We start from the raw sequence: 70,785 nt of genomic DNA, 5'->3' as shown, positions 1-70,785 counted from the left end.
GTGGAGAAAGACGGACGGTACACGGCACACAACTGGCCCACTTCTGCGGACAACAAGGTGGTGAAGAGGTTTGGAGGACAGGACAAACCGCACCTTCACATTAAAATATCCGGCCCTGCCCTGCGCCGATTGGCGGGATTGGACTTGTCTTCATGAATATTGACAAAGACCGCTTGACTCGAGGAAGGAGCTCTCGCGATGAGCCAATGGGCGAGCCTGTGCCCGCTATCTGAGTCTGTATTGGTCGACCGAGTTATGTATCCTTGCGCTGAACAAAAAACTGTCACGGGTAAAATAACCTCAATGTGCAGTGTAGCGCCGCTGCTGTGAGGCATAGACTTTCCAGCCACCTACAGTCAAATTCTTGTATTGGTTCTGTGTGCTGTTTGTATTGTATTGTATTCACAGACATGCTACCAAGTTACGCGCGATTCGTTACGTAAACGAATGTCCGTGTTGTAGCCTTAAACGAGTGTGCGAACTACTGAAGGTACCGTGAGATTTGCATCCAAGCCACTTTGACATAGAATGCGTTATGTTGGTTCCGTTGCTGGTGTACCCCCTTGACCCCACCGATCACATGTTACAACATGTGCAGGCTCTCGCGTCTATAGGCTGATCCCAGTTCTGCCCTATATCGTTAGCACGTGGAAACCGGCAAGGAGGGCGGAGCTGCAGCGTACAAGAGTATCGAGCCATGGACTGTAGAGGTGAATCCTTGTAGGTTTACATTTCTTGTCTATTGGTCATCACAAGTGTCACAAGAGGCCGAGGTCTAAGTCCACCATTAGTTTTTGTCTGGTTTATTCAAAATTGAATCCTCTACAATCCTGACACCACAATGAAAACATCCCTCTCAAAATTGCTGGGCCTTTTCATTAATGAGGGGAAACACAGCATGATGTGCATGTGCTTGATCAAAAACAAAAAAAACACTTTAGAATATTTCCTTCCTGCATCCTTGTCACTATTGTGGTGGACTGAACAGCACGTTCATCAACAATTTGAGGGATCTGTGTGCATTGTATGAAATGTAAACCAAAGACTTGAGCATAAGTGAGCGAGACAGAGAGAGACAGAGAGAGAAAGAGAGACAGAGAGAGCGAGACAGAGATGAGACGAGGAACACGTCACAAAAGAGTGAGTTTGTTGAAGGTTGCCCTCTACATCAACAGTGTTCTATTAAAAAGATCAAACTGATGACACAGTATATTTCCAAATTCCTTGACATTTAGGGCTACATAAAGTTGGTTTACAGTAAATGTAGTGCATGTAACTTAAAAATCAGCAGATGCAGAATCTTACGGCTCGTGTGGAGGCCGAGCACCAAACAGAATCTAAGTACAAGGCCACTTCCCTGTCTGGTGGATTTGATTAAAATCGGAGTCCTTTTATCTGGAAAAGGAGTATTAAGACATCGTGCAACCCTCAGCCCTCACAATTGTTCATTTACGCACATTTTTTTGTTCGACTGACACCTACAGTATGAAGGAGGGATAAGAGCCCGTGTGAGATCATACAATGCAACATGACTCAAGTATGGATACTGACGTTGCTTCCAGAGGTGCCGCAGTTAACATTATCTAAAAATACAGAGTCCAGTTACAAGTATTTTCAAGCAGCTTCTTTGCTAAAGCACACAGCAATGCAGCAGGACTAACACAGCAAAATAATGTGACTCTGATCATGTGTGTGACGTGTCACACACTGATGTGGTCAGTTGGCCTGGAGGGTTAGCCCTTTTCAGAGGAGACAATTGGACACAGGTTTCATTTACTAATACTATTACTACTATACTGTGTACTGATTTACTAACCATGGTCCCATTCAATTTAGTGTCACAACGATTACCCTGAGCCATGCGCCAAACAAGGGCCCACCTGTTTAGAACAGGCCCATACTTCATATGACCAAAAACACAGTGATAGCACTGTGATGGCACCTCCAAATGGTTGCTGTAAAAAAAAAACAAACAAACAAACAACTATCAGTACAAAAAATAATCTCTTCGAGGCTCAAGGCACATGGTCAATAAACAACATCATTCTGCATAATGTTACTGTCTTTAAAGAGCAGTTCACTGCAGAAATATTATTTCATTTTTTGGGGGGGTATGGAACCAAATAGATGGCTAACTTATTACGTCAAAGTGTTAAGAGTCAATTTAACAGTCACAAATTGAGATTTAAAACGTAAAAAAAAAAAAAACCTTCCTAAAAAGAATCTAAATCAACCATGAAACTAATGATGATGTTCCGATATGAACAACTGCACAAATGCCTTGCAATTTATACTGAAGTCAACAACATTTCTGAGCGCGTCCCTCTATCGTATAGGACTATGGTTGTGACAGGCCTTCCATGGCACACGATCAGAGTGGAAACATGCCAGTGACAAAGCCACGATCCGACATTCTTTCATAGTCACTTATTCCCGTTGAGGGGATGTTCAGCTCATTCAGCTACAAATCCCAAACTGGGGTATCTTGTAAAAGTGGCACAAGCAGCAGCTCAACACTCAATCTGATGGTGTTAACGCTCCTCCTGTTTAAGAAAAACACAATTCCGGTTTAGACTGCCGCCCAGTGGTTTGATCGCGAACTTACAAAGATCGCAAACCTCTCTTCAGGCTCAAACGCCCCTGATAGAAGACAGCAGGTGACTCAAGGAGGCCCCGCTGCTCGGAGGACACGTCTGACTCCACGCAGGAAGAGGGATCTTCCAGTTCTCTTCAAGAAAACCAGCAATATTTGTGTCGGATTCTTTCAGTTATCAAAACTTTCGACTAATATTACAGTATGTAGTTGTGATTTCAATATGTATTTTCCAATCAATAAAATATAATTTCCAAATTTTATACCTGTCTGACCTCTCTTCCTCTCCTCGTGATGTAACTTTAATTCGAGTAACTTTGGGGCTCTAAACCGGAAGCGATTCTTTATCTCCCCTGAACTGTAGAAAACTCCCTTCCAGCTCTCTAGACAGGTTACACAACACGCAAAACATTGCTTGCAGACATTTCCGTGACGTCTTAAATACTACCATAAGGTAAACTTCGTTTTTATCAATAACATTTGATTATAATTATACATGTAAGCTCCTCCGAAGAAAACGCCATGTGGACCGTGTTCATCATATCAGAAATATTCAAGTTGACAGCCACTTACCGTTGTCATCAAAATTAGGGAGAGTGAAGGGATGCTCAAGGAGAGCCCTGAAAATCTCCGGGATATCTGAATTCATGATTTTATCCTTCAGCCTTTATCCTGCAGCTCTGGGGACGGATGTTAGGACTTCAGAGACGCTGAAGAGATGCGAGAAGTCAGTACAAATACCCGGACGCAGACCGGCGCCAGCACAGGCCCGACGAGTTCCATCAAGCGTTGGGAATATTTACTATCAAATTTGAGGAGAGAAGTCTTCCAAGTTACTTAACGCAGCCACTCCCTCCCCCACCACCAATCAGCTGTGAGCTCCCTCCAAGCAATCGTCGAGGACAGCGCTGAACGGCCAGCAAATCAATCCATCACAGCGATGGCAGCCAATACTCAGGCGAGGCATTTTGATTACCTAAGGGTGAAAGAAGCGGACGGTTAAATAATCACGGGAACAACATCAACACCGTAAAAAAAAAAAAAAAAAAAAAAAAAGTTAATCCTGGTGTCCAAAGTCTTTGGTTTACAGGGAGGAGCGCGGGGAGTTGGCGTCACTCGCTGCGTGTCAACGTGCAGAACTTCTTTCGTAAGACTTCCACACTGGTGATAAACTGGACGTTACTTTTGTCAAGCAGTAGTGCCAGTTTGACAACCTGTCCCGTGGCTATCACAGAGAAGCGTTAATCTCATTAAAAACCTTTCTCACTGCACGTATACGTTTGCATGACACATGCAGAATTCACAGTAATTGCTTCAAGTATTCATTTACAAACTAACGAAACATTTTATGCCATACGACCCAAGGCCAGAGTGGCGACCAAGCTTGCTGAAATAGAAATCTGAAGTGTTTACAAGTTGTCTGTGTGCCTCCATCTCCAGTTTTTTTCATACTTCAAACACTATGAGTCCAGGAACCTTCATACTTTAACAGTATTTTTACCTCACAAAAACCAAACAAGCTTGATTTACAGAATAATTTAAAATACTTCATTGATATTTTGGCCTGTCTTTGCATCTGGGGGGCCAGAATGATGTAAATTCATGGCTAGTTAAAGTTTGGTATGGAAGTCCCACTTGGGGAAGCCTGTTAAATTAAAAACAATCCTTTATCCAAAAAGTGTATGATGCCTTTAAAGCAATCAAAAATGGGTGTCTTGAGCATTTTTTTTCTTAGCCCAGCACAATTTCTGTAATAATTTCTTTAAAGCGCCAGCCGCGTACATTTAGTTTGAAACTAATGGCTACTGGCAGCTCTCAGAGAGACTTCAATTTAGAAACTATAAAGCACATCATGATCAAATCTTCTTTATCCAGGTATCTTTCTAAGTTATCCTTTAACAATTGATTTGAGAAAAAAAAACAAAAACCAAGAACACTTTTGGTCTTGGGCTATGGTGAACATGTGCGCAAGTGTTAAGTTTGGGTTTTTTTTTTTAATCTCAAATCCAAATGTTTGTGCATTACCAAGCATACAGCTGGATAAAAAATCTGCGGCTCAGACCAGGAAAAGAACATCAGTGTTTGTAAAAGACATTTCTGGGAAGTTTTGCTGTAGTTAGCCATCGGTAGTGGAGGGGAAAAAATAATTTTTTAGTACTTGAGAAGCAAAATATACTTTTAGAATTGAGTATTACTTGAAGTAACTATGAAGTTGAAGGTTGGGAATGTTTCTTTGTCACAAACAAAATACAGTCGGTAGTTCCTTCTATTAGAAACAAACTCAAATTTGAGATTTAAAAAGACAACAGGATGGATTTGTTACATAAATGGAAAAAAAAAAAAAAATCCACACAATTTTCTCTTAAACAATCTGTTTATTAAATGCTTTCAAGAGATTTGGTCCACTTGAATAATTATTAACTTCCAACCAGGGAGGAGAAAAGAGAAAACAAAGTCAATTACGACAAAACATAAAACAACCAAATGTAAAAATACAGTACAAAAAAAGAGGCCTTGTTTGTTTTGTTTTTGTTTTTTTTTTCCCCATTTCTTACAACCCTGGTTTAATCCTCCCACAATTCAACTCACCAATAGTTTTTAACTGACTGAAAATCATTCCTTCGAAGTTTTTAAGTGGCTGTGTTTGCATATGTTGGTGCTGGTAATCGTGACACAAACTGTCAAGGGGGGCAGCAGCTGCGAAGTGGTCCCATGAATGTTTGTTGTATTCCTGAGCTGAGACTTGTTTCACAGCTCAGGTTATGTCTTTAACCCTAGCAAGGAAATACCCAGAACTGACACACAAACTCAAGTTGGATTCACACAAGTCAATTCTGTTTAGAGAAACAGGGTTAACATTTAATGTTGTCAAATTTCATCAAACCTAATGTGTGTGTTCTGCTGGGAGCAATTAAGAGAAAAAACTTTGACGTCTGCCTTCTGAGGTGCTTCCGAACATAACACAGCCATTGTAAAAGGTGAGACAGATCAATTCTTCCATATCAACGGTAGCAATGCTAAGTCCACTGTGCAGTACTGTTCGGAGTTTAACACGAGAAAACTAAGCGTATCTGACAAATGAAGTAGCAGCAAGCCTCCCATTAAGTTTGTGTCACGATAGCCTGCCATTAACACACGCGCGCGCACACCCACGCCCACACACAGCTATCTTTTCCTATGCTTGTCAGTTACATCAGCTGGCTGTTCTTGAGGAGCTGCCCATCAAATGCTCCAAACTCATTTTGAGCTGTCTTTTAAGGCAGGATTCAGGGCAACGCTTGCCAGGTTTGGTTCGCACTTCATAGCCAAAGTAATGGTCGGTTTCCAGACAAAAGTCAAGATTTGCCCTTTTTTGCTGCACATCCCAGCTGCCTCTTATACATCCTAAGTTAGCATTTGACTGGAGCACGCTCCCGTTACAACCACACACCCTGAAAAACAAGATTGGGGACACTTTCCAAACCACAACTTCAAAAACACAAGAAGAAAAAATGTCCACCGTCTCTTATCTAAATGACCTTACAGGGGTGTGTAAGTATTATAATAGATATCATATATCATATATAGTAAGCAGGGTTATACATTAGGGGTATGTATCATTTTATAGATGTAGTATATTGAATAAGGCGCTATATGGGAGTATATAGGCCTCCGTGTATGCTTGCAGTTACAGGTCTGTCAAATTGAAACCTTAGACATGCAGCATAGGTAGTGAGCTCAGTTAGTGCTTAACACTGTACCACTGCAAGGGAGAGGTATAAAATACGTATCCTTTAGGCCAGTGCCCAAACTCTCCGAAGACCTGTAAACAGATCTGATTTTGCAACACTTTATAAGTCAGCTATAGCGCGTCTTCAATTAGAACAACGTGTCACGGCCTCACAGTTAATATCTGAAATTTGAGGTCATCTACTCACCGCCTCCCCAAACAGAACTGTGCCCTGTTGCATACACAGACGCATATTTACTGTTCATTATGATATTCATACATGGATACATATATAGTTATACATTGCATTTAACATACATATCAATAGCATATAGAGAAGAAATAGAAATAGATAGCAATCATTATCGTCATCATATTCATCATAATACTAGGAGTAGTAGTAATACGATCCCTCGAAGAAGCTAATACCTGGGCTGTTCCAGAGGAGGGCTCAACAAGTGGCCACTGTGTCCCCACTAAGACCGTCCAAATGCACCAAGCCAACTGAACTCAATTAAAATGCAATATGCAGCTTCTAGGAAATACTGCTTGTACAACAGCTTATTTTTAATTTATTATCAATTGAGGTGTAATGATTTACCCCCCCAAGCTCTGATGCTTCATAAAGGCCCTGTCCGGAACAACCCACAAGGAAGGAAAAATTACAACATAAAAGGAATAATAATTTAAAAAAAAAAAAAAACAAAATCACTATTTTCATCTAGTTCAGCGATACATGTCATATAGCATTACCTTAATAACAAGAAGTTCTATGTAATCAATACAGGTTTTCAGGTTATATATTTATTAAGCTTAATTGCTAAGTTATCAATTATTATTAGTAGTATACCATTATTTGTAAATATGTATAATATGTGTGTATATGCATCTGAATACAGACATACCTTCGTTGTGTCTCTATCCACATTAAAGGCTAGAACAAGATGGCAACAGATATATATTCCGCCTGTGTGTGTGCAAGTGAGCGTGCATGTGTTATTGTTGTATGTCCATGTGTTTATTAGGCACAAAATGGGGTGTGAATCCCTGTCTTGAGCTGGCAAATTTTTCCATGATGAAAACACCTCTCAGCGGCTGCTGTTGGCTACCAGGAACACTTTGGGGGCACATGAGGAACATGGGTGTGAAGGCATGACTGGTATTTGGAAAATAATGACCCCAGTGTGATTGAAGTTGTGACTTGAATTTAATTTCAAATTTTCTTAAATATTCGAACAATCAACTTCAGAAAAATAAAATCTTTTCACTCATCAAGTTTCCCAAGCTGCTCATCTGAGACTCTTTCTGAAATTATAAGTCTTTTTTGTCCACTTACTCTTTTCTGTTTAAACTGGGCTTCAGTCCGAGTGAGGTCATTATTTCATGGGTATCTGCCATCTGAATGGATCTACAGCCGACTCTGTACCTGTGCTGCCGTCCCTGCTTGGTAGCCTCCCTACATCAGCTGTCTGTGTCAGCTGCCTGCCGGTAAAGTTTAAAGGGTGACTGACTACACATGTGGTTGCTTTGGCAACTGCTTTGAGCCATCAGCTGTGTGTCCATTACTTACTTCAAGAGTTGAAATTTGTTTTGTTCAGGAAAAGTAATCTTAGCCCACTTTGAATCTACCCGAGAGAAGCCAACATCACCAGGACGACAGCTGTGTGTACCTGTCCTTTATTGAGCCACAAAGGTATGATTACAGCAAGCTACCAATAAATGAGAGGGAGGGGGGGAAGTGTAACGATACACAAGATTTGGGCATGTAAGTATACTTATATACATTCCACAACCACAGAAACAGTTTTTAAATGACCAATTTTCTCGTTTTCAAGGCCCATGCAGGCGTTACATTCATAGTCCTCTACCAATATGGCAGACAATATAAGGAAGTACAACTCCCACAAAAAAAGTTACACTCAAACATTTTTGACCCCCTCTCATTGCATTTCCACTAAGGAAGGAGAGTAGGATTTGGTTGTATTGCAGGAGTTTCCACCAAGACCCCTTTTTAATGCGACTTCATTCTCCACTGACATCAGCACCACTGTGAGCTTGGCTTTTTTGGCACGCTAAAATGTAATTATCAACTTTCAACATTGGAGCCTCATACTTCAAATCAGGTTTGAATTAATGCCAAGAAAAACATATGAGCTGCGACCAGCGCACCCATCCAAGAATCTATTTGGTGCTGCTAGGGATTCAAAACAGAAATTTAAAAAAAAAAAAGGAAAGTAAGAAGTGCCTGGTGGACATGGATCACTCCCAAGAGTACTCAGGATCACTGGTTGATTTAGGTCAGAGCAAAACTTACTGTCTGCAAAAGTCTTGTGGTATAATGTGTTGGAGGGGAACCTAAAGGTGCTGTGTGTAACTCCCACATAATATGCAACAATTTGCGTATGACATGCTGTGTGTGTGTGTGTGTGTGCGTGTGTGTATATAAATGGGGTTCAACTGTTCGGTTGGGTTCATCTGCACTCATACGGCTGCCTAGATGTGAGAGGTGGCCAAAACAGGCAAGATTACACTATTTGGTTGTAGCTGCTGTTGCTCGCCTGGCTCTCACCGTCTATTGCTCTCCAGCCATCAAGTTGATGCTGCCTTGCTCAGAGATCATCACCATCTGACAACCGCCGACCACCCTGGAACATCACACATCATTACAGCTCATTCTTACAAAGTCAAAGGGTGAGCATCTTACATTTGAAGTCACACAACCTTATCAGAATGTAAAAGCACTCATTAAACTGCTACTGAAATCAAATCTTACTCAAACTTTTTTTTTTTTTTTTTGCAAATCCAAAATGCTTTCAAAGCAGAATCTCTTAAACTATAAATGAGAGAGTACCAAGTCTGAGATTTATGTTGGATACTAGGGATGCAACGAGATCCGCTACAGGTAGTAAGCCAATGCCAAAAAATTCTGGAAATGTGATACTGGGTGAAGGAGTTACGTCACTGAAGGGCAGCAAGCATGGCACACAGAGACTCTTGAGTCAGTGGCAAAGAAAAATACAAAAATGCAAATAAAGACGATATGATGCAGATAAAAAAGACACGATGGAATGTAAAAAGCCACAACAGAAGCAGTCACAGTCCATAATTGGTGAATGACACATTGCTTTTATAAAACTAGTTTATTTTGCTATGTGACTGCACTTTTCAATGAGTTATATTGGAAGGCTGGCATTTAGAGTCAAGTTTGATATGAAACCAATGCTTAGTGACACAGTGAAATTAATGGAAGACTCCACATCTTTCTGAGGCTACTAAACCACATCACGCTAGCATAGTTAATACACATCACCAGCTTAAAAAAATACAAGCATCATGGGAGTATGAGGTGGGTCAAGTGCACAATTGCTGTTGCAGGATATTTAGCGAAGGAGTTGTAAAGAGCAGAGAACATATGACCCAATGGAATTACTATGAATAGGGAATCCAATCATCATACTATTGTGATTACTCCATTCAATCGCTGATTAAAGATTGGATTACAAGATGGTGGCGCACAAGGATGCAGCGGCTTCAAACTCTCCCTACCCTCGCATGTTTTTTGTGTGTATTTTTGTGTGTATTTTTGCGTGCTGTTCGTCGATCCCGGACACTAATATCCACTACAACTGAATGGACTTATTGGACATCGGTTTCCAGCAGAAAATGATACATTGCAACGATTTTCATCGCACTCATAACATACCGGACGAGATAGCGAGACCAGCGGGATCGCAATGGATTGTTATTGGGTCTGGCAAGCGACGCAGGCGGCGACGCGAGAGGAAACAAAAGCAGGGCTGCCGAGCTGGCCTGTTGACCAGGCTAGGGAAACAACCACTCAAACTCCCACTGCCAAGCCTCTACTTTTCCAACGCCAGATCCATAGTTAACAAGATGGACGATTTGGAATTACAGCTGGCTGGAAATCGCTACGTCCGACAATGTTGCACGCTGATCATCACGGAGACCTGGCTGCACAGTCAAATCCCCGACACTACAGTGCAGCTAGCTGGCCGCACGCTACACAGATCGGACAGAACCAGTGACTCCGGGAAAAACAGAGGGGGGCTCTGCATCTACGTGAATGAAGGTTGGTGTAACAACAGCACTGTTCTGGACAGACATTGTTCACCGGACCTAGAATTCATGTCGGTGAGATGCAGACCCTTTTTTCTGCCGAGAGAGCTGGCTGTCATCATCATCACTGCCGTCTATATACCCCTGGATGCAAATGTGAAAATCGCTCTCTCACTGCTGCTCAATGCCATTAACAGTCACCAATGGGCACACCCTCATGGCGCTCACATCATCGTAGGAGATTTTAATCAGGCTAACCTCAGAACTGTTTAACCAAAATTTCACCAGCATGTGAAATGCACAACAAGAGGAGACAGGACTCTTGACCATGTGTAATCTAACCTCGAGTGCATGCAGAGCCATTCCCCTCCCCCACCTCGGACAGTCAGACCACCTCTCACTGTTGATGGCTCCAGCATACACCCCCCTCAGCCGACAAACAAGGCCCACAAGACGGACCATTACAACCTGGCCTGACTATGCCCTCCCCCGACTGCAGGACTGCTTTGAACAGACCCAGTGGGAGACTTTCCACCATGAGGACCTGGCGACATTCACAGACACAGTACTTCACTACATCAAGTACTGCATGGGTATGGTCACTGTGGAAAAGTCAATCCAGGTGTGCCCCAACCAAAAACCGTGGATGACCAGCCAGGTCCGCTCACTCCTACAGGCCCGCGATGCAGCCTTCAGATCCAGGGTCGTGGCAAATTACAGCACTGCCAGAGCCAACCTGAGAAGAGGCATCAAGGCCGCCAAAGAAAACCACAAACAGAAGATTGATGAACAGCTCAACAGCCCCCAGCAGGTGTGGCAGAGCATACAGTCCATCAGCAACTACAGGGGCTGTACTGTGTCAGCTGGGGACTCAGACGGAGCACTGGCAGAGGAGCTGAACAGCTTCTTTGCTCGCTTTGAGTCCCAGGCACAGCACTCAGCCACACCATCCCAACCCCCACTCCAACCCACAATGACTTCTGATAGCCCCCCAACACTGTGGAGATGGAGGATGTTAGACGGGTACTTCGCGCCGTCAACCCCAGAAAGGCCACGGGCCCAGATGGAGTACCAGGGAAAGTGCTGAAGGCATGTTCAGACCAGCTAGCACCAGTATTCACTGACATTTTCAACATGTCATTGATGCAAGCCAACATCCCAGCCTGCCTGAAATCGGCCACCATCATCCCAGTCCCCAAAAAGTCACCCACAACCACCCTCAATGACGATCGCCCAGTAGCGCTCACACCAATCATCACAAAATGCTTTGAGAAATTGGTGCTGAGACATATCAAAGCCTGTCTCCCCTCCACCCTGGACCCGCATCAGTTTGCATACCGGTCAAACAGATCCACTGAAGACGCGATAGCCACAGCCCTCCACTCTGCACTGAGCCACCTGGAGAAACGAGGAAGCTATGACAGGATGCTCTTCGTAGACTACAGCTCAGCCTTCAATACAATATTACCGGACATTCTAATCCCCAAGCCAGCTGACCTGGGGCTCCCACCATCCACCTGTTCCTGGATCAAAGACTTCCTGGTCAACAGACCCCAGCATGTGAAGCTAGGTCCCCACCTATCATCAGCCTGCTCTCTCAGCACCGGCTCATCCCAGGGGTGTGTGCTGAGTCCACTGCTCTACTCATTCTACACGCATGACTGCAGACCCACTCACCCTGAGAACATCATCGTCAAATTTGCGGACGACACGACGGTGGTGGGCATGGTCACAGGGGGGAACGAGGCAGCCTACAGGGATGAGGTCCTTAGACTCAGCCAGTGGTGTGCAGGCAACAACCTGGCGCTGAACATCTCAAAGACTAAGGAACTCATCCTGGACTTCCGTCGGAACAGAACCCCACCCACACCCATTTCAATGGGGAAAGCGTGGAGCGAGTAGAGACCTTCAAATTCCTCTGGGTCCACATCTCTGCCGACCTCTCCTGGACAGCCAATACGTCAGCACTGGTTAAGAAGGCCCAGCAGCGACTCCACTTCCTGAGGGTGCTCAGGAAAGAACAGCTTGACACCAACCTGCAAGTGACCTTCTACCGCTCAACCATTGAGAGCCTGCTGATGTACGCTGTGTCAGTGTGGCACTCCAGCTGCACTGAAGCTGACAGGAAGAGTCTGCAGAGAGTGACCAACACAGCACAAAAGATCATCGGATGCCCCCTGCCTGACCGAACCACCATCTACACCTCACGCAGCCTTAACAAAGCCAAGAACATCATCAAGGACAGCACTCATCCCGCATTCCACCTATTCAACCTGTTGCCCTCTGGCAGGCGCTACAGGTCCATCCCAGCAAAGACAAACAGACTCAGGGACAGCTTCTTTCCCAAAGCTGTCACCATGCTCAACGCAAGCTTGCACTAAGAAACTGAAGTGCCTCCACACAATCACCGGCACTCTCTTTTCTTTTCCACCACCAAATCTGCCAGCCTCCTACACAAAACCAGCTCAGGATGAGGACTGAACTGTATCAGTACCTCTGTATGTTTTGCACTATCACCAGGACTGTTCTGCCATGTTTGCACTGCAAATGCTACATCACCTCAATCTGTTGATGACACAGCCACCTTGATCTGGTACTATAATGTGCCTGTGCACCTGGATGCACCACAGCACCACCTAAAGCTGCTCTCCACTCCCACATGTACCCACAGTGGGACTTGCACAAGCCTGTTCACAGTTGTACAGTCTATGTATATGTCTTATATGTATAAGTACATGTACTCATGTCTTTGCAGAGTCTTTGTACAGTTGTGTCAGTGTTAGTCCTATTGTAGGTATAGTAGTGTAAATATGTGTCTATGTATATTTTTCTATTTATATGTGCACATCCCAAGGAGCAGCGTTGCATCTCATTGTACCTGGTATAATGACAATAAAGGCATTCTATTCTATTCTATTCTATTCTAATGATCTGATCTTCACTTGGAACATACCTAATCCAAATTCACAACCACTTACCATGGTCTCTGTGTAATCTGCAGTTATGGTGACCTGCTTGTCCTCTGGAGGTGGGGTCACAGCAGAGCTATCTGTACGCCGACTCTGATTGGTGAGCTGCAGCCACAGTTCGTACATTTGTTGCATGTCTCTCACTGTAGAGAACGATGAAAGAAAGAAAAAGGATTCCAATTGAGCAGTGTCACTTTATAGAAAAAAATCAATAAATAATGGAATGCTAAGTTTTCTCTAGATTGCAATTGTGGGCAGAAGAAACTGATGTATATGTAAAAATGTGTATAGTCTCCTTTTTTTATAAATAACACTCAAAATTTCCTTTCAAAAATGAAACTCGAAAAAAGTGGCAAGTACTTGAAACTAGGGTTGTCAAAAATATCGATCTATAGATTTTGAAAAATAAAAACGGTAAAAAATGACTTTTCCATCGTATTGATACTCTACCTGGCTTCTTGGTTTACATATGCGCTGCCACCGCCAACACAAACACACACACACACACACACACACACACACACACACACACACACACACACACACACAAACACAAACAGAAAGAGTGATGCCCTAAGGAGCGAGCCATCGTGCAGCAGCCCCTTCCCTCCTCCCTCGCTCACATAAACACCGCTGGCTGTATTTTTTTTAGGAGTCGGCGCCCTACATCTGTAAACTGCCATGAGATGGCATCTGCAGGACCTTCGCAACCAGTTTTAATAAAAAAAAAAAAAAAAAAAAAACAGCAGAGGAGCTGTTTGGAGGTTTTTTGGATTCGAGTCGGATGAACAAAGAAAGCCAAAGGACAGTAGCAAGCCCATATGCAAGAGATGCAACAGAACTGTGCCGACAAAAGGAGCAAACACGACGAACTTAGCAAAGCACCTCCAAGACAGACACCCGGACCTGTATAGGGAATTCAAATAGGCTGATAACAGTATAACTTGAAGTATGTGTTGCCGAGAGTTATCACATCTATCAGTGTTTACCGTAACGTGTTGTTTTGTCAGAGAGTGCTAGCTAAAGCTAATCGACCTTAGGTTACATATATTAAAACTTATTTGCAAACTGTTAATGTGTAAAGAATAACTTGAAAAAGAGCTCTACCTCAAGAATTGATTTCTTTATTTTTCTTTAAATAAAAAAACATTTTAGCATAAAATTCTGAGTGGTTGCGTAGTATTGAAAATTGAAAATCTATATTTTTCAAAAAATATTGATTATAAGTGTGAAATCCAGTATTGTAACAACACTACTTGAAACATGACAAGCATTTTCAAATTCAGCAGGCAATACATTTGCAATGCTTAAATGGAGGTGGTAGACCAAGCTAAAAAATGCCAGGGTCAGACCACATGATATAAGCTCGAGTAGTCTCGGAAACAATCAATGAGCATGAATGTCAAGGACTGATAGTTCCGCTCAGAGGAGGTTGCCGAATGCATGACAAGGTGGAAGAACCTCCGCGACAAATATGTGTGTCTCTGGAAGAAAATGGCCACAAGAGGTCATGTTCAAAGTTTACAGTCTGATTCATGAAAGCAAACAGTCATTCAAAGAAAAGCACTGGACTTTGTTGAAAATAGTTTTGTTTTGGAATCCGATAAGAGCCCCCCGAAACCATACAAAGACACAACTACACCCCCTAGCGGCTTGGCGGTGAATTGCAAAGCGACGCGTTCCCTCGACGCAGAACTTTGAATGCTCAATGACGGCGCAGGGTCTACGCCGTCGCCGCGACGCAGAAGCATAAACCAGACTTAATGCCGAGCAAATGCGGGTACAAAAACCTGCCTTGACACGCATTTTTCAGTGTGAAAGGTGTGTAATTGATGTGATTTCATTGCTGATTCAGTTTGACAGCCTGAACGTATCCTTCAAATGCATATTGTAGACCCCGCTATCTGCTTCTGTCCCAAATTTAAAAAAAAAATAAAAATCTAAACTTAATATTTCAGCAGGGAGTAAAGTTGGTTACAATGGGAAAGCTGTGCTTGCTCCAAAAGTTTGACAGAATGAGCAAAAGTTTGTCCACACCTGCAATGTTTTTTGTATCTTTTTGTAGCACAAGCCCGCAAACATGACATATGTCTGTCTGTTTTTAACAATATTGCAATTACTGATGAACAGAAACAGACAAGTCATTAAACACCATGATAAAAACAGCAGATTTAAACAATTTAGTGTTTCACTAAATGACCTAAAACACAGCATATCTACTTTGACATTAAGAGCTTACAGCTGTTGTTCTTCATGTATGTCCAGACGTCCCTCTCCTCCAGGCTGTGGGCGAATGAGCAGTTCCCGATATAGTGGCATTTTTTCTGCTTCATCACATGCACACACATCTGGGACAAACACCAACGAAGAGTTTAAGAGTGATGCAGGCCAATTTGTCGTTTGGATCTTGATCATATTGGCTAGATTCCCCATTTTAACAGTTGGTGGCAATGTGATAATTCTATCGTTACTTGAGAAATGTAGAACTCTCTCTTTTAACAAATATTCGATTAATATCCCAAGAGAAAAGGAAAAGAGCCACTTAAACTGCTGGAAACAAAGAAGATGCAGAGGTAAAGAGGATATTCAGTATGTAAGATGGAGAGAATCGGGGAAAAAGGTCAGAAAAAGGAGAAACTCACATCATACTGTTGTGGATAAGTGCGGGAGAAGGGCAGAGGCCGAACAACAACCCATTTCTTTTTCTCAAATGATTTCACCAGCAAGACTCGACGCTCCTTCGTCCAGCTAAGAAGACAAAAGTAAGCAAATTTAAACTAGTAGGAGTAAGACAGAATCAGGAACTTCTCATTCCTACCAGCGTGTCTCACCTGTGTCGTGCTTTGGCAGTGCAGTACTTGAGGTTCTTGTCGGGCTCGTTGACCTGTCCTTCTCTCCAGCACTGACCGCACACAAACTTCATTTTCAGATTGAGGGGACGGCCCCTTCCCACCCCTGCTCCCAATGCTCCCACGCCCAGGCCCCCCACTGAGCTGACACTGCCCCCACCAATACACTCACTCCCTCCCCCTCCTCCACCACCCCCAATCGCCCCTACTCCTCCAGTAGGTATGCTGTTGCTTGGATGAGGAATATGGATGGGCTGAAAGAGAAATGAAAGAGGCCCTGTTTAGACCTGGGTGATGAAATCACTTGGGAACAGCTGAGCATGTGTATTCACATCTGGCTTTAAAAATACAAATAAACAGTGTAACATTTCAAGCCATGACACTGTATTGTGAATGATTTCAGGAAGATGTGGTGTTCTTTGAAGCCTTTACAAAAGTCTTCACTGTTTAAAATTATAACAACAAATGTGTGAGGTTCACCCAAGCTTCTTACACATCCATGTAACATCATTGTATGACCAAAAGTGTTTCTGTATTGTTGTGATTGCTACTTTACAACAAGATAGATTTGTAACTGCAGTGAGAAAATGAAGACATTGGATTTATGCAAATAAATTCAACTTTCCACCATAATGTGGATTGTAATGGCAGAAAGGCGTTGTCTATGCTGTCAGTCACGCAAGTCCACAGGTAGAAGAAGACGATGCAAGGCAATATCCACCTTCCACAATAATGTGGGGTGTAATGGCAGGGTGGTACCGTTTGTTTACCTCAGAAAAAGAAGATGGCAGCCAAAGAATTGTTTTGTATAAAATTGCCAATGGTAACATGAGATCCAATCACAGGAAACACAAGTGGAGACAAACTCTAAAGCCAAGTGTGTATACACTCAGCAGAGCTGACCACTTGTGATTGGGTCACATCAGGACAAATCTTGATACCAGGTGTGCACTGGGCTTAAGAGTATGGCCAAGGGATCCAGACAACCTCTAAATATGGCCCTGTGAACTGGTGGACGAGAGACATTCACTCTTCATAAGAAAGAGCAGTGCAACTGGCTGTAATTCACAGGTTTATCAGTCATATGAAAAACAGAAGGGGGGGGGGGGGGTCCAAAACAATGATCACCATGTTCCTGAATAAACAAACCACTCAAAATTTGATGCAGCCAAAATATATCAATATGGGCTTTCCCATGATCAGACATGCAGGCAGACATGCTTGGGTATGGGACAAATCAACAAGTGTCATTGTGGTCTTAGAGTTTTAAAAGTGCACAACTTCAATGTAAGATGAGAAAACTGCCAAACCTTTTGCTGCTTCTGTGCATTCTGCTCTAGCCTTTGCCAGTGTCTCTTAGACTCCTGCACCATCTCTTCATGGGTGATGCCTGAAAATTAGGAAATGGTGCTTTTATGTTATGAGATAATGTTAATCTATACTTCCTTTGTCAAAAGGGATGTAATATCAGAAACTTGGTAGTCAGAAAAATTACCAACAAAAAAAAAAAAATCGCCTAAATTATCAATGCCCTATGTGCTCCACCCACCGGTATCCTGCTGCAGCACCCAGCATTTGAGCTCTATTACAGAGTGTGCAAAGGAGCAACTGTCCTCACGCTGGCAGCCATAACGAACCTCATGGCGACACACATCGAACTGGCAGAGCGGGTGGAGACTGCGCACCTTACTATAGCGCACATTGGCTGACCTTACCACATGCACCAGGCACCTGCAGCACAGAATGAGTTCATCATTATTCTTAGTTGTTCAACGTCTGTGAAGGGGGATAGGACATTTACAGCCTTTCACATGAAATGTTTACATCATTAAAATCCCAAAACAGAACAAATGTTTGTCATTTTCTGGTCTATTCATAAAAGCTTAAGTCTTTATTTGTACAGAATGAAGACATTAACAACTACACTCACTTGTTATCGTCAAATGGATGTCGAGCTGTGAGGTTTGAACAAACAGCTAAGTTTTCTTTGCTGCGCTTGCTGATGATGCGAGGCTTACTGTCAAAGCATTCCTACAGAAAGAGGACACATTAGTGAGTTCCAATGCTTCCAACTTGATATATCAGAGAGTGAGGAGTACAAGACAGTTACCTCACAGAGGAACATGAACATGCCCATGTGGAGCTGCAGCAGTCTGGTGACGCTGAGTGCCCGTCTCTCTGTGCTGCCCAATGGATCGAAGAGTAGCTCTCGACTCAGAGCACCCTTCCTCTCCTGGGTCCACACATCAATTTCCTCCTGGCAGTAAGCGAATGTACAGTTCTCCCCATACTGGCATTCCTGACGCTCCTGTACCTCTGAGAGATCACAAGGGGAAGGGGAGCGTGACAGTAGAAGGAAGCACACCCCACACACAAGCAAACACGCACACACTTCAAAATGTAAACATACCTTTACAGAGAACAAAGGCCCCTAGGAAGTTGTTTCGTGCAGGCCGGGGCCGAATTCTCTTCCAGGTGGGGTCATCTGTATTTTTGATGCGGCACAGCAGGACATCCCTTTTGCATCGATGTGCTGCCTCTGGCTGATATTTATAGTCCATCACTCGTGGACCTGTAAGCAAGAGAAGGACAAAATGTGTCAACTGTCCCTTTCAAACAAACAAACAAAACTGTCACATTCCTCAGTGACTGGTGTTTTTTTTGCTTTTATAACTTAACATCACTTTAAAAAAAATGCTTGAGTATTTTACAAAGTCTCTGTGTTTAAGTCAGAAGACAAAGGAAAAGGCTCGTAACCTATTCTGCTGTAACAGGCATGACAGGCTTGCCGAAACTCATGTGTGGCAGCCAGAGGATTCCTGGACAACAGAGAGAGGTTGGTTCCTGCCGGACCATTCTGAAGAAGGGAAGGAGCATATGGACATGAAATGTAAGACCTAAAAAGGTACTGATGCAAAGAATAGATTTGATGAATGTATGTATGTGTTTGTGAGTGTGTTTGTGTATGTGTTACTCACTGCATGTGCAGCACTGTGATTACGCATTCCAGGAATGAAACTGTGACACACCCGTCCCCCTGAAGGCCACAGGAAAAAGGACAATAACATGGTGTCTGTTGCAGCTGCACATCTCAGGTTAAAATCAACTACATGGAAATAGTGCCGTGTAGCTTAGCAAGACCGAGTTAATACATGGTAAAGTAAACAGCGCTAATAGGTAGTAGTGTAACATCTACTCATACTAGTTAGAGTAAAGGTGCACTAATGTACCTTTATATTAGCAAAACACATTTATTTTTGGTAGTTTCACATCACTTTACAAGATTCTGGTGATTGTAACTCGAAAATGTTCAACCTCTCAACCTAACCTAAACTTTTGCTCACCAGGGAGAGTGTACTCAGACAAAGAGTCCAGCCCATCAGCTATGATGCCAGCCTTCCCTTCTCCATCCAAGGCCCCAGTGGAGAAGCCTCCCAATGCGTCCTGCGCCTGGGTGGAGCCCTGGTCCTGCTGGGCCAGTGGAGAGAAAGGCTCCAAAGGGGGTATGTCACTCATGGAGGAATTAAAGAAGGCAGGAGGTAGCTGGGACGATGGGGCAGGAAGGTTGGGCGAATAAGGAGGTCTGAGACCCACTGCTGTGTTTGGAAGGTTGGTAGGGATAGCACCCTGAACTGGACTCTGGCAGTGAGCCAAGACAGAAGCAAGCATTACATTAGAAATTCCTCTGAAAGGGTTTTTCTCATGTTAAAAAAAAACAACCTAAAAAAATTTCCCTGCATTGCCCCCCCTTAATGGTTGATCCATTCATTCCTTGTGTGTCCTTCACTCACCTCACTGACTTTCTTAGGGATGCATTCCAACAGACTGTCCAGCTCATCCTTGATGATGCTGCATTCATCCATGTGTTCAGACACAGGGACTGAGTACGGCATAGGTGTCAGAGACTGGCTGCTGGGGCTCTCTGACAGGTCAGTGCACGGGGTCACCACTGACGTTGCTGGGTCATCACTCACTGGGATGGGTGTAGCTAATGGAGCCGGGATGCACTGCGCACTGGACAGGTCCACTGAGGATGGGAAAACAGAAAAAAACAGCAAAGGCATACATGTCAGCAAAAAAACAGAAGGCTGAGAAGGATAAGAGGTGTTTGTGGTTGCCAGTTTTGCCATACCTGGTCCAATTTCCCCTAGAGATTCCAGCCCGTTGGAGGACAGCTAGAGAAAAAGAAAAAGAAACAAGGGAATGGCACAATTTGATAACCACCATCTCGTACGATTTGGTATTGTCAAGTTAGTTCACTGAAAGATGCCCAGGAAATGTAAATGGTAAATGGACTCAATTTTATATAGCGCTTTTCTACCTTAGCAGCACCCAAAGCACATGACAGTGTCATCCCGTTCACCAATTCACACACACCCTCACACACTGATGGTGGAGGCTACCATGCAAGGCACCAACCTACTCATCAGGAGCAATTATGGATCCAGTATCTTGCTCAAGGACACTTCAACATGGTCACCGGGTTCAAGGATCGAACCAGCGACACTTCGGTTCTTTTCTCTCGCTCTCTCGTGTTGACCGACATCAACTACTACAGCACTGCTTTACGCAGCCACGCTATCTTTGCGCACGGCGAGTATGCAAGCGCCTTGTTGTTGCCTACCAAACCTGATACCGTCATGCAAGGTACCATTACCGTACGCTGCCATGATCATTAAAAAAGATGTGCAAGATCGCTATACAAGTTGTTTATAAACACGGTCACGCTTGCACAGTTCATGTTGGGGTTCCCCGATTGGTGGGAGTGCCCAAGCATAGATTATTTCACCTAAGATCATACACATGTAAATTGTTTGAAAAAAAGGAGTGAACAACAGTCAAAAGGAAGACTGATCTTATGGCAGAGGCCAAAACCTTATTGAGAGATGAGTGAGCAGCTCTGGCAGTGCAGCCCAGCCCACCCCAATTTGTTTTTTAGTTATTTTTTTCCGGAGCTTCCACAATGACAGCCTGACAGGCGGAACAGTGACAAAATCAGAATGCGACAGTAAAGTCGCGGGAAAGCTGAGACAACGCGGGTTGCCTTTTTCACACTGCAGGCGAGCCGAGCAGCGCTGAACCGAGCCGCTAAACACCCGGGTCACTTGGAGGGTTGGTGGTTGCGGGTCGAAATGCCAAGTTGACCTTTTCAGAGTGCGTACACACCCGTGTTCATCCATGTTTTTGGTGCATTGTGAAAGGAACTCAAGTCAGCAATGTGAGAGGAGCGCCCACCTCTCCTGTTGATGGAGACGTCTCCCCATGATTCTCCCCTTCAGCAGTCGTTGACTCTGTCTGAGGGCTCACGTAGGCTTTGCGGCCCTTCAACCCCAGTTTATTGGCCAGATCCTGGGCAAGTTCACTCACCTGCCTGTCCTGATGAATCACACAGACGAGAAATAACATTTACCAGTGACATGGTGAACTGTGAGGAAAACAATATACATGTAAATACTGAAATTAGCCAAAGAGAAAACTGACCCAAAGATAATTCAAATCAACAACAAATAAAATTTCAGTTGAAACCACACTAAATTAAAAAAAAAACCTGTTGTTTCAATACATACGTGTGGTGCAGTAAGAAGACATTTGGTTCCACACTCATATGCATCTCGGAGTCTTCCTAACTCTCTCAGGCAGAGTGCTTTGCGGTACAAAGCTCTGCGACTTCCTTCTGACACAAACAGTGCACTGTCACAGTCCTGAACACCACGCTCATAGTCCCTCTAAGGAAAAAATTGTAAACCACATTAATGAAAATGTGTGTCAATCTTTTGTCATTGAAAGACTGGCACAAGAGTTCCACTGAACAGTAAAAAAATCTATCTAATTCAAATTAAACCCTAATGCAGACAGAAAATTAGATATTAAACTGATGACATGTACGGTTGTGAAATCTTCTCTAATTATCCTGGTAAACTTCTCTTTCCCCTCACCGTCTGATAGAAGGCAGCAGCCCTGTTGACATACAGGCTCTCAAGCAGCTCATGGGGGATGACAAGGGCCTCAGCCTGGGCGTAACGAGCGACGCTAATACCTTCCCCATACTGTTGGGTTGCCTGACGACAGTCCCCATCTCGGAAGCAGGAGTTGCCCTCATCCAGCAAATTACACACTAACTGAGTCAGAAATGCCTGGATGAAAGTTGTTGAAAGAGTGCAAGGAGAAAGAAAAGATGATGACAAACCAGCAATGTTTAGGTTGAGTAATTAATAGAACATAGTGAAGTATTTCAATAAATCCAAAACAGACGGCTGAAAATAGACATGTTAACGTTGCTAACCTCATAACTCTCTGGCTCTGGGAAAGGCAATGAAGACCTAAGGACAGAAAATTCATAGGCTGTCTCTGTTCTCTGGACTGGATGTGATCTTTGGTCACAATGACAAGTATTCAGGTAAAGGAGATCTTACGAATAAATAGTATTGATGAACTTACTGAATAAAACTCATTGCTTTTTGAATCTCCTCTCTTCGCTTCTGGCGATCGGGATCCATAACCTGAGGACGGAGAAAATGTTGACGAGCAACAGCTTACAACAAAACAGCATTTCCATAATAAGCAAAAACGGCCAAAACACAAATATGTATCGTCAATAGTAAGTGTATACTCCATGAATATAAGAACAAAACATGTCTGCATAAACTGCTGGCTACTCCTAGGGCTTCCTCTATGGCAAATAAAGGCCTGCTGTTAGCACATGTCAAAGCGATCAGCGGACTAGCTTAAACAGACAGCAGGGATTGATAACACTGAAAATGGATATTGAATGACGTTAGCTGGGATAAGATTAAGATGTTCTAAAGAAAACGCCGATAAACAAAATAATAATTCAACGAATACATTCTGGGAAGGGCGCTTTTAATCATTTACTTCAGGAATGTGAACGTTAGCTTTAGCCAAATAAATGTTGTGGGCATGGTGGCTATCTTAGCATGTGACAGGGATTTAGACATCATCAGTTACATCTTAAACCAAAATCACTTCATATAGATAGAAGGTCAACAACGAAATAGTTGCTAAAAACGTTAGTATTCGTGTTACCTGACGCTACCAACCAGTTGGAAAGATTAACATGCGAACGCTTAGCTCGATCGGGCTAAGTACTCGTTCTGTTAGATGCGACTAGAGAAAGAAAACTTAGCTTGCCAATATATATCACTGCAATAAGGTGCATTGTGGGGGTTTATTTGTAGTTTACAAGGCATGGTGGCAGGTTCTGCGAAATATTAACCAGCTACCAGTAGTTAGCTAGTTGGCTAGTGAAGTCAAGCTAACCTGCAGCTCATTGGCGCATCAACTCACCCACACTTAAGTTTCTGCGCTTTTTCTGATCACAGGTAGCTTCACCGAGCGTTGGCAATAATGAAACGACAAAAAAGACAGTAAAATATCAGACGGTATCCAGGCGCATATTTGAAATTTAGTATTCCTGTCATTTATATGTGGACGGAGCACGAGTTTTGTCTGAGCTACGACTCCTGGTGCTACTGGAAAGTACTGAGCGGCTAATGTTAGCTACCTAACGCTAGCTGTTTGGGTCATTGGAGTATTGCAACAAGTTTCCTGGAGAAACGCGGCCACAAGGGAGCAGAAAAACTACGTCATATCACGTTCAAGCTTTGTTGTCACATAGTATTTGGCAACCTTCAGCTGTTGGAATACAGGATACACACAATATTTGGAGCCGTGTTAAATTAATACTTAAAGGCCTTCACCATGACTTTACACTTTGAGCATTCAATCCTGGAATAAATTTAGTTTCAGCCAGTAGTCTTTGCGCCCAAAAGTTTGAAAATCCCCACCTTTTATTGTTTAATTGTGGAATAACACAGTCTTGTGGAAGGTTAAATACATTTTAAAACCTTCTTTGTACCAGATTTTATATGGCACAGTCGGGTTACATTTTGTCTTATGTTCACAAGACCACAAGGTTACAGCCCAAATAATGTTATCTGTGGCTGGTTTGAGAAGATGTCTTCATCACATAGCAGGTATGTGGTCAGTTTTAGTCATCTAGAAACAAGCTCATTCAGAGGCCTCAATGTTCATTCTCCTCCTCCTCCTCCTCTCTTCAAGTCAGTATTAACCCACTCGGGAGGCCCAGGGAAAATCTTCAATAAGGCTGCTATAGCCACTATATTCATAATAGCCAGGTTTACCCTTCAGGACCTTGATAACACAAAAATAGCCTCACTGTCTATCCATTATCAATTGTAAATTATTGAATATGAGATCACACATTTGGGAACATGCATCACGTAATCCAGTATTTTGTACAACCAAGGTAGTTTGCAATACTACAGCCTTTGACATTTCAGTTGATTTTGTGCTCAACAGTTGCATATCTTCAAAAAGTTACAATAACGTATTTTAAGTTACAATTAGGAATGTACGATATTTAATATATTGGTGTATAGTTTAATTTATGAAAAGGAAACACAGTTAATGATATGATACATGAGTTTTTTTTAAATGTTATTTCTTTCAATTCACCATGTTCACATGTGTTTTCTGTATATATACAACGTGAATACCATATTAACTTGTTTTTACACGGATAATATCAACATCAGTAAATACCGGCTACTGGTCATAGTCAGTTGTAAAAATATTGGTGTGTCATTTTGGCTTAAAAATGTATATTGTGCACCCCAAAACATGCACACATTTTCAGGGAGCATATTGTGTACTTAATAATCTAACCATGCCTCTTTCTCAGGTTCAACTGTGTCCTCTCTGATACTGTCGTTTAAGGTCTCCTTCTGGGTCACTGCTGTCTTGCTGGTCCCTGAGCTCTTAAGCCACACATCCTGCAAGATAACATGCTTTCTTTCAGGCTCTGGCTCACATTATTCATCTACAGGTTTTTTAGGTCATTTTCTCAGCTCACTTGCAGGAGTGGTTGCTCAATGTCACATTTTTGCAGGTAGATTGTCATGCAGGGGTCAGCAGCAGCCTCTGAAATACTCCTGCCATCTGCTTGTGGGCCCTTCAGCCTATTGAACACCTGTCTGTTTCAATATTTTTACAGCAAGGCAACAAAAGGGGCAGCACAGTGCAGTGGTCAGCACTGTGGCCTCACAGCAAGAAGGTTCCGGGTTCGAGTCCCGGCTGGAGAATGGGATCTTTCTGAGTGAGTCTGCATGTTCTCTCTGTTCCTGTGTGGGTTCTCTCTGGTACTCCAGCTTCCTCCCACAGTCCAAAGACATCAAGAGGGGACGAGGCTGATTGATACTCTAAATTGACTGTAGGTGTGACTGTGAGAGTGAATGTTGTCTGTCTCTATGTGTTGGTCCTGCGATGGACTGGCGACCTGTCCAGGGTGAACCCCGCCTCTCGCCCGTAGATGCTGGGATGGGCTCCAGCCCCCCCGCGACCCTTACTTGTAAGGAATAAGCGGAAGACGACGATGGATGGAAACAAAAGTAGCTAGCAAATGCCACTCTTAATGAAGAACTATTCAGTGTCCACCAAGCAAATCTTACAAGCATTCTGGTGAGAGCCATGACAAATAAGCCCCACAACCTGTACCAAAATCTTTCCTGTTGAAAATATGTCCTCTCTGAAGAGAATAAATTTGATTATCTCATTACAATGCCACCTGGCAGTGGGGGCATGTATTAAGCAACAAGTTAGCATTTTGTACTTGAAGTTCATGTGTTAAAAGAAGAACAAAGTGCAAGCGTAGGAATGTAAGGGACTTGCCAAGAGCCAAATTGTCATGGGTAATATCTCCTGCAGCTATTGTACAGTTGCAGTGGTTACAACCTTCCAAAATTTGTCCAAGGAAGGAAAATGGACCTTTGGGTCAGTCTCACGGATGCATTTGGGGAGCCAAGGCTGGCTAATGAAATAATGAGAGCATTGTACCAGGTAACAATAACATGACAGATGTGTGTTTTTATATTCAAGCTTCCTCATCAAGGTTATTTGTGACCCCTAACCTTGGTTGGGCTTATCTGCTCCAAAAGTTGTGTTTATGATTATAATTATGATTATTAGAAAGTGATAATATTTTAACCCTCTGCTAGTGACTAAAGGTCATATTTGGGAAGGGATGCATTAAGGGGTAGAAGGGGAAAACACTTTTCATAATGGTAATAATGGCAATCAACCAAAATAATATGACTGTATACCACACTAACAACCTAACTACTGCTTCAACTAATTCTAAGTGAAAAAATGTATTTCAAAATCACCTGAAACAATAAATATGTCTCAAGGTTGCGCTCCTTCTACTTTTATTTTGAAGATGTAGTTTCTCTTCCACAGCGCTCCTTTGTTGAATTTTTCCATTTGTGCTCTTTAAGACGGTGGCACGATGGTGTAGTGGGTAGCGCTGTTGCGCTTGATCCCACCCTTTTTTTTTTTTACTTTATCAATCAATGTATGCTACTACTAAATATTTTCTACAGGACAACAGAAAAAGAACTGAAAAAGGAATTATATTTCAATTTAAAAAGGCACAATAATTTGTCGGTTAAACAAAAATCTGACACTGTACAGAGATCGACTGCAGTATAGTTGGAATTTGAGACAGTATTTTGATGAGCAGTACTGCAAAAAAGACACACGTTAGTGTGAAAAACCCCCCTCTAACCTCTGATCCTTCTCTACCTGCCACCTCACTCACGTGGGGCAGTGCCCAAGAGGTGGGTGGAGATTACAGGTGAGAAGAAGATGCTGCTCACCTGCAGTCATCATTTCACTGAACAAAGGAGCTGGCTTCCATGTGGTGCCATCGTCCCTCCATACTGTATGCTGAGTTGTGTATTTGAAATGTGAGTTATATTGCTTTGGCCTTCATTGGTTTGGATGTAGATGGATTTGATCGTGATTGTGATGTTAACTTCCATTAATGGTTGGTGATTTCCCTCCTTACGTATATCTTTATGCATTGGTGCTTAGCAGTAATGTTTGCATATATGATTTGGTTGGATTATGAATTACTCAGTTTAGGATTTGATGTTTAGTTTAGCACCTTTTGTTCACCTTTGTCTTCTGTTTTGCCAGATAAACCAGCTCACCTAAAACAATAAATACACTGGACTGGAACTGCAGCATGTGCTCAGTTGTTTTAACCGAAAAAAACCATTGTGTTGGTATCACTCCTGGATCATACCGCCAAAGCAATATTCTTCTTTAGGCTACAAATTAGATTCTGTTCATAACTCTCTTTTAGGGTTCCAAATCAAAGTTTTTGTATTTAATCTGTAGTTCGGTCATTGAAATTTAAAGGAAAATGGGAAATCAGGATGACCTCCTGCAGTGACATTTTAGATTGCTTCTTTTGTACATCCAGCAGTCTGTCATAAATGGAAAAAAAACAGCAAATCCTGGTTCTTAGGTCGAAATGATTGATTAATTCATTGTTGCAGCTCTAATCTTTGTATTTCAGAGATGTTATTGGAATGACCTTTACACTAGAAGACTGGGTTCTGAAATCCCAGCAGCCCTGGTGAGAAGTCCATCCTGTAGACTGACTGGATTAACTACCGGTAATATTACTCCAACATTCCAGTTATTACACACACACACACACACACACACACACACACACACACACACATTGTTTAAAGTTGAAATATATACATGAAGCTTATTTAGAGTATTGATTCAATGATGATAATGATACATTAGTCATAAGTCATAATTCTGTTTCTGTTCTCTGATTTTACAAACTGGCATTAGGATTAGGAATAATTTAGGAATAAATCTGAAAAAAATGAAACAAGAAATGGGCAAAAAGGTGTTGGCTGAAGCACTAGCTTATATTTGCCGACCCTGTTATGCAATAAAACAGTATTGCAAAACATAATTGAAGAAATACAAAAACACAAAGCTGTGGAACGTGTAAATGATAGATAGACACTCCTGGCATTTCTCTCACTTTGCATGCTTTCATCAGCACTCCCTCCGCTGTGGACTAATGAGTTCAGGGGCGTGGCTGACTGAGCTGGACCTGAATGATAACACCTTTGGGACAGTCAGTATGAAGGGAATTGTGCAGCTGCTTAGGAGTCATTCCTGCCACACCTTGCGGGAGCTGAGGCTACACAACTGCGGAATGGCCCTGACTGTCACACTCTCACACATCTTAAAGTGTGTTTGCCAGTGCCAAACTCCTTTTCCACCCCTGTTGGCCTTACAGGCCTTCAGGCCCCTGAGGTGGGTGGAAGTGAAAACCTTTGCAACTGCCTGGTACGACATGAAGGAGCCATTGCCCTTGGTGCAGTCCTTTGAGAAGGACTGCTAATTCTCAAGGTCAGTTCAAAAGTCAGGCCTGCTTGGTCTTATATTATTACAACGCTGACCGATGGTCTTTTTCCTAAGGAGCTGAATCTGTCTTTTGGTGAGATCAGTGAGGCAGCAGCACTCATGGTGGCTAAGGCTGTCTGGGAAAAACTTAACATGGAGAAAATGGATTTGAATGGTAAACGCATGCTGACTCTGGAACTGGTCTCACCATCACTGTAGTTATTAGGGATGTCCCGATCTGATCTAAAGTATCACTATCGATCTGATCCAGGAATTCTGTTGTGTTACTGGATCGGTCAGAAATAAAACAGATTCTTTGTTTTGTATCGAGACACCTCCATCGGTCGACTGGGGCACACGTGTTGTGACCAGGAGCACGGCAAGACACAGACACCTATCTCAGGGCAAGGATGCATTATAGGCACACCACAAGCAACAAGAGAACATGAAAGTTCATGCAAATCATCCCACACTTGCCGGTGCGAACCATGGAATGGTAAATGCTGAGTCACTGTAACTCATGACATCAAAGACCAGATTTCCCATGTAAGGAAATATGAAGTGAGGATTTATCAAACAAAACAGGAAATACCCTGCTATGCAGTCCTCCTCATGCATACACAGACTAACAAAATGGAGACACGCTGACACACACTTCTCAGCCAGAGAGTGCTTTAAACTGAGACAACATTCCTTCACTCACCAAACAGCTGGGAGTCGGTCCTGAGTCTTCCCATATCAGTGGTGGTTTATTTCCCGTCAACATGCTGTCCGTTTGTTCCATTTGAAGTCCATCAATCCTCATCAGAGAAAACATTCATCACCATGGACCATAACGTGGACTGTGCAACTGTGTATCACTATTGGATCAGATTGGATTGTATTGACAGATTCTCAATGTTATTTATCAGAATTGGATCAGGAGCACAAAAAAAAAACCCCAGTGGGATATGCAATATTAGGATGTTACATAGTGTGTAAGTGTAAGTGTTTGGTTTTGGGCAGAAAATTTGGGAAAAGTAATACAACTATGATGTTCAAGCTTTCTAAAAATGATTGGCTTATTTTTAAAATATGTCTGATTTGAAGTGTCTGGGAAAGGAGGGCTGTGAGGCTTTGAGGGAAGCAATGGACAATATGGACAAACCGGATATATTGGTGTCACTTAGTTAAAGATGTGGAATGGGTTTTCTTCACTAAGCTCATCAGGATCCCTTGTCCTCATGGGGAGCAAAGCACAGACATGGAGAGGGGGCTTATCCAAAAGCACGACCAGAGAGTGAAACCATGCATGCATGGGACACATAAAATTGCTCTGAAGTTATCCTTCTGGTCCCTCAGTACAAGTTACACTATCTCACTCACGCCGTGTTCCTTCGATTTTTCTTAAGGGATGATGAGGGAGAACCTGATAATGATTCAAGATTCTTTATTGTCACATGCACAATATTGACAGCCTCATTTGTGCAATGAAATGCTTAGAACAAGGCTGGCAGACAACTCCAAGTAAGAAGCATGAGAAAAGGAAAGACAAATAAATAATGAATAAAATAGAAAATAAAAAATACAAATAAAATTAGTGTTTTTCGTGCTGCTAATGTGTTGCTCTGCCGAGCCTCAGGCCCCAATAAGGTAAAGTCCTGATATATAAGTAGCTTAGACGAGCACGGTATTGTGTACAACGGTGAGGATTATGTACAGATGAACACAGATTAATGACGATGATGAGTAGGGTTCGGAACCGAAATGCGTTTCCAAGTCGGAACAGAATTAAATTAAGTGAGTTTCGGGTACCCTTAAAAAAAAAATGTAGTTTCGGCTCTGCTTATCGGTTCCAAGGTGCGCTCATTTAAAACGGCTCTGTTGCTGGTGTACGTCACGCGACGCGGCACGCAGCACGTTCTCAACACATTGGACAGGAGCTCGCGGGAGTTATCGGCAGGTAACCTACTAGCAGCGACGGATGAACTGGGGAAAGCGGTCAAATGTGTGGCTTCCTTTCTCCAGACAAAGCAGCGACCGTGTAGCGTATCCCAGCTGACGCTAGGCGAGAGGCGGTGTACACCCTGAGTGTGCCAGTCCGTTGCGGGACAATAAGGGGCTCAGTGTCATGCGCAAGGGTACTTTGGCATGGTCACCAGGGAAGTAAGGATAGAACCAGCGACCCTTGAGATTCGGCAGACCCTCCCCTCTTTTCCTCACTTTGCTGTTTTGCACTGCGGAGGTTAAACGCGTGGGAAAATGGCATTGTGCTATATTACTGTTTTCGGGGGAAATTGAGCCACTTATGTTGCAGCCCTTGATGTATGTCGCTTACCGTTAATACTTATTATATTACCTAGCTGTTTTGTGTTATTTTGACCGTCAATATAAGTGTTGTGGCCGTTTTGTTTACATTTTCGTGGCGCCATCTGTATAATGGCAAGCTGCCTTGTGTCACGTGACCAACGTGGCGCTGCAGCGGTATTGACATCCATTTACCTGCGGAAATGCTGTGTTTTGTGTGTTCAGGCTAGGAGCAGATGTACAGAAGAGGCCAGAAGATATTTAATGTGTTCAAATTGTGTCTTCTGCAGGTATATGGTTTCTCCTTGTACAGTAATTTTCGTTGTCTCTGTGCAGTCACCTACTCCTCACGCACCTTTTTTTATTCTGACCACAAGGTGGCATAGTTTTCTGTTTTTGGTAAACGGTTTTTCACGGTTTAATGTTAGCTTTAGAGAATAATGTATTCTATTGTGACAATTGAGTTAAATAAGGTGAAAGACAAAATGTGTTTTCCTGCAAGTTTTAAAAACTCCAATGGAGAAACTTTGCTGTTTTGCACTGCTGAGGGCGAGGAGCAGATGTACAGAAGAGGCCAGAAGATATTTAATGTGTTCAAATTGTGTCTTCTGCTGGAGTAAATAAATGCTGAAAAACCACCCCGTGAGTCATTCCTCTGTATGCCTGAACATATTTGTTACACAAACACACCTCCAGGCTGTGTGAGGGCTACTTGACCAAGAAGGAGAGTGATGGAGTGCTGCACCAGATGACCTGGCCTCCACAGTCACTTGACCTAAACCCAGTCCGGATGGTTTGGGATGAGATGGAACGCAGAAGGAAGGAAAAGGTTCAACAAGTGCTCAGCATTTCTGGGAACTCCTTCAGGACTGTCGGGAGACCATTTCAGGTGACGACCTCATGAAGCTCATCAAGAGAACACCAAGAGTGTGCAAAGCAGTATCCAAAAAAAAGGGTGACTATTTTGAAGAATCTAAAATAAACATATTACACACACACATTCAAACGATATATATGTATTGTTGTTGTGCCAACTCAACCAGGTCAAGAGATTAATTCAGAGACGTGACAATCAGTCCAGCTGAAGAAAGGACTTCTGGCCTTTGAGGCCTAACACCCCTTTTCAAAGCCTGCATTTGAGTGGCCACATGTTCTTGAAACAAAGGGTCATAAAAGGATCGTAAAATGGGTCTCAATCTGGCCATTGACCCCCCTCCAAGAACTTGTGCCCCTGCTTGACCGGAAGTTCGCCTGTCAAAATGCTAATGGCTGAGAGCCAGTACCATCCCACGGGAAGTGACATCATCTGCTGGTCAATATAAAGTTCAGCGCAAGGGAGGTTCGCCCTTTTTGGAGGTCTTCGACCTTTTCGGTGGTTTTCTCCTCTTTGGTACTTTTCAAGCCCTTTGGTACACTTCGACCTCTTCCGCTGTCCTCTTTGGACCTCTAGCTGACAGTACAGCGACAGCAGAGAACTCTGGACACCCCCCCCCCCCCCGTCCACTCGTCCAGAGAAGCCACCGTTGAGCCACGCAATCCGCGTGAACTGGTCCCTGGTGAAAGAAAGCTTCTTCACTTTTCTACCAGTAACTCCAGCAGACCTTGCAGGCTGCCACGCCGCTGCTCTGCTGCCCTCCGAACCGAGCCGAACCTGGATCAACGGAGATCGAATCCCTTACCGCTCCACCGGGTCAAGTCCTTCCTTTAACTAGACATTTTCTGGGCAGAGAAACAGCTTCGTTGTGTTTGTATAATGTCTATGAATGCTCTGTTTATGTGACGGAAGTCCTGTAATTAGCAGATACTATTACATAAAATTATACGGTATTTATTGATGTTAGTTATTAATAACCGTAACATTTCAAGAAGGTGTTACCTGTTATTAATACTGCACAAGAGTGTTACACACATTTTTGGGTTCATCTTTGTTCTTTCCTCTTTCTCTCTCTCTCTTCCGCTAAGCGCGCAGCTTTGTAATTTACACTCCACATTTTCTACCTCCACGGTGCTAATTAGCGGCTAGCTAGCCTTAGCTAACTAGCCTAGCTGCTAGCCCCGCTGCGACGCTAACTGGTTGCTAAGCAACCAGGCTCCCCCCTCCCCTCCTCACTCTCTCTCTTCCACTTGTACACACACACTGCCTCATTCACACGTTTACACACTCGCACGCTCACACATATTATCACTTGTGTATTTTGGTTAGATAAACCGTTATGCCAACGTGTTGCTGATTGATGGATGCACTGTGTTAATAAATACATTTTTACTGGAGGAGGGAAGTCGTAGTGTCTTTGATGATAGATAGATAGATAGATAGATAGATAGATAGATAGATAGATAGATATACTTTGATACTCAGTGTTCATTTAGTATGTATTCAGTAGGTTTGTAGTGTTTAGTATTCTGCTATGTGTTATCAAGGAGGGGAAAACAAAGAAGGTGTTGATGGTCTCTGGTCATCTGCCGTATTTGCCGCATGCCATCCAGCAGGACTACTTCCCCAAGCACCATGTCTCACTGCTTCACACCATTCTGTCCAAGCAGGACAAGCATCATCTACACAAGCCTCTTTTAAATATGCATGTCTGCTGTGGGAGAGGGACGACTGTTTCCTGAACGATAATGTAGGTTCCTGCATCCCTGTTCCATGATTATGAATTCATGTGTGTTTCTGCGTGAATCCGCAGGATTGACAGCGCCATCAATATTTGTGATGGCAACAGAGAGAAGTTCAGCTCTGTATTGCATCATTCAAGGGAGCAAACACTACTGACCAACAAAACCACCAGGGAGGCATTCACATTTGAAAAAAATACAGCCACTCCTATTTTGTGTGTTTTATGAACGCTGCAAGAATCTCTCAAAAAAAATGACCAGTGTTTTATTTATCTATTTTTTTTTACCAGGCTAACTTAAAGTTTTATATAATTGTACATGAATCATAAAATATGATGAATCAGTTAACCTCTAGGTTGGTGTGTAAATGATCGAACTGACTGTATCTTACTGTTGGGTTAACAGTCGAGTACGTGCCCTTGTCCCTGCAGGAACTTGGTACAGGAGCCAGGAGGCACAGACTGACTCAGGAGTCATGTAACAACTTGTGACAAACATCCCTGAGAGAGAGCTGAGAGAGGCCATACTACAATTTTTGTAAACTGTTACAGATTAACGCAATATTATCTTGTTGTCACGACATAACAAGATTGGTTTTCTAGTTATGGCAAGATATTATCACTTAGTAATGAAACACAAAGAGAGATGCTTTCCTGCGGTTACGAGATATTAGCCTGTGAAAACCAGGCCAGGTGTGGGTTGAAATTATCACAGGATGATCTCTCGTTATCAGAAGAAGTCAAATTATGTTTTGTCACCATAACGGCACAGTATCCTCTTAAAACGGGAGAATATCTCATCACAAGAAAACAACTCTAGTTGTGTGGCACTATTACAGGATATCTACTTTAAAGGTATTTTGATGTGATTTGGGGGTTTTTTTGGTGGGAAAGGTGGTTTTGTTGAGAAATATGAAAATGATGGCGTGTCGCTTCGTGCCGCAACTCTTGAAACATGATAGTGGAGTGATCCATTTGACCTTCATCAAAAATTATTATTTGAAAGCCCCCACAACATTTTGTAGCCCTCCTTACAGTGTAACAGCATTGTCAAATCAATGCATTTTTTTAAATTGTTGCTGTTTTTGTTTTTGTAATTAAATATAGTGAAGCTGGAAAACAGTGGCTGCAACACTTGAGGTTCAGGGAAGTCAGTGTTACTAATCCAGAATGGGCTATACACACACACACACACACACACACACACACACACACACACACACACACACACACACACACACACACACACACACACACACTCACACCCAAACCTGAATACCCTGCACAGATATAACGCTGCACAGGTACATGCCACTTGTTCCGTCCCCTTTTTGGTGATCGGTGGTCATGAATCTTGTACTCTTGGGACTGTGGCTGCTACGGCTTCTGAGCATTGTCATAAAACATTTAAGGGGGAAAAAAAAAAGGATGAGAATGGAATTTACGTTCGTGGCATTTAGTTTTGCGTGTATACTGTCAAGACGTTTGTTCAGTATTCTACCGAAATCTCATCAATATGGGTATGGATCTAGTGAGCCCGACTTTGCATTTATGCGTTATGTGCGTTAGAGTTGTTTTCTATGTACATTTTGTTCACTGATGGCACGGTTGACTTGTTGATTATAATGAATTGAAAATACAGGATGGAGGTGTCGGTGTTTTTAAGACTGCCAGCAAATAGAAAGTTTAGCTGGAACTGCCAATTTATTGATGTTTTTTTTTTTTTTTAAGGTTGAACTGAATAGAGGAGCGGTGGTAGGTTAGGGTTTGAGGTGTGCGCCGCGGGGCGTGACGGTGAATGCGGGGATAAACTGAGTTTGTTTTGTATGGGGGACAGTCGGGGGAACAGCAGTGTCCAGAGACCGTGAGAGAGTTCACTGCTACTTTGGGCCAGCGGCTGGTCGGAACCACGGTGAGTTCTGACTACGCGTAAAAACTGCTTTCTTGCTATGCTTGTTATTTCTCATGTGTACATGAATGTTGAGGTGGTACAAACTGAAGTGGCTGCGTTCCCCATTTTGTTTAATTTTTGTGTTAGACATCGTTTATTAAGCATTGGAACTGAGCACAACATTTTGAGCTTGCATTTAATCTTTTATGCTCAGTTTTGTATTTATTCGCCAAAATTGCGAGGATTTGAGACCATATCATCCAGAGACTTCCCAGAGTTTCTCATTAAAGGGCACACATACTCAGACGAAACGCGTTTTGGTTTGACACCAACGGGGAGAGACACTGAGCGTCTTTGTGCACGACCGGCCGGCGCGCTCCTCCTCTGCGGTCTGCGGACCAAGAGTCCAGCATGAAGAAATTCCTTCGTCTCTAGTTTCCTTGCCCCTCTCCTGAAAACAAACCATTTTATGTTGCTAACAAATCTAGATACACCGCAGAGAACTATAGGACCGTTAGAAGAAGTTCCCAGACATTTATTATTATATTCTGCAATTGTAAATGACTTGAAATTGATATGAATAAGAAAAACTCAACAGTTTGGAGTTCTCTCTTTGTCTGGCAGTTATACTGGAATTTTCACCCTCAACATTATCAGACTCCAAATTTGACCGTGTGGAGCTGTGCAGCTTTTCATGTTCATTCCTGTGGAACATGGTGGGTGATCCAACATGGGAATGTGTTTTTTAGGCATTCCAGCGGAGACTAGGGTTGTTCAATCTGATCAAAATGGCTCTAATCCCCCACCCCCCCACCCCCAAAGGGCAGGCTGGCTGGAAATATTGTTTGTAAAACTCCACATCAGACAAAGTATAGTCCAGTACACACTGTAACCCAAATAGAACTTCTCTTGGGAGAACGAGGCCTCTGTATGGGTATGCGTCTCGAAAAATCAAGACAAAAAGTTGAAAACTGTAAAGATTTACATTCAAAATGGTGGCTCTTTGAGCCCTGGGATATCCGCTGGTAATAAAAGAGTTATGACGGGCTCAGACAAATGTGATGAAGATTGTGCCACAGGCCAGCAGGGGCCAGTTGTGAAACTGGAACGTTTGAAAATTAAAAAAAAAAGTGAAGTAGAGGATGAATGCTGCTATTTTAAACACAGCTTCTTAATCCATTGGGAGGGAAAGAGTTGAATCCCACTTAAATCTAAACCACAGGTTTTTGCTCCAAACAAACTCCTGTCTGTATCACAACATTACTGTGTAAGACAAGACTCCTACATGTTTTATGAGCTGCTCACAGAGAATTGCCTCCAAACACACTAGCGAGGCTGTTATGTTGCCTTTCAGATGCACTCCCCTCTCTGTGCTGACATGCTCTGGGTCCTGCTGCTTATCCTCGTCTCAGTGGCGTATGCAGCAAAATGTCCGCAACAGTGTGTGTGTGACCAGATACAGCTCACCGTAACCTGCATCAACAGGAACCTGACTGAAGTTCCCCCCACAGTGGATGAGGTCTCCTATTCCCACATACAGTATTGATGGTGATACAGAATACTAGTGACTCTAATGACTTTTATTTCCTTTGTAGATCACAGTAAAGTTGGATCTGCGAGGAAACAACATCCAGGAACTGCCCACTGGCACTTTCAAACACACTCCCTACCTGACTCACCTATCACTGCAGCGCAGTAATATCCGCAGGGTGAAAGAGGGGGCTTTCCGGAGCCTCGGACGCCTGGTCTTCCTCAACCTTGCAAACAACAACATCGACATCCTCTACCAGGTTGTCACGCAAATTACGCCTCAACTTTCCACACAACTTAAGAAACCAAACTAGAGATACTGCATCGCAACTGAATGTTTCTGTGTCGTCTAAGTGGAGGTTTGAACTACATTTAGAGCAGGGGTGTCAAACTGGTCCAGTAAGGGCCGGTGTGGCTGCGGGTTTTCATTCCAACCGGGCAAAAGCAACACCTGATCCAACAAATGAGCCGTGTGGACACAGCTTGATTGATTTAAGTAGAATCAGGTGTTGCTTTTGCCGGGTTGGAATGAAAACCCGCAGCCACACCGGCCCTTACTGGACCAGTTTGAGACCCCTGCTTTAGAGAGAGGAACTCCCCCTCGGCATTCCAGAGGTGTGCTCATGTGACATGACACTGACTTTTGACCACCAAACTGATTTCTGTTTAACAACATTGCCTATTGGATATTTGTGGAAAAATTGGACAAAATCCCCCAAGGTTTGCCTTAAGGATATGGCATCAGTGTTGCGTGACAGTAGCATTGACCTTCAAAATGTAAAGAAAGTTGCTTCAGACATTCCAGAGATATGCATTAGCAAATAATGGGCTGACCATACAGATGGACATGTGGACAGACAACCCAAAACATTACGCTTCATGGTCTGACTGTCCTCCTTCCTTTGTGCTCTGAATCCAGGAATCTTTTGATGGCCTTTCCTCGCTGAAACAACTTATGATTGACCGTAACCACGTCGAAGAGATCCAGCCTGGAGCTTTCTCTCAGCTTGGCTTCCTAAACCTTCTTTCGCTTACTCACAACCAGCTGGTCTACATCCCCAACTTGGCTTTCCAGGTACAAAACATCAACAAAGGAATCCTAAAGAACTGTTAAACAAAATGTCTCTCTTGTTGTATACCTGATAATGGGACTATTGTAGCCAGCCTCTTCTCATTCCAGGGCTTGCAGAACATCAAATGGCTTCGTCTGAGTCACAATTCTCTGAACTACCTGGACACAGAGGCATTTGCTGGATTGTACACACTCAGCCGTCTTAGTCTGGACCACAATGAGCTGCAGTTTTTCCCGACTGAAACCATGACCAGGTTGGTAAACTGTGACATGTCTCTTGCCAGGTATTATAAAGAAACCTCAGTACTGCATGAAGTCAAATTTCCACCTGATAATGCTACTAGAATAAAACAGAGGCTATTACTGATTTTATTACAGTTCTTTCCATCCATCCATTTTCTACTGCTTATCCAGTTAAGGGTTGGGGGTGTAGGGGGTGGAGCCTATCCCAGCTACATTCGAGCGAGAGGCAGGGTTCACCCTGGACAGGTCACCAGTCCATCACAGGACCAACACATAGAGACAGACAACCATTCACACTCACAGCCACACCTACGGTCAATTTAGAGTATCAGTCAGCCTCGTCCTCTCTTGATGTCTTTGGACTGTGGAGGAAGCTGGAGTACCAGAGAGAACCCAGCAGGAACAGGGAGAACATGGAGACTCCACACAGAAAGACCCTGAGCTCGAGCCGGGGCTTGAACCCGGAACCTTCTTGCTGTGAGGCCACAGTGCTGACCACTGCTCCACCGTGGCATCCCACAATTCTTTCCCTAGAAGAAAATTAATGCTTCCACCAAATTTAAGTGCCCAGGGCAGTAACACAGTGGCAGAGTGGCACACGCTTTCACCTTCAGTTGCTCGTGCTCACTCTGCCCAATCATTTATTCTGCCAAACCACTGCATGAGAAAAAAAAAGTGTGAGTATGTGTGTGTGTGTGTGTGTGCGTCTGTGTGAGTGTGTGTGAGAGAGAGAGAGAGAGAGAGAGAGAGAAGCATCCAGACAGAAAGTAAAAGACAAAAAAACTGAAGGATCAGGAAGTTGAGGCTGCCAAGTGTGTGTAAAAACAGCAGCAGGAGGAGGCAGCTGATCCCTGGGGTCAGCCTCTTAGATAAGGCCGCAGGAGGTTAGCCAACATTGAATCAATGCAAGCAAACATTTAGCAAAGTTCATCCATCCATCCATTTTCTTCCACTTATTCCTGTTAAGGGTTGTTGGGGGTGGAGCCTATCCCAGCGGCTGCAAACGAGAGGCGGGGTTCACCCTGGACAGGTCGTCAGTCCATCGCAGGGCCAACACATAGAGACAAACAACCATTCACACTCACAGTCACACCTACAGTCAATTTAGAGTATCAATCAGCCTCGTCCCCTCTTGATGTCTTTGGACTGTGGGAGGAAGCTGGAGTACCAGAGAGAACCCACACAGGAACAGGGAGAACATGGAGACTCACAGTCACACCTACGGTCAATTTAGAGTGTCAATCAGCCTCGTCCCCTCTTGATGTCTTTGGACTGTGGGAGGAAGCTGGAGTACCAGAGAGAACCCACACAGGAACAGGGAGAACATGCAGACTCACAGTCACATCTACAGTCAATTTAGAGTATCAATCAGCCTCGTCCCCTCTTGATGTCTTTGGACTGTGGGAGGAAGCTGGAGTACCAGAGAGAACCCACACAGGAACAGGGAGAACATGCAGACTCACAGTCACATCTACAGTCAATTTAGAGTGTCAATCAGCCTCGTCCCCTCTTGATGTCTTTGGACTGTGGAGGAAGCTGGAGTCATTTAGCAAAGTCTTCCTGTTAAATCATTTGCCCTGCTGGCAGGATGCATCTTTAGTCTCAACAGTCTTTGAATCGTTCAGTTAGATTTTGAAGTTGTGGTTACAATTATTAAGGAGGATTGGCCTGACTTTTGGTAATCACATATCTCTTCGTGGGTTCTAAAATAGCTGGTCCCAGGTCTGTGATTGATTGTGGTGGGCCAGTCTGGTCCAAAATTGCAGGGCAGATTTTTTTTGTCCCAGTCCAGCGTGGAGACCAAGGTGGTGTCCCCTCAACACTGGCATGAATCAAGGTAATTGGCTCGATCCACTATCAGTGATGAATTGATATTACATTTAGGGAATGAATGAAAACAGAGCTGATGTTGAAGAAAGCTTACTTTAAATACACGGTGGCAGCAGTTTTTTCAATGATAGCTGCTTGTATGTAGACTAGTGACCCTTTTTGTTCCAGATCAGTGTATATTAATAATAGGCAAAAGAAAGAAACAGTTACGGTTATGGAGGCATATTGGATTGTGGACATTTGATGCTGATATTTTTACAACTGATTCGGCTGATAACCGATATTTACTACTGTCTTTTTGTATAAAACAAATTCATGATATTTACATTGGGAAATACATGGGGGGGGGGGGGGCTGGAGCCTATCCCAGCTGATATTGTGTGAGAGGCAGGACACACCCTGGACAAGCCACAATTAGGGGTTCAGAATCTTGCTCAAGGATACTTTGACATGGTCACCGGGGGAAGTGATTGACACTTCCGTTGCTGGATGGCCACTCTACCTCCAAGCCACGCCCATAACTACATATTTAGTGCATTATTTCTTCATCGTGACAGTAGATGAGCAAAGATGGAGAGACTTGAGCAAAACCAAAGTGATACATATATCGCCATCAGACTAGTACCAATGTATTTTAGAAATGATCATTGACTGCTGATAATGATGACATAGCAATATTAATGGGCGCCCCTCAGTGAGGTAGCAATATTGGAAGACAGTGGAAGGGAAGGAGGCAGACGGGGATGGAGTACAGAGTAGAACGGAAAATGGTGAAACACAAATTGAGTCTACAAGGCCAGTCTAACCACCTTTTTAATCCATTATGCTAGTTTATACACTTTTATCACTGTATTTAAAGGCTTGATGGCGAATATTTGTTTACGTGTGAATTTGTATGATTAAATCCATGGAATTAGAGTCTCACTCCTGCCAAATTTCCAAGGGGTGCAACTCTGAACAAACATCGACATTGCATTGTGTTTGTGGGGGGCAACACTTCTCGACATCAAGCATTAAATCTGAATGTCTTTGTTCAGACTGCCAGAAGTGACCCGTCTGGATCTGAGCTACAACCCCATGACTTACCTTGGGGAGGAGGCAGTGTCAATGGCCAAGCTGACCCACCTGTTTCTGGACCACATGTCACTGCAGGACCTGGCCAACACAGCTGTGTCAAAGTCCCCCAGCCTCACCCACCTGGACCTCAGGTTCAACCAGCTGCGTGTCATTCAACCCTTTACTGAAGGCTCCCTGAAGCTGGCACGCCTACACCTGGCTGGGAACCCCATCCACTGCAACTGCTACCTGCGTCCTCTCAGGTACAGCAAACCTGGCCATTATGACCTCTCTCAACCACAGGAGACTAATTCTAACCTTTTCATTTGTTGACTGGAGGGAGTGGGCAATCCGTAGCAAGGTGAAGCTGATAGGGACATGTGGAGGACCAGCCCATCTCTCCGGAGAGAGCCTGGAGGCTGTCTATCCACCAGAGCTGCGCTGTCAGAGCCAGGAGGTCATGTTGAAGGCGGAGTTTGAGGAGTCATTAAGGATTGTGACACCACCCACTGAAGAGCCAGAGAACAAGATCAAGTGTCCCACTAAATGTGTCTGCGAGGTGAGCGCATCGCATCAGGTGAACAGATTTGACCGGACTCGTAGTTTTCAGGATAATTTCAACCTCCAACTCAAAATGTCACGCACCTCCATGAATGAAAACATGAAAGCAAGATGATTTCAGATCGAACCCTAGACACAAAGTTACTCCATCTTAGAATGTAGGGATGTAATGTGGGTGTTTGTTAGCTCATTAGTCAAGACTTTGCCCCGTAGCATTTAAGCAGGATTATGGCTGTAATATTCTCTGGGCAATTGGTGAAAAAAACCTTAATTTAAATATTGTTGTATTTAGTATGAGTGTTTTATTTTCTACGTTAACATAATTATTAACTTGTGAGAAGTTAAACCTTAACTTCATCAGTAGAAAAGCTGAATTTATTATAGAAATTGTTTTTTTCCCCTCGAGACCAGAAATATGTTTTGTTTTTGAATTTTTTACACTATTAAAGTGAAGCTGTGTAACATTTAAAGCCAAAAAAAAACCCCATGCCTTCAGAAGGATTTCGGAGTCAATAAAATGCACCTGTTTCTGTGGCTACAGACACATCAAGTTGAGACAGATATTCCTGTGTAGCCGACTTTGAGACTGTCCTCCACTTGTATGACTCGTACATTACATTAAACCATTGTCACTACTTGTGACCACAGTGATGTGGTCTTGTGAACAAATGATGGGAAAGTGAGATCAAACTGTGTGACACTGATTCTTTTTGTTTTCCATTTGGTTTCCCAGTTCGCAAACTCATGTTTATCATATAAAAATACACATTTGTCAGGGGTCGGACTCATTTTGGCCCAAAATCTTTGTTTTTGTTTGCTTGCTGTAGCTGGGACGGAGCACTCTCTCAGTGGAACCACACTAGGGTTTGCTCTTAGATGGTCTGGGACCACATGGGAGAAGTGGTTTTGGACCAGTGTTTCGGTCGACAGAAGAGTAAGATTCCTACTTTCAAAGGTGTCCAAACACACTGAATGCGCCCATAGTCTTGCTTTACGGTTTAATTTGGAACAGGTCCCTGCTATTTCCATTAATATTTGTTCAGTAAAAGTTCCCCCCAAAGGTTTTGCACACGCGAATGATACGAGCAGAAAAAGGTTCAGAGCTGGGACAAAAAAAAAACAAAACTCATGTGACAGGATGCAAGTGGGGCTGTGGTTCCTCCAAATGACCGATTTGTGTAAATATGTGTAAAAAAACAACACATTTTATAGTGGCTAGAATGTATGTTTTCAAATGGAGTGGACAAAATTCTGGAAGTGTGCATCTATCTCTCTTTTTCAGGCTGGGACACACCATTCCTCATGTGAGAACAGTGGTCATACCAAAGTACCCCGGGGTTTCTCCCCCAACACACGCCTTCTTGACCTGCGTGGCAACAATTTCCACACTATACCCAGCAACAGCTTCCCCGGTGTCACCCAGGTTGTCTCTCTCCACCTGCAGCGATGCAAGATAGTGGAGGTAGAGGGTGGAGCTTTCAGCGGGATGAAGGGACTGATCTACCTATACCTGTCTGAGAATGACCTGACTTCTCTAAGCTCTGATGTGTTTAAAGGTCTGGTAATACTTTATGGTGAACTTGTGCCAATTCTGATGGGTAGTTGTGAATGTTTCAGTTGAACGTCAATGTTGCTTCATCCGCAGGGCTCCCTCAGCTGACTTACCTCCACCTGGAGAAGAATCGCTTCTCTATCTTCCCCAAAGGAGCCTTCAAATTGCTGCAAGGGCTGCTGGCCCTTCATTTGGAAAACAACTCCATTGCCAAGCTTGAGTCAGACATCTTGATGGGAGTTGAAGGCCTAAGAGCCCTCTACCTCAGTGGAAATGTCATTGACCGCATATCATCCAAGGCTCTGGACCAGGCCAGTGACCTGGATACTCTCCACCTAACCGGAAACAAGCTGAAAGAGGTGCCCACTGAGGCACTGAGTAAGGTGAGAAACCTCAGGGACCTGAGGCTGTCAGGGAATTCAATTCGCTGGATTGGGCCAAATGCCTTCTTACCTCTGGCAAGGTCACTGAAAGAGTTGTATCTGGATAACATGGGACTGGAGAAGGTGAGCCATCTAAGTCTATCTGACCCCTTTCTTCAGCTTAACCTCTTTTCTTTTTTGCCCCAACCACATCATAAACCTTCTGTCATATCTTACTCAAGATGTCTCAAAACACCCTGGCCGGCCTTGGTCCAGGGTTGAGGAGTCTCTTCCTGGAGGGAAACCTATTGGAGGTGGTGCCTGACTTGGATCCGCTCACCTCTTTAGAGGTCATCAACCTGGCTGACAACCCGCTAATGTGTGACTGTCCGCTGCTACCACTCCGCCTGTAAGTCTAGACACCTCACACTTGAGTGCAAGAGAATTAGCATGTGTATTTTGACCTTTGGCGAGCTAGCGGTTCACTCCCAGTTCAGTGATCAAATTAAGTTTGCCATAATTTTGTGCAGATCTAGTAACTGCTTTTCTTCTTTATCTAGATGGATTGAGAAGGTCAACTTGAAGGTGCGAGCCACCTGTGCCAACCCACCTGAGCTGAAGGGCCACAGAGTCAAAGACGTTCACATATTCAAGGCCTGCCCAGGTGGTGAGCGCCTCCCCTCTCCCCATTATATCACAGCAAAGCCTGCTAAGGCACCCAAAGCCATCAAACCCAAACCAACCCACCTCAACAGCCTTCGACAGGTCAAAATGCTCAAAGCCAAATCAAAAATTCCCAAGGCTCCAAATGTGAAACAAGCAGCAACCAAGAAAAACACCAAAAGACACAACATGGCTTGAACGCAGAGATTGATCTTGCTTGTTTTGATACAACTTCCTAGAAAATGTCGACAATGTAAAAAGGAACATGCCAACATTTTAGAGAATACTTTTTGGCATCCACCCCAGGGCCACACCCTCTTTCCTCTCTGTCTGTCAGGGAACTGAGACCCCGACAGTGACTGTTAGTGGTTGTGAAACATTACCATACTTCAATCAAGTCATCCAAGATACACTACTAGTCAAAAGTTTGGACACACCTTCTCATTTAATGTTTTTTTATGTTCACAACTATTTACATTCTAGGTTCTCACCGAAGCCATCAAAATATGAACACGTAGTAAAAAAAAAAAGTGAAATAATGCAAAAACATGATTTCTATTCTTGATTCTCCAAAGTAGCCACCCTTTGCTGCAATTACTGCTTTGCACACTCTTGGTGAGCTTCATGAGGCGGTCACCTGAAATGGTTCTCCGACAGTCTTTGAGGGAAGGCAAAAGCATTTCTGGGAACTCCTTTGTGTTCCATCTTATCCCTCAGCCCAAACCAGGGCTCTAACCTGAGGTGCTGTTCACTTGCAACTTCTGAGGCCGTTGACTCAAATGAACCTATCCTCAGCAGTGGAGGGAACTCTTGGTCTTCCTTTCCTGGGGCACTCACCACGTGAGCCAGTTTCATCATAGCGCATGTTGGTTTTTACAACCGCACTTGAGGATACATTCAAGGTTTTTGCATTTTTCTGGATTGACTGACCTTCAATTCTTCAAGTGATGATGTGCTGTGGTTTCTCTTCACTCAGCTGATTGGTTCCGACCATCATATGAATTCTAACAGTTGTCAAACAGGGCTGTCAGCTGTGTACCACCCTGACTTCTGCGCAACACAACTGATGGTCCCAAACGCATAAAGAAGGCAAGAAATTCCACAAATGAAAGGCAAACCTGGGAAATGAAACCATTTCAGATATTCATGACACTCATTGTGAGAAGGCCAAGGGTTCTGGCAAAGGGTGGCTACTTTGAGGAATCTAAGATATAAACATTTAGAGTTATTTCACTTTTTTTTTTTCTTTGCTACATAATTCCATCTAGCTTGCTTCATATACTTGATGTCTTCAATATGTATCTACAATGTAGAAAAAAGCATAAGTAAAGAAAAATCATTGAATGAGAAGGTGTGTGCAGACTTTTTACTGGTAGGTTTCTCTCCTCCAAAATGGTATTTGCCTGCATCAAGAAAGCAGGGTCATGCTATGTTGTCTTTATGAAGCATTCATTTTAAATTACAAGACACAATTAGCCATGTGTAATCAAATGTCTACTTCCCGGACAAAACCACAGAGCAATTTTTTGATTGGACACCTCAAAAAGCCGATCAAAAAAAAAAAAAAAATTGCTAACGACAAGAGCAACTGGAACTTATCATGGCCCCGTGTGAAAGAGGGAAGTAGGAAGATTACATCAGGAAAAGGTTCTTATCCTTACCTACCGATGACTTATGATGCAAATGCAAACATTTCCCACACATTGCCAATCACTGCGCAAAGCTAACTAACAGTCAGTCTCTTGCACCTTTAAGGACTTTAAGGAAACCAATTACCAAAAAAAAAATACAAAACATTCGAAGAACTTGTAGAAAGGTGTTGAATGAAAGTCTAAATTTTCCTGAAAAACATGCAGTGGTGAAATGAAAAACGATAATTATCAGGTTCAAAATGTTATCTACTTTTCAAGTTCGCCGAGAAAGGAAAAAAAAAAACGTCATGAATTTCTGAGCCAATTTGAAGAACATGTTGATTTCACACATTATCTCTGGCGTTGCCACTTGTTAGACTGATCAGAGAAATGGCTGAGAAATCGGAGGCATCGCTCTGTTATACATCTGAAATGCTGTCGGACCAACAAGGGAGCAAGATGAGGGTCAATATTGGTCCAGCATTTCTACGGCGGTCAACGCTGAAAGACCAAATGGGACCGAAAGGCTATGTCAAGGTTCCCATTTTCTGCTGGACAGGTCAGCTAAAATGTGCTAATTGACAACAGCAACTGCGCAAGTTACCAACTTTAGCCTGTAACAGGTTTATGTTGGTATTGCGACATCCCAAAGTGAGGTACCAACAAGATAGACCGTGTTTATTGTCGGCTTTATCGATATTCCAACTCTGACAACGTGCAGTTAGTTGTGTCAACCTGGTGACCAGTAGAAGTAGATTAGTGCAGCAAGAGTGAGTGCGACACCTACTGACCGGAAGGTATAACTGTTGCCCGTTGCAACAGCGGAGAGAGGGTATCCATCATTTTGTCTAAGGCAGTTTCTGAAACATACTTACTTTCCAAAAAACTTGGTGTGTTCCTTTGAGGTTAAACCAGAGAACTCTCCCGTTCTAAAACCCATCATCTGCTGGAAGCTGTAGCTAAAGTGCAACAGTTGTCAATCATACCATCTTCCTGCCTCTTTGCAGTATTTCCTCTTTTCTGTCTGATCAATGTCATGTTCAAACAAAGCTTTTTCTTTGAATCCAGGGAGTCTAGATTGAGCAGAAATGCTCTTTAATTAGCATGAATTAACACTTCTAGCTTAGATTTCCACTAACGCTGTTGGTCAAACATTTGAACTCTTGAGTAGCCAGAAATAAGAATGCGTATATCATCAGCTCAAAGGCAACATTGCTGGTAGTCCTGCACCGCGACTTGTAATCCCAACATCATTACATTGGTGATTCCAAGTGTACAATGTATATTCACCAATGAGACTGAACTTGATATCAAAGTTGAGAATTAAAATATTACCAAACATTTGTCTGTCTTGTCATGAAGATGTCTGAAGCTTTTACTCCATCCAAGATTCTATGTCTCCCCCTTTCCCTCAGTTCATTCTTTGAGCAGACACTTTTCTCAAGCCTCTGTCCCCCTATTGTGCCCTGTTACATCATTCCTCCTTTGGTTTGGAGAAATTTCAGCCATGGTGCCATCCTTCTGCAGCCCCCCCCCCCCCCCCCGCTTCAGCCTTTGACACCTTGTGTCACCGCTCTCCCTGTGTTGCTTTCGTTTGTAAAGCCGCTTGGCTCTGGTGCCCCATTGCGTTCTGATTTATGATGTTTCTGTTCCTCTTTGATGACACCTACAGAGACTAGTTGACAGCTATCTGGCTGAGCAATGGGTGTCTCCATCTCCACCTCTTCCACTTTCACATGCACTGCAGCGACTGAAGAAACAGAACAAAGACAGCAGGTGATTAACTTGTTGAAATAAACGTGAGAAGTGTGTTGAGTGAGCTTTGTCTACTTACTCTCTTGCTCCTCTTGTTCGGGTTTGGGATGGATAAGTGGCACCTCTGAAGGAGTACACGGGTCCAATAACACTGGAGGAAGATTAAGGCCCACCAGCCCTGGAGGACTGCCGTTGTCCCCAGGATGCTGACTGTCATCATTATTATGGGAGAGCAGTCTCTTTTTACCATGCCTCTTCCCTTAATGGCAAGATGACAAGATGCATGAAGTTTCTCACGAGCATTACAAGTGAGAGGACACGATACAAAATTCCATGCACATCTCTGAATAATAACTTACTCCTTTTCCCATAAGAAAATGGCTTGCATCTCTTGTTGGGTGTAGCCTGGGTTTCGGTTACATCGACTGGAACACAGAACAAGCCACCCATCACTTTTAAACAACTTGAAAAACATCTGTCAACCTCTGCACTCCATAATATGCTCCAGAGGCAAAAGCACATAAGCCCTCACTGGAACTCTTAGTAACATTTAACCTGAGTTCTGGCCATTTTCACAGTGCATATTTTCACAGTGCATCCTTCAGACGGGCAAACAGAACTCTGCATAGCAGCAGCGCCGGAGAGCTGGTTTGAAAAACACAAAGTTGACCGAAAATCTCTCATATTCACCTTGAACTTTATGAGTTCACCCAAAGGAAGGCTTCTAAACTCAAGTCACAGCAGAAAAGAACTTTCAGGTGCTTACCAAGTCCAGGGGGCGGCTGGAGCTGGTAGCCTGTAAGGTCACACCAGCCAGTGGGGTAGATATCAGGGGACTGGTGGTCAACCCACTGATCAAACTCATCATCCCAGCCATCAAAGTGGATAAGCAGCAGGCGGCCTATGCAGCGCTTCACGGTGGCCACACACACCAAGCGTGGCTCCATCAGGTCCACAGCCTCTAACTTCATGTTGGGGGAAAAGTTGTGACCTGGGTAGTCCTGAATAAAGACAAAGGTGCACTATTTCAGTTTGCTTTGTGCTACACTAAAGACAGACAGCCCCCCGATATTTGGGTGTCTGTCTTTACTACAAATAGCAAGCCAATATGTTGAAGTTGTGTCCAGAGAAAGACAACTGTGGGTGGGATCAAAATGTAACATGCTGCTCCGTATGGCTTACAGCATTGAAGAGTTTTGCCGGTGCAGCTTGAGCTTTGGTCTTCTTCAGATAGTTTTCCCAAGTGAAGGTCTTCGGGTCATAACCTGCCAGGTAAAACCAACGGTTCTTTTCATTAACCGTACACCGCTTCGCTGTGTTTACTCAGCATTTCTTGAACCAAAGGACAGTTAAGCAAACTACCACCAGCAAAATAGAGTGAAAATTGTAGACCAAGTGTGAGAAATTCACTGTTTACCTTGAGGCACAGTCAGAGGGATGTTATTCTTTTTACAGAAATCTACGGGGAGGATGGCATGAGAGGAAGCATGGTAGCAAAACCAGTCAGAGCCATTGTTCGATACGGTGCCGTCGATACCAACCATCAGATAGCCGTCGAGCAGCACCTACGAGGAGGGGTGACATTGAACAAAGAGAAAAAAGGCCACACGGTGACTTCATGTCATTATGATACAATTCAACCTGTACTGATTGGTGACTCTTGGAAGCCGATCGTCACCTAAACATTCAAGCACAGCAATTTAATGCTGGAGGATTCATCTGGAACAATGATAGCTGCTGTTCACCTTGTGTACAGTGGCCACACAGATGCTTCCCAGGTTGAGAGGGTCAATGGCCTCTAGCTTCATTCCCTCTTCAAAGAAGCCTCCCTCCATGTAGACATATCTGCACTGTGGATCATACAGTGACGGCAGAAGGTTGATTTTACAGCTATTGAGTCAAACATTTCATCACATGGCTACAAAAACTGACTATCGGTCATGTGACTTGTCTAGCTCATGAGTTCTCAAAATGGGGTCCCTCAGGGTAGCCTGACAGTCTTCCAGGGGGTCCTCAGCAAAATTTTAACTTCATTTTTATTTATATCCTTGCGAAAGGTACAAGTCATATAATTTCTTGTCATAAACAAGAACTCATTTTCTTCATGGCAATAAGCAAATCAAAAGGGAACTTCACAACAATTCATTCCATTTTCAACAAACTCACATATACCCTAAACTTCAAAGAAGTAATTACCTTATTATATTTTAATAGGCAAACGTGAATAAAAAAGCACATTCTTATCGTTAAAAATACTTTCTTGCTGATATACTGGTCTTTTTTCTTTTTTTTTTTAAAAACTTTTAGCCAATTTTCAGGTTCTCTTTTGTTACTGCACTCGGAGTCGTTTCCACAGGCTTTCGGTAGGAATCAAATGAATTTGCTAGGGAAACAAACATTTTTATTTTTCCTCCAGCTTATAACTATGACTTGATATTTCTGACGGTCGGATCAGCGATTCTGGATCAGATTTCTTGTGTCTGAATGACCCATCAACCAAAACCTCCTGAGACATAGGAGGCCTGACAGCAAAATCACTGAAAATGGGAGAGAGGATTGCGAGGCGACTCGGGGGTCAAGCAAAAAAGTTGGAGTGCCCCAAATCATACCAAATTCTGAAATCTCCCCAAGGAGAACGTGGGTATTTAACAGTAAAACAACATAGAGAAGGTCGACAAGAAAACAAGAAAACTCTCGACTATTGGTGTTGTTGAAACAAAGATATTTGAGTGTTCCTGTTTTTCCATGATGTTTTTTTCAGTTTGTCTGTCCCATTCTTGTTAACTTGACACCTAAGGACCACCTGGGAGGCATTTCTATATTTTTGTCTTAAAGCTTCCCTTTGGATTAATTTGGAATGATTGTTCCTCAAGCGTTCTCCTTACCTTACCTTTTTAAAAAGCATGGGAGGACCGTCACAGATTTCCTTAGTGACAGCAAATTCCACGCGGGTTCCTTCAGCGTAGAAGCACAAGGTTTAGTTTTTCTCACCAGTCAACAATTATCTTAGGAGTTACAAGCTTTAGTTCGAGACAAGAGCCAAATGATTCCTATCAGTTCAAACTTAAAAGAGGGGAAAGAAAAGATCAACACTGCTTGCTAGATTAAAACTAACTTTGATTGCTCGAATATTCAGTGAGTTATGATGCCTACAGCATGAAGGAGGATGGGACAAGTGGACAGCCTGGACACAAATGTCCCAAAGAACTAGTGCACTTGGTGCCTTTTAAAACAATGGCGCGAGTCAAACCAGTAGGCCTGCATCAGAAAAACATTGGGCAGTGCAAAAAGAATCGCATCACTGCATTACTGTGCCTGGCAGGGAATTCTTCATGTTGCATTTCTCCTCGAACCAGTGGAGATGAAGCTTATATTGATGTTAATTCAGGCTCCTGATACTCTTCATGTGGTGCAGGAGGGGGGCAAACATTATTGTGCCCAAGACACCCATTTGTTGGAACTTCAAAGACAATGTGAAGGGAAACAGAACCGCCATACAAAGACATGAAACTGGATGCGCTTCTTACCAGGTGCTTTGATGTCATGACCCACTTTCTTAGACCAACCCACTGGATGCAGGAGAGGACTACACATGTGACACCAGAAATCAGCGATGGCATTCTCTGGCGCATCACTCTGGTCTGTGTACACCAGCCTCAGGCGGCCACCAATGATGGTTTCTATGATGGCCTTACGAGTTCGGCTCACATGTTTAGGGTCCACCACCTCTACGACCATGCCCACTTTGAAGGAGTGCTTCATGCTGTCTGACAGCTGGGAAGAGGGCAGAGGAAGGGTAGAGAAGAAGCAGAGGCCAAGTTTGTGTTTGAATTCGTTCAGTCAGCCAGTCATCATACAGGACTTCACTCTTCAGATTTGTGTCACATTTCGTAGTGATTGACAGCATTCTGTCAAGAGTTCAGAAATGGAAATGCACGCCGTTTTCTACCAGAGAAGCTCCGACACACTCATGCTGCTTTACACGTTTTATAGAAAGGTCAATCCTTTCTACAATTCTACAATTTCATTTTTTCAGACGCTTTTGTCCAAAGCGACGTACGACACAAGCAAGAATTCAGACTGAAGGAAAAGCCCATAGTAGCGCAAAAGTGCTTCAGTTGTGATTTGGTCACAGGTGCTGCCATCTAGTGGCAGAAGAAGTGTCGCCCCCCCCCCCCCCCCCTCCTTTTTTTTTTTTGACAGACATACAACATGACACAACCCAGTTGGTGCTACATAGTCACTAAGTGCTGGGTCTTGGACCCTCTGACTGATTCTACCCCAAAGAGGAGCAGAGTCAGGTTCAGTGCCTCGCTGCTCTCTGAACAATTGAGTCTTTTTACTGCTCGATAACAAGGGAGGTTGATAAAATCCACCATCTTCTTTCCATAAGTAAGACCAAAATTTTGAGGAGGGGAGATGGGAATTTTACCTTCAGGTAGAAGTCAACGGGCAGTGTATTGGACCCCACCAACTTCTTCATCAGATATCCTTTCCAATCTGGGATGTTCCGCTTCACATCTAAAATAGATCATTGTCAAATTAAAAGATGGATCTGATCGTGGACGACGACAACGGCCTTCTTTGAGAAACCAATTGGAATTCTGATCATGGCAAGGTAATTCTGCTGCTCATCTTTTAAGTACTGTGTTATACTCTATTGGACTGGACTGTTGAAGTTTCCTTGAAGACATTTCACTTCTCGTCCCAGAAGCTTCTTCAGTTCTGAGTCACTGGTGGGGAGTTGTATGCTCGCAGAGGTACACATCTTGGCCAGAGAAGACAAACGGTTTGATGTGAGAGTTGAAGAAGCCACCAATGTCAAACTGGAGCAACCGTCTCTGAACAGGAGAAGTGACATTCGTCGTCACCTTTCCCCACATACAATATGGTCTTGAGCACCCTCCCCAGGAAACAACACCCATTCCCACCGCTCAAACACACACACAGCTACTGATTTGACCAACAACCCCTTCACCACCCACAAAATTAGACCACTGACTAATGCCATCTCAACAACTCTGAAACTCAGAGCAAAGTCACAAAAGCCTCCAACTCACCACCTGCGACCTAGAACTGAGGAAGCCTCTTCGATGAGAGGTGAAACTTCTTCAAGGAAAATGGAATAGCCCAGTTGACTACTACAGCACTCAAGAGACGCCATGACACGCATGACTGAGCATCATCGCAGACATTCTCTTGGTCTTGTTTCTGTGTGTGAACACTCACCTTGTGGAGGTACCAGTAGCTTGCCTGTTATGGCGCACCAGCCAATCGGGTTCAGCTCCCCTGAGACAAGGCTGCACCAGAAATCGCGGGCGCTGTCATGCTCAAAGCCTTCATATCTCAACAGAGCTCTGTACCCTGGAGTCGTTGAGGAGGGTGGTCAAGGGAAAGAGATCATTTGGTAGCACTTTGTCACAGTGTCAGGCTTTTGTATCAGTGCTCAGAACAGCATGCCAGAACTTGATAAGACAATTTATGGCGAAATTTTCAGTATCACTACTTATCTATTGGAGCTTTTATTAAAATGTATTCTGCACAAATGTTTCACTTCCTGGGCATGAACACGTACACGTCTGTAGATTGTAGGCCCACGTGTAGTTTCAATTTAAAAAAAAAAAAAAAAAGATTTTTAAAGAATATCATGGCATTTTAAAGAGTATGACTTGGATAGTGCTACTTGACTACTTGCAGTTTCACTTTTATGTTTGCAAAGGTACACGAACTCAATAAAAATCATGTGAGAAAATGGCATATCCCATGAGCCCTCTACAGAAGCGGAATGGAGGCCATACTTGTAATGATTTTTCTATGATTTACGTCATTATTATCACAGGGTAACATATTCATTGTCACCTAACAACGAGGTAATTAGTTATAACCTGGTAAGTCCTCTCTGTCAAGGAAATGGATGTTTTCATCACAATATACATGATTATCTTGTACTCTCATTACTATGCTATGATAACAGTAATGACCCATTATCTGTCACAATGCCACTTCATGCTTTTGTTATCTTGGAATAATGAAACAACAGCCCTAGAAGTATAAAAAAAAAATCATTGCAATATGGCCTTTCTCAGCTTCCATACTTTCCTTTAGTGACAAAATTTAAACAAAAGGTATCATTTTAAGCTCCGAAGAAGAAAATTGAAGTGATGGCTGGACAAATTCACAACGGTAAGGCAGATGTACACACCGGCAATCTGGATGACAGTAGCAATCCAGTAAACTTTACTAGGCAGAACTGCGTTGGTGTTCAGGACCTCCACCTTCATCCCAACTGTGATGTCATCCCACTGGTTGCACAGGGGAGCCTGCGGAGTGTGGAGTTCAGGTCCTAGTGTGAGGTGTTTTTATCAACCCCACATTCATTTTCAATGACTCAGCCTTTAATTGATTCATTAACAATAATGTGCCTTACACATCTATTTCCATATTATTATCACCTGTTTTTTTCTGATGTCAGTTGGACAGCAAGTAAAACAGCAACAACAACAACAAAAAAAACTTCCACATCTTATTGTTGTTGTTTTTTTTTAAATGTATTATTGACTAAAACAGCAATAAAAGGGTTTAGTCGACTACTGTAAAATATGCTGAAGTTACTTTGGGGACAGTGTTTTTGGTAGTTTGAGGCCTCATTCATGAAGTGTTCCTGCGCACAAATATGTCTATCAATTAAGTCTTGTAGACAGGAAGCAAAGCCTGATGGTTATTTGTAAGTCATTGCTCCTGACACCTATGATGCACCTCCTGTAACTCTCAATCCCACAGGTTTGTAAAGACATTTATTTTTCAGTCAAGTACTAAAATGATCCGCAGGACCGTTTCACCAAGAAAGCCCAATGAATGCTACCATTAAAGTCATTAAGCACATGTTTGGTTTCGGTCAATGGGATCCCAAAATGATCTCAAAGTTTGGAACTCAGGACAAATTAAGTTTGTTACTTATGACAAAATGAATCTTGGGGTTTTGGACTGTTGGATTTTGTTTACTTTGTAATTAAAAAAAAAGAAAAATACACTTAAAACACGAAGGAGCAGCATGGAGTTCAAGATATTACTGTTAATGCAGACCTGTTCTATTGTTACATCCAGCCATTGGACTGATCTTCATAACTGTAATGCACTTGAAGTGGGCCCTGGGCAACTGTGTTACTTTGGGAAATACAAGTATCAAACTGGGACTGTATTTAAAATGATTTCTATCAGATGCAAAAAACTTGATTTGGACATCTTACATTGTGGCTGATAATGTGACTATGACTTAAATATAAATGTGAGTAAATATTAGCAGAACATCATGTTGTGCTTGTGATTTGCACAAGTTTGCACTTTATCATAAGCCAACAATGATCCTGTCACCAACATCAGAATTGAATCTCTCAGCAAAATGTATCACTCTATGAAAACACTCAAATTATAAATGACTCACATGTGGGAAGCAAGAGACAGACGCAGCCAGAGATGTTTCCTTCTCCAAGTACACGCCCCACATAAAACCTGATGCAAAGCCAAGGAAATGACAGAGAAGTCACACAGACAGGAACTGATCACTTAAAACTGCATGTGCTGAAGACTCTGTAGCCTCATGGATCCGCACCATGCGGTGTTGCAACTGTTAACTGTTCATAATAACCCTTAGTCAAAGCAGGTTTTTGTACCCCGGTCGTACGTCATCAGGTTCAGGTGCATCCTACGGAACTACCTATGGCCCACAATGCACCGTGGACGACTTCTTCGTCCCCTAAAAACTTGTGGACCCGCAAGCCAAGTTTGCGCCGCCAACAGTCTCCCATTCTGATGCAACACCAACATTTATAGTCGTTGTTGTTGATGACTAAAGGTGCGTTAATGTGCTTAATAATAGAGAATGAATGAAGGGTGCTTTCAGAGTGGAGTGCAGTACGACAGCCAGGCCAGCAGGTGGGGCTTTCGTTGGTGCCGTCTACCTAATTGTGGTATCTGTGCTCTGCCAGCAGAGGTCGTGCTTCACCACCAGTCTTCTAGGGTGTCCGAATGGTGCCGCCGTGTTTAGGTTGTAGCAGTAGGTTATTACTTCGCTATTCGGACGCAGCAATAGATGTCGGCGACTCGAACGTTCGCGTTGTCGTTGCGTGCATCGCAATGTTGTCTCTTTTGCAAAGCAGACAAACTCGGCGCAGATTGGGAAATGTCCGAGCGCTAATGCAGCGAAGGAGGATGGAGTTTTTGGCGAGTCCGGAAGGGCTTGGAAGAAGCTAAAGGCGAAGCCTGACAGGCGGCACAGTGACAAAATCAGGATGCGACAGGAAGGTCGCGTGAAACCTGGAACGACGCGGGTTGCCTTTTTCACACTGCAGGCGAGCCGAGCCGAGCCGCCTAACACCCGGGTCGCTTAGCGAGTCGGTCGACGGACGCGGGTCGAAACGCGGAGTCGACCCTTTCAGGACGCCGAAAAACCTGCGTTGACCCGCGTTTTTGGTGCTGTGTGAAAGGGGTAACAATGCGACTCCAGCTCTTACTCTAAGCTAATTCTGTACGTGTGTGTGTTCTCACCTTTGGTTCCAGCCGGGGCTTTGAACAGCTCTGTTGATTTTTTTGAGGATGGCTTTCCCTTAAAGGAGAGGAGCACAAGGGAAGACTACCCCATTGAATAAACAGAAGTTTTCGTGTGTAAAACGTGCAAAAAAAATGTATTTGCAATGCAAAAAAATTGAGCTTGTAAGGGAAATACAACACACCAACAATTTAAGTGAAATGTCAGAAAATCGTGAGAAAACTACTCTTTTCCCCATTGCAAGCGGATGTTTTAAAAATATGCTGTTCAAAAACAGTTGTTCAAAGACTTTTCCGAATACAAAAAAAGCAAATGGTCACATTCAAAACAGGTTAAACTTTTGCAAGGAAGATTTAAATACGACATCGTTTAACAATCGGCTGCAAATATTTACATCGGGCTAGTTTTCGATCATTCAATGCGACTCAAGTTTGAATAAGCTCCTTTTATAGAAACATGACGTTTCATCCTGTTTTGTTTTATATCTTTTAAAATCGTTGCAACTGATCTGATCAATTTCTTTGAGGGTCAGCCTTTCTATATGCTGCTATCTCCCATATCGCCTTACCGGATTATCCAAATGTGCGAGACTGGAGGAGGGTGGGTTACCGTGGAGAAACGTGAACTGGCTGGGGACGGCGGTGGTCTTCAGCAGCCGGATTCGGCGGGTCGGGTTATAGTAATAGTCGTCTGTTTGAAAATGCATGTGACAGACAGACAGCTTTTTTAGAACGCAGAGCGAAGTGTTTTCGTCCATGTCGAGAACCAATAGCCATTTCTTCAACCTGACGAGGTCCCCGAGTGGAAACCGGTGAAAGACGGCGTTGCGGGACTTCGAGGTCCCACATGTATCTACGCAACACTTGAGAACCATTTGAGTAGTTAATGGTTTAAAGCCAGACTAAATATACCAAATCAACGAGAGAGCAAAATCATGCCTGCCAGCAGTGGGCTTCTCTAGCATGGTGAAAAATTTCAAGCAGAGCACGGTGGTCTTCCTCTTTGTTCATTAAGTCAGCATTTTAGGAAACACTGCCACCATGTGGTCATAATATATATAACATTTTTGGAAAGCTATATTATAAATAAATGAGTTTAAAAGGATAATGACTACTCAAAAGAATGAAGCAGTGACAATATTTAACATCATTTGGTGTAAATATCTTACTTCAGAGCTAAAACACTACGTGGGGGAAAGAACATCTCATAAGCATTAGTTAAGCGGGATGAGTATTTTCAATATTTTTCTGACATTCCATTAAAGGGTTGGAGGGGGGGTGAGAGCCTATCCCAGCTGACATTGGGCGAGAAGCGGGGTACACCCTGGACAGGTCACAAGTCATGGGGCCATCAGGAGCTATTAGGGGCTCAATATTTTGCTCAATGATACTTCAACACGGTCACCAGGGGAAGCGAAGATCGAACCAGTGACCCTGTGGTTGCACGAGGATCACGCTACCACCAAGCCATGCCGCCCCCATTTTTCTGACATTTTACTGACCAAATCAATCATTGATTAATCTAAAAAATAATGTGGAGATAAGTCAATATTGAAAATAATTATAAGCTGCAGCTCAAATCCCACCCTAACAACAATAATTTCGGTTCGCATGATATTCCAAAATTTCAAAACTGATTTGGGAGATAGAAGCACTTCCGTAATTTAAGTCTAAACAGTAATCACCACCCTATCTATCCATTTTCTATCGCTTATCCTGTTATGGGTTGTGCGGGGGGGGGGGGGGGGGGGTACACCCTGGACAGGTTGCCAATCAGTTGCAGGGCCAACACAAATAGACAGACAACTATTTGCTCTCACAGCCACAGCAACAATCAATTTAGAGTATCCCATTAACTTAATCCCCTCTTTCATGTCTTTGGACTGTGGTAGGAAGCCCAAGTCCCAGAGAGAACCCACACAGGAACAGGGAGAACATGGAGACTCCACACAGAAAGACCCTGTGCTAGAGCCAGGGCTCGAACCCGGAACCTTCTTGTTGTGAGGCCACAGTGCTGACCACTGCACCACTGTGCCTACCAATAGCAATCATGTTTTCAACTAAAAAAACAAACAAACAAAAAACCATGAAAACAATGTCCCCATGTCTCACTGTCTCCCAATTTTTTAGACTTTTTTAACTTTATCCTATATTAATATGCCTTAATTACACATATCGGCGCGGTGTGGTTAGCACTGTCACCTCACAGCAAGAATGTTCCGGGTTCCAGTCCCGGCTCGGGCGCGGGATCTTCCTGTGTGGAGTTTGCATGTTCTCCCTGTTCCTGTGTGGGTTCTCTCTGGTACTCCGGCTTCCTCCCACAGTCCAAAGACATCAAGAGGGGACGAGGCTGATTGATACTCTAAATTGACCGTAGGTGTGACTGTGAGTGTGAATGGTTGTCTGTCTCTATGTGTTGGTCCTGTGATGGACTGGTGACCTGTCCAGGGTGAACCCTGCCTCTCGCCTGTAGATGCTGGGATAGGCTCCAGCCCCCCCGCGACCCTTAACAGGAATAAGTGGAAGACAATGGATGGATGCTAAATCCCTTGGTGGCAGGCTGCACAAATAACATCAACAACATTGTCTCATCAGGCCAGCTCTTACTTTAATGAGCTTGTGATCTGGAAGGGATGGGGTCACTGCCTTCCAATCACCACTCTCAGGCTTCTCTGACATTGCTATATGAGAAACAGAATATTGTCCCTGCACAACACTCTTTTGCTGAACTCCATCATATCACAGTGGGAAGACAATCCTCCAGTCTAAAAGGGGCACCACAAAGGGCCATGTTTTTTGTGACAGCTGCAGATGCCTCATCTCTTCACCTGCACACACAGGCACAGAACCTTGCAACATTGCTTTGTCTTTTTGAGCAGGTAAATGAGCAGTATTCCCCATTTGTGCTCACTGGGAGTTAACAGTATAAGAACCAAAAGATGTAATATTCCTTCCAAGCATGAAAACAAATTTACCACTCAATACTATTTGTAGGCATCGACATTGCATTCAGCCTCACCCGCAGGCGTGCCAGTGTAGAGGTCTTCTTGGAGTTTGAAGAATAGGAGCGTGAGCAGGACAGACTGCAGAAACACTTGGTCTTTGAAAAAAAGGTCCTACAGTAGCCAATCGTGCCACACATCTCACATATCACTGTAAAAAAATGGATACAATTTTTGAAAACGACACCGTAGCCTTTTTCAACTGGTCCCCTCATCTTCTTTGAACCTTACTTGGTTGTTCTTTTCGAAGGTGTCCTCCTGGCTTTGATCCTCCTTCTTTTTGAGGGTCTTTGTCGCTTTCTTTATCCATATCATCAAACTGAACATGAGCCAGTTTGTTGTGGTCTGCCTGCAAAGGGGCAAAACAGAGAGGTGACAAGAGTGAAAGCACCTGATTTTAAAGGGTTTTATTTAAAGGTCTCAGAATGACACAAGCTCTCTCTTTCTCTGAAAAGGAACATTTCCATAAATACTCACAATATGGTTATTCTCTCTTGGCTCAGCAGCATAAGAGCCCCGGTGTTGAATAGGAGGCAGGCAAATGCTACAGCCAAGACCACTGCAGGAGGAGCATTGAGGACGGACAAACACTGTGGGAGCAGCTCCTGGCCTCAGTTTCAAAGCCCCTGAGGATGACCTAGACTCAAAATATTCTTTGCCAAAATGCTCATTGCAAAGATGAGAGTTGGGGGTGGCAAACCACTGGTGGCGGGTGCGCTGGACCTGCTTCTCCCATTTGCGAAATTTCTCAGGTTCTTTGGGGAATTTAAACAGTGTCACACCATTTTCAGCTTTTTTGCCACATCCATATGCCACACAGTGATAGGGCATCCTGTATTCCATTGAGCGAGACGCCCGTCAATGGTGATGCAAGGGGGTACAGAGCAGGACCCACATCCACTGCATCCCTCCTGCTGTTGTCCTGTGGGTTATCAGGTGAAGACAAGTGAAGGGTTGTATGTTACATCTTGCAAACAACTGTCCAATTCTACCACATCACATCTCAAGCACATACACAGAAGGGGTGCATGAATTTGAAAAAAAAAATGTAAAAAAAATCTAACTGAGAAAATTTTTCACTGAATACGGCAATGTGATTTGCAATATAGGGGTGTACATTAGGCAGCATGTGGTGCAGTGGTTAGCACTGTCACCTCACAGCAAGAAGGTTCCAGGTTCGAGCACAGTACAGGGTCTTCCCCTGTGGAGTCTGCATGTTCTCCCTGTTCCTGTGTGGGTTCTCTCTGGTACTCCAGCTTCCTCCCACAGTCCAAAGACATCAAGAGGGGACGAGGCTGATTGACACTCTAAATTGACCGTAGGTGTGACTGTGACTGTGAATGGTTGTCTGTCTCTATGTGTTGGCCCTGTGATGGACTGGTGACCTGTCCAGGGTGAACCCCGCCTCATGCCTGAAAGCTGCTGGGATAGGCTCCACCCCCCATCCTTAACAGGATAAGCAGAAGAAAATGGATGGATGGGTGTACATTAATTTTAACATAATTATTCTCAATTTCATTGACACATTCATGAAATTGATTATGTTGTGATTGTTTTGCATTTAAATTATGTTTTCTTTAGTCTGTTAGAATCTTACGTGTGGGCAGTACACTTTTCAGAAAGAAAATTTCAATATATTTTTTCATTAACAACATGGTATTTTTAAAACAAACCTATCTTTCAACAAATTTTGTGGTTCTGCGCATTTGAAAATTGCAGTTGGCCATACTGTCATTTCGATTAACTTTCCATCAATAGTGCAACCCTAGAAAATGAAGAATACTCTGGTGTCCACAACGTTCGCAAGCACGACAAGCTCTATCACAAACCAGGGCTGACAAATCGGTAACAAGTTAAATTCGAAAACATCGCATTTACTCTAAAGATAAGAAAAAATATGTTCCGTGTAAATAACCCCAGACGAAGCTAACTCGCAGGTTAACCATTACTGTGCGTGCAGTGTATTTGCTAATCCTGCTATTGGCTTTTTATTAACTAATTAATTGTTACTCAAAGATGCTACTAATGTGTAGATTTATCCTGAAGAGATAGGTACCGCTTAACTGATAAGTTGCTACTCTTCTTCTTCCTTCTCCGCTTCTTCTTCTTCTTCTGCTTCTTCTTCTTCCTCTGCTGCTTCTTTGCTTCTTCTTCTTTCTTAGCTTTTGGGACACATTACCGCCACCTTCTGGAATGAAAGTTGATCTAAAATGTCGTCACTCCAAAATCTATTTTCTTCCGCTGATGATTAAGGGTCGCGGGGGGGGGCTGGAACCTATCCCAGCAGCTTTCGGGCCACAGGCGGGGTACGCCCTGGACGGATCGCCAATCCAGAGCCAACACATACAGACAGCTATTAAAATGTTAAAATACTTTGAAAAACTGTCTGTGTGTGCAACGTGTTTCTTGTGTTGAGCGATCATAAAAAAGCTGCGAAAAGGTGCCGGGTGAGGCACGCAGTTCTCCTGCCTCATGGAGGAGGCGCTAGTGAGCCCAGGGATTCTGCTTGCGCCTCCTCCGCTCCGCTGCAGAAGAAGTGACAGCGAGCTACAATTTACTGTAAGGAAAGTCAAGTGCAGTTACTCAGTTATTTTTTTTTTCTCCTGAGTGGCCGTAATGTCACAATGGAGGATTACATTTCAAAGCTAAAACAATTTTCTAAATTGGATTTTCAATCGAAGCAGGAGGTTAACGCTAAAGTATCCAAAGCGCTGAAGTAGCAATGGCAGACAGAAGCCAAAACATGGAGAACATTTTTTGTCTGTTTTTTATTATTAAATGCAGTTTTTTTCATATGTTTAAAGATCTGATTGTGATGAAGTCAGTGCCTCACCAGCCATGAACCTCACCACACATCACTGTCTCACCTACAGTCAATTTAGAGTGTTCAATCAGCCTTGTCCCCATTCGCATGTCTTTGGACTGCGGGAGGAAGCCAGTGTACCCGTAAAGAACCCACGCAGGCACAGGGAGAACATGCAAACTGGGACTCGAACCTGGAACCTTCTTGCTGTGAGGCGACAGTGCTAACCACTGCACCACCGTGCTGCCCAAAACCCTGAACTTCAGCCCTGTATTTCTAAAAAACAAACAAACAAACAAACAAAAACAGAATATTACCCTGAACAGTGTATCTCAAAGATTTCAATATTTAACACAGTTTTGTTTGTATTTTGAACATCCACGAGTGACATTTGCTGATATCGTGGACATTGTAATTGTGGACATCACAGTTCTTCCTCAGAACCCCGTCTTGTCTGATCACTCCTTAATTACATTTGAATTTACCTTAACAAATTATATCCTACCTGGGAAAACGTCCCGCTTCAGTAGATGTCTATCTGACACTTCTGTTTCTAGATTTAAGGAGCTTATTCCAGCAGAGCTTGCTGCCACATCTTGTAGTGATATAATGGGCAGTTATGCTGATTTCACCCCCAAGCAGGTAGACTATCTTGTGGACAGCACTGCAGCAGCACTCCTTGGGACACTTGATGCCGTAGCTCCCCTGAAGAAGAAGGTTATCAACCAGAAAAGAATAGTTCCCTGTTACAGCCCAGTGCTGCGTGCCTTAAAACAGAAGACCAGACAACTGGAAAGGAAGACACATTCCAGCCAGCATGAGGAAGTCCGCCAAGCCTGGAAGGAGAGTTTATTAATATATAAAAAAGAACTCCGTAATGCCAGAAGCGCTTACTACTCGTCCCTGATAGAAAAGAATAAGAACAACCCCGGGTTCCTCTTCAGCACCGTGGGCAGGCTCACCAAGAACCATAGTGCTGTTGAGCCATGCAACCCCCAACTCTCAGCAGTAACGACTTCCTTTCTTTCTTCACTGAAAAGACTGTGAATATTAGAACAAAGATTGCCAGTAATGGAGGACAGACTACAGTCCCCACAGAAGCACCTCCCAGACTTGGTGCATACTTGGACAGCTTCTCCCCCATCGACCTGTCAGAATTAACTTCTGCAGTCACTTTCTCTAAGTCAGCCACTTGTCTGCTGGATGCCATCCCAACAAGCCTCCTCAAGGATGCCTTCCCTCTAGTCAACACTTCTATATTAAATCAAATTAATCTTTCCTTAGTCACAGGTTATGTGCCACAGGCCTTGAAGGTGGCTGTCATCAACCCTTTACTTAAAAAAACCTTCTCTTCAGATGTGTTAGCCAACGATAGGCCTATATCCAACCTCCCCTACATCTCCAAGATCCTTGAGAAGGTTGTCCTGGAGCAGCTACATGAACATCTGCACAGCAACGAGCTCTTTGAAGCCTTCCAGTCTGGATTCAGGGAACACCATAGCACTGAAACAGCACTGGTCAGAGTCTCTAATGATCTTCTTATAGCTTCAGACACAGGTCTCGTCTCTGTCCTTTTTGACCTCAGTGCTGCATTTGACACCATTGACCACAGCATCCTGCTACAGAGACTAGACCATGAAATTGGGATTAAGGACCTGCCCTAAAATGGTTTCAGTCCTACTTATCAGACAGGTTTCAGTTTGTTCATGTTAATAATGACCATTCGGAGTACAGCAGAGTTACATATGGTGTACCACAGGGTTCAGTTTTAGGACCGATTCTCTTCACTCTTTACATGCTCCCATTAGGTGACATAATACGGAAGCACTTGATCAACTTCCACTGTTATGCGGAAGACACGCAACTTTACTGGTCGATGGAGCCACACGACACAAGCCAGTTTACTAATCTGCTAGACTGCCTAAAAGACATTAAATCCAGGATGTCTTCTAACTTCTTAATGCTAAATTCAGATAAAACTGAGGTCATCGTGTTTGGACCTAAACACCTCAGGGACACACTCTTGAATCGGATCACTACTCTAGATGGCATCACCTTGACCCCGAGTACAACTGCAAGGAACCTTGGGGTCATTTTTGACCAGGACCTTTCCTTCAGCTCCCACATAAAGCATGTGACTAGGACCGCCTTCTTCCATCTGCGAAGTATTGCTAAGATTAGGAATATCCTTTCCCAGAGTGATGCTGAGAAACTGGTGCATGCATTTATCACTTCTCGGCTGGACTACTGCAACTCTCTCTTGTCAGGATGTCCTAAATACTCCCTAAAGAGTCTCCAGCTGGTCCAGAACGCTGCAGCGAGGGTTTTGATGGGAGTTAAGAAGAGAGAACACATCTCTCCCACTTTAGCTTTGCTCCACTGGCTTCCTGTAGGATCCAGAATCAACTTCAAAATCCTTCTGCTGACTTATAAGGCTCTCAATGATAAAGCCCCATCCTATTTGAAAGAGCTCATTAGTCCCTACTGTCCCACCAGAGCACTCCGCTCCCAGAATGCAGGTCTTTTAGTGATTCCCAGTATCTCTAAAAACAGACTGGGAGGTAGAGCCTTTAGTTACTGGGCTCCTCTACTGTGGAACCAGCTCTCTCCATGGGTCAGAGAGGCAGACACTCTGACTACTTTTAAGTCCAGGCTTAAGACTTTCCTTTATGACAGAGCCTTCAGTTAGGACTGGTTCAGGTAGCTCTGAACCATTGATAGCTATGCTGCTACAGGCTTAGACTGCTGGGGGACACATCAGGTTACATGGAGCCCTCACCTCCTCTCCTCTCCTCTCCCCCCCTCTCCTCTCCTCTCCCCTCCTCTCCTCTCTTCTCCTCTCCCCCTCTATCCTCCTCTCCTCCCCGCACATTTTGGAACTGTCATTACCATTATTTGTTGCACTTTGTAGTTTGGCCTTGGTGTCTCGCAGTCTCTCTCTGTTTCCACAGATCCACCAGAGCTCCAACCGCCGCCTGTATCGCCCCCCCCCCCCCCTTTTATCCCCTGCTGTTACACCGGCCCGGGCTCCCCTTCCATGAACCAGCCATCCAGTCCCCCATCAAGCTGGCTTGCTCTCCCTGCCTCCCCTTCCAGATGCTTCCTTCTTCAACTGTTATTAACATTTCCATGTTTCCCACATTTTGTATTGTAAACTGTTTTCTTGTCTGTAACAACATCTACTGCACGTCTGTCCGTCCTGGTGAGGGATCCCTCCTCTGTTGCTCACCCTCAGATTTTTCCCTTTTAAAAGGGTTTTCTATTGAGTTTTTCCTCAGTCGATGTGAGGGTCTAAGGACAGAGGATGTTGTTATGATGCCATGTGAAGCCCTTTGAGACAAACTGTTAGTGAAAACGGGCTATATAAATAAAATTGCCTTGCCTTGCCTTGCCATTGTCGGAAAATATGTTCAACTGTTCCCTCCACACAATTCTCACATGCCTGTTGCATTTTTTTCCATAATGAAAATAGTATGTTATTCAACATTGTGATAAAAATCTCAATCTAGATATCATGTCATTCTCCTTTTTGTATCCATGAACTTCTTTTACATCTGCCCTTGTCTATTGAATGCTTTAGAATGCCTGCCCTTATCTGCATCCCACTCACCTGGCATTTCTTTGTAATATGGGATTTGATAATACTCTTAATTTCAGCTTTCTTATATTTTACACTCAAACTTATATCCATATGAAATTAATTACCACTCCTGCCCCTTCTCTGATCTGTTCATGCAGTTTCAAGTATTATGTCTTGTTTTGTTTCTGAATGCATATGTTAATACTTTCCATTTCACTGCTGTCAGACCCTATCAGCACATTCCCTGGCTAACATTTTCCATCCAAGTGACTTCTTCCACGCAAACCAGAAACTATGGGAGTTGATGCTTTGATAAAAGAGGAAGCTAACCAGCAGTGCTCAGCGACCAAATTTATTATCGTAGTATAGGTTTTGTGACTTCATAGAACTCTGTCACGATCCCTGTCTCGTGTTTCCTGTTTTATTTTGTAGTCATGTCCTGTCTTCCTGTCCTCCCTCCTGTGATTACCTCATGTGTCTCACCTGGGTGATTGCACCACCTGTGTCTTGTTTCCCCTCTTGTATTTAACCTGTGTGTTTTCTCAGTTACGTGTTGGGTCATTGTCGTCAATTGCTGTTGTCGTCGTCACAGTGATAGTTTTGTCACGTCAAGCCTCCTGCCTCACGTCAAGCCTCCTGCCTCCCGCCCCGTCTCAAGCCTTGGCCCTCACGCCACGTCTCAAGCCTTCACCCTCACGCCACATCTCCCGTTCCCCCCAGGAGCAGTGTGGTTTTTGTCCCAGTTGTGGAAGCATGGATCAGCTCTTCACTCTCGCTAGGGTGCTGGAGGGGGCATGGGAGTTTGCCAAACCAGTCCACATGTGTTTTGTGGATCTGGAAAAGTCTTATGACTGTGTTCCCAGGTGCACCCTGTGGGGGTGGATGGTGGATGGCCCCTTACAAAGGGCCGTTCAGTCTTTCTACCGGAGGAGTGAGAGTCTGGTCCGCGTTGCCAGCAATAAGTCAGACTTGTGTGGGTTGGACTCCGCCAAGGCTGCCCTTTGTCACCGGTTCCGTTCATAACCTTTATGGACAGAATTTCTAGGTGCAACCAGGTGGTGGAGGGGGTCGAGTTTGGTGGCGGGAGGATGTCGTCTCTGCTTTTTGCGGATGATGCTGTCCTCTTATCTCCATCAGGCCACGAACATCAGCTCTTGCTGGGACAGTTCTCAGCCGAATGTGAAGCGGCTGGGATGAGAATCTTCACCTCAAAATCTGAGGCCCTGGTCCTCAGCTGGAAAAGGGTGGTTTTCCCACTCCGGGTTGGGGGGGAAGCCCTGCCTCAGCTGGAGGAGTTTAAGTATCTCAGGGTCTTGTTCACAAGTGAAGGTAGGATGGAGTTTGAGATTGACAGGTGGATTGGGGATGCCGGTGCTAAACCAGTCCATCGTGGTAAAGAGGGAGATTAGCCAAAAGGCGAGGCTCTCGATTTACCAGTTGATCTACGTTCCAACCCTCACCTATGGTCATGAACTTAGGGTAATGACTGAAAGAACAAGATCGCGAATGCAAGCGGCCAAAATGAGTTTCCTCCGCAGGGTGGCTGGGCTCTCCCTTAGAGATAGGGTGAGAAGCTCAGACATTTGGGAGGTGCTCAGAGTAGAGCTGCTGCTCCTTCATGTCAAGAGGAGTCAGTTGAGGTGCTTCGGGCATCTGGTGAGGATGCCTCCTGGACGCTTCCCTCGGGAGGTCTTCCAGGCATGCCCAACTGGGAGGAGGCCTCGAGGCCTGTATTTTAAGAAATCTAAAACTTAAAATCTCCAAGTCAGAATTTGGTTTAACTTAAATTTAAATCCTTAACATCCTTAAATCCTTACCGGACATTCTAATCCCCAAGCTAGCTGACCTGGGGCTCCCACCATCCACCTGTTCCTGGATCAAAGACTTCCTGGTCAACGGACCCCAGCATGTGAAGCTAGCTCCCCACCTATCATCAGCCTGCTCTCTCAGCACCGGCTCACCCCAGGGGTGTGTGCGAGAACTACTGAGTCCACTGCTCTACTCACTCTACACGCATGACTGCAGACCCACTCACCCTGAGAACATCATCGTCAAATTTGCAGATGACACGACGGTGGTGGGCATGGTCACAGGGAGGGAACGAGGCAGCCTACAGGGATGAGGTCCTTAGACTCAGCCAGTGGTGTGCAGGCAACAACCTGGCGCTGAACATCTCAAAGACTAAGGAATTCATCCTGGACTTCCGACGGAACAGAACCCCCCCCCCCCCCTGCACCCCTTTACATCATTGGGGAAAGCGTGGAGCGAGTAGAGACCTTCAAATTCCTCTGGGTCCACATCTCTGCCGACCTCTCCTGGACAGCCAACATGTCAGCACTGGTTAAGAAGGCCCAGCAGCAACTCCACTTCCTGAGGGTGCTCAGGAAAGAACAGCCTGACACCAACCTGCAAGTGACCTTCTACCGCTCAACCATTGAGAGCCTGCTGATGTACGCTGTGTCAGTGTGGCACTCCAGCTGCACTGAGGCTGACAGGAAGAGTCTGCAGAGAGTGACCAACACAGCACAAAAGATCATCGGATGCCCCCTGCCTGACCGAACCACCATCTACACCTCACACAGCCATAACAAAGCCAAGAACATCATCAAGGACAGCACTCATCCCGCATTCCACCTATTCAACCTGTTGCCCTCTGGCAGGCGCTACAGGTCCATCCCAGCAAAGACAAACAGACTCAGGGACAGCTTCTTCCCAAAGCTGTCACCATGCTCAACGCAAGCTTGCACTAAGAAACTGAAGTGCCTTCGCACAATTACCGGCACTCTCTTTTCTTTTCCACCACCAAATCTGCCAGCCTCCTACACAAAACCAGCTCAGGATGAAGACTGAACTGTATCAGTACCTCTGTATGTTTTGCACTATCACCAGGACTGTTCTGCTTTGTTTGCACTGCAAATGCTACATCACCTCAATCTGTTGATGACACAGCCACCTTGATCTGGTACTATAATGTGCCTGTGCACCTGGATGCACCACAGCACCACCTAAAGCTGCTCTCCACTCCCACATGTACCCACAGTGGGACTTGCACAAGCCTGTTCACAGTTGTAAAGTCTATGTATATGTCTTATATGTATAAGTATATGTCCTTATGTCTTTGCAGAGTCTATGTACAGTTATGTCAGTGTTAGTCCTACAGTAGGTATAGTAGTGTAAATATGTGTCTATGTATATTTTTCTATTTATATGTGCACATCCCAAGGAGCAGCGTTGCATCTCATTGTACCTGGTATAATGACAATAAGGGCATTCTATTCTATTCTATTCTATTAAAAAAGACTAAAATAGCTGTCTAGCGATTACATGTAATCACTAGACAGAACATATTTGCAGTTATCTATAATTCAGTTTTTCCTCGTCAAAAAGAGCATTCCAGATATTCACTAGGACATGCTTGCACTCCACAATTGCCATTTCAGATATTCACAACATCACTCTTCCCAGGACAAATGATGTCACTTGCCATTGACATGTGTTAGGCTTTGAATTCTAGATATCCACAATCATGTTTTTGATATTAAGAATGAGAGAAATGACAGAAAACTTTGATTGTTTCTACTGTTCCTGTCTTTTTGTACTCTTCTCTCCCAGGTTGTGCTCCGGATTGATGGGGGGCAAAATATAAATATCATATCATATCATATCATATCATGTAATGTCATAAAATTTCATATCGTCAATGAATGTTCTGGAACTCCGCAATAGAATTCATGCTTGGAAAAAAAATCAAATTTCAGATATTCAGTCAATTAATTAATTAATTATTCATACACCTATTCAAAATACAATTTCTAATATCCAGAAATACATAGTGACTTGAAATAAAGTCTAACAGTAACATACTGTTTTCCATAACAGTAATATACTGTAGGAAACAGTTCATCCTGGGCAATATTTATGGGCGGCTTGCTGTTTCTGATAAAATACTGTAATACATAGCGTTGAATTCTGGGAGTGATGATGGAATCAACAGCAGAGAGGCAGCAAAAATACAGTTGTGTGCACCAAAGGACACGTGGAAGAGTGCAGAGGCCATCTGGACTTTCTTTTCCAAGTCTTTTTGGATCCATCTCAATCCTGCATTTTGAACACAGTGAGTTTGAATCAATACCTTTATGCATCTATCTGGTGTGGTTTGCTTAGGATCGTACTGCTCTTTTCCCCAGTAAAAGTACTTGATGAAACTCGAGCTGTGTAATGTTACAGCTGGTTAACATTTGGTTTAATGGTAATTTTATTGAATTAAATAGCTGCCATGTAATCATTTCATGAAATTAAGATTCTTTTCATGAAATTCAGATTCTCACTACATTTTTATATTTTCTGTGCCCTACAGTCGTCTTCCACAGTGGCTGATATTGAGAAGACTCACCCTACCCTCAATAATACTGCTTCGTATGTATTTAGCGAATTAATGTACTGTTTATAAACTGAAGTATATGCATCCCAGCAAAGCAAGAATATTCATCCAAGTAGAGATATTTATCCAAATCAAGATACACTCTGAAATACTCTAATTTCACATTTCAGGTGGGATAGAGCGTGTAACTGTTGGATGGTGGATGATCAGTCTTGAGGGTCATGTCCTATGTGAGGGCATCCAACCAACATTTGTGACAGGACTCTCAGCTCTGTTTTCAGTGTACTTTATCTTTAACCTACAGTACCAAGAAGAGGCTGCCTGTACACTTGAATTCATTCAAAGGTAAGGTTCGTCTTGTCTAAATGACCTTATTCACAGCAGTAATTTTGGCATTAAAATTGTAGAGTAAACACAGGTATCAATTAAGGTTACATTCCTTTGAGATCTAACAGAGCCAGGGTTAAGTCAAGTCAAGTCAGTTTTATTTGTATTGTGCCAAATCACAACAAAAGTTATCTCATGACACTTTACAAGCAGAGCAGGTTCAGCACCACACAAATGAATTTACACTCAACAAGTCTCCATGACCAGGCACATCCTGCAACAGCGGCGACAAAAACCTTGCTTTGACAGGGAGGAACAACAGGCAGGCTCAATGGGAACGGCAATCTGCTTTGACCAGTTAGAGGTAAAGAGAGCAGGAGAGCTCTCATATTAACTCTCTTATGGTGCTGTAATGTAATAAAATGAAATGAAATAAACAATAAATCAGGGTGACTTCTTGTAAAACAATAATCATCTTGTCCTCACACGAGCCATTTCAATAACTGTCTCTAGCTGTTTGGTCATTATATCTAAATTACTAGTGATTGTTTATCAAAAATGCTGTATGTACATACGTTTTTAATGCATCAATAGCCATCATAACAACATCTATCAATGTATTTGGTCAAACATAGGTTGACAT

The 70,785-nt window shown here is 43.6% G+C and overlaps 4 protein-coding genes across 14 annotated transcripts in view; 1 reads left to right on the top strand and 3 right to left on the bottom strand.

Annotated features, from left to right (window-relative positions):
* tefa (TEF transcription factor, PAR bZIP family member a) overlaps positions 1 to 3,466 on the bottom strand; it is a 9,925-nt gene extending 6,459 nt beyond the window's left edge. For 2 of the 5 annotated variants that reach the window (XM_086196252.1, XM_086196251.1), the window contains exon 1: positions 1 to 427. This exon is cut by the window's left edge and continues 246 nt beyond it. Coding sequence is in view for 2 of the 5 variants with exons in the window: in XM_086196253.1 (XP_086052379.1) it covers positions 3,167 to 3,242 (76 nt within the window). In the remaining 3 variants the exon portion in view is untranslated. Of the gene's footprint in view, positions 432 to 3,166 lie in introns of those variants that run through there. The other 3 variants (XM_086196253.1, XM_086196254.1, XM_086196250.1) reach the window with 3 other exon arrangements.
* A 1,215-nt stretch (positions 3,467 to 4,681) lies between these two features.
* On the bottom strand, positions 4,682 to 23,757 carry zc3h7bb (zinc finger CCCH-type containing 7Bb). Of its 3 annotated transcripts, none has more exons than XM_086196248.1 (21): positions 23,476 to 23,757; positions 22,636 to 22,697; positions 22,481 to 22,517; positions 22,134 to 22,331; positions 21,765 to 21,923; positions 21,433 to 21,573; positions 20,330 to 20,372; positions 19,989 to 20,224; positions 19,542 to 19,836; positions 19,176 to 19,234; positions 18,955 to 19,054; positions 18,608 to 18,769; positions 18,308 to 18,513; positions 18,128 to 18,228; positions 17,747 to 17,928; positions 17,508 to 17,587; positions 16,180 to 16,451; positions 15,991 to 16,096; positions 15,588 to 15,696; positions 13,358 to 13,491; positions 4,682 to 8,947 (listed from the first exon to the last, which is right to left on the bottom strand). In XM_086196248.1, exons 2-21 carry the CDS (start codon positions 22,692 to 22,694, stop codon positions 8,912 to 8,914), a joined length of 2,715 nt encoding a protein of 904 aa, XP_086052374.1. In that variant the 5' UTR covers positions 22,695 to 22,697; positions 23,476 to 23,757; the 3' UTR covers positions 4,682 to 8,911. The 3 variants fall into 3 exon arrangements, with proteins under 3 accessions (XP_086052374.1, XP_086052375.1, XP_086052373.1); XM_086196249.1 differs by lacking the exon at positions 23,476 to 23,757 and adding an exon at positions 23,242 to 23,323; XM_086196247.1 differs by having other exon boundaries at positions 4,683 to 8,947; positions 23,503 to 23,756.
* Positions 23,758 to 34,960: 11,203 nt separating this feature from the next.
* On the top strand, positions 34,961 to 46,037 carry chadlb (chondroadherin-like b). Its single transcript, XM_086194895.1, has 11 exons — positions 34,961 to 35,271; positions 36,605 to 36,769; positions 36,846 to 37,040; positions 37,700 to 37,855; positions 37,961 to 38,106; positions 40,963 to 41,244; positions 41,321 to 41,540; positions 42,825 to 43,098; positions 43,188 to 43,600; positions 43,699 to 43,865; positions 44,017 to 46,037. The coding sequence occupies exons 2-11, from the start codon at positions 36,605 to 36,607 to the stop codon at positions 44,315 to 44,317; spliced, it is 2,319 nt and encodes a 772-aa protein (XP_086051021.1). The 5' UTR covers positions 34,961 to 35,271; the 3' UTR covers positions 44,318 to 46,037.
* A 1,226-nt stretch (positions 46,038 to 47,263) lies between these two features.
* Positions 47,264 to 61,232, bottom strand: l3mbtl2 (L3MBTL histone methyl-lysine binding protein 2). Of its 5 annotated transcripts, none has more exons than XM_086194891.1 (18): positions 61,116 to 61,232; positions 59,529 to 59,973; positions 59,283 to 59,400; positions 59,069 to 59,202; positions 56,051 to 56,107; positions 54,947 to 55,021; positions 53,708 to 53,825; positions 52,735 to 52,869; positions 51,938 to 52,026; positions 51,033 to 51,279; positions 50,396 to 50,460; positions 49,251 to 49,355; positions 48,923 to 49,070; positions 48,688 to 48,770; positions 48,272 to 48,506; positions 47,865 to 47,930; positions 47,585 to 47,764; positions 47,264 to 47,500 (listed from the first exon to the last, which is right to left on the bottom strand). In XM_086194891.1, exons 2-18 carry the CDS (start codon positions 59,892 to 59,894, stop codon positions 47,298 to 47,300), a joined length of 2,424 nt encoding a protein of 807 aa, XP_086051017.1. In that variant the 5' UTR covers positions 59,895 to 59,973; positions 61,116 to 61,232; the 3' UTR covers positions 47,264 to 47,297. The 5 variants fall into 5 exon arrangements, with proteins under 5 accessions (XP_086051017.1, XP_086051018.1, XP_086051016.1 ...); XM_086194892.1 differs by having other exon boundaries at positions 54,947 to 55,014; positions 56,050 to 56,107; positions 61,108 to 61,228; XM_086194890.1 differs by having other exon boundaries at positions 61,108 to 61,228.
* Between the last annotated feature and the right edge of the window lie 9,553 nt (positions 61,233 to 70,785).

The sequence above is a fragment of the Aulostomus chinensis genome, chromosome 23, assembly GCF_037954235.1.
Source record: "Aulostomus chinensis isolate RoL2024-O1b breed Wild chromosome 23, RoL_Achi_v1.0, whole genome shotgun sequence".
NCBI lineage: Eukaryota > Metazoa > Chordata > Actinopteri > Syngnathiformes > Aulostomidae > Aulostomus > Aulostomus chinensis.
This window is presented reverse-complemented; position numbering and strand designations above follow the sequence as displayed.

Coding starts and splice junctions, on each gene's coding strand:
- l3mbtl2 (XM_086194891.1), bottom strand. CDS start 59,894: ATGGAATACAGGATGCCCTATCACTGTGTGGCATATGGATGTGGCAAA. Junction 59,401..59,528: donor CAAGAGAGAATAACCATATT/GTGAGTATTTAT, acceptor GCCCCTTTGCAG/GCAGACCACAACAAACTGGC. Junction 48,771..48,922: donor CCCTCTGACTGTGCCTCAAG/GTAAACAGTGAA, acceptor TTTACCTGGCAG/GTTATGACCCGAAGACCTTC.
- zc3h7bb (XM_086196248.1), bottom strand. CDS start 22,694: ATGGATCCCGATCGCCAGAAGCGAAGAGAGGAGATTCAAAAAGCAATG. Junction 21,924..22,133: donor CTGCTGCCTTCTATCAGACG/GTGAGGGGAAAG, acceptor TTTTTTCCTTAG/AGGGACTATGAGCGTGGTGT. Junction 19,235..19,541: donor GTCTGAGTACACTCTCCCTG/GTGAGCAAAAGT, acceptor TGTGGCCTTCAG/GGGGACGGGTGTGTCACAGT.
- chadlb (XM_086194895.1), top strand. CDS start 36,605: ATGCACTCCCCTCTCTGTGCTGACATGCTCTGGGTCCTGCTGCTTATC. Junction 38,107..40,962: donor CCGACTGAAACCATGACCAG/GTTGGTAAACTG, acceptor GTCTTTGTTCAG/ACTGCCAGAAGTGACCCGTC. Junction 43,866..44,016: donor CCGCTGCTACCACTCCGCCT/GTAAGTCTAGAC, acceptor TTCTTTATCTAG/ATGGATTGAGAAGGTCAACT.